Source organism: Ranitomeya variabilis, chromosome 4, assembly GCF_051348905.1.
Source record: "Ranitomeya variabilis isolate aRanVar5 chromosome 4, aRanVar5.hap1, whole genome shotgun sequence".
Classification (NCBI taxonomy): Eukaryota; Metazoa; Chordata; class Amphibia; order Anura; family Dendrobatidae; genus Ranitomeya; species Ranitomeya variabilis.
In genome coordinates, this window is record NC_135235.1 from 581,388,350 (window position 1) to 581,460,438 (window position 72,089).

Here is a 72,089-nt window from a genome sequence, read left to right on the forward strand (position 1 = left end):
CATATGAAGCATCTTATGGGGTCTATTACGGTACATATGGAGCATCTTATAGGGCCAATTACATATGGAGCATAATATGGGGTCCACTATATATAGAGCATCTTATGGGGCCAATTACATATGGAGCATAATATGGGGTCCACTATATATAGAGCATCTTATGGGGCCAATTACATATGAAGCACCTTATGGGGTCAACTGCATATGGAGTATCTTATTGGGCCGATTACATATGGAGTATCTTATGAGGCCAACATACATACATATAGAGCATTATTCTGTATGGAACAATATATAGGCCCCATCATATACTGTATGGAGCAATATATGGACCTCATTATTCTGTATGGAGCATTATATGGGGTCCATTATACTGTATGGAGCAATATATGGAGCTCATTATACTGTATGAAGCATTATATGGGGCCATTCTGTATGGAGCAATATATGGAGCTCATTATACTGTATGAAGCATTATATGGGGCCATTCTGTATGGAGCAATATATGGAGCTCATTATACTGTATGAAGCATTATATGGGGCCATTCTGTATGGAGCTTTATATTGTACCCATTATACTGTATGGAGCATTATATGGGGCTTATTATTCTGTATGGAGCATTATATGGGGCCCATAATACTGTATGAGCTATTGATATCAGTGAAATCTTTGGAATTGTACTATACCTATATTTCTCTGCTGTATCTGTACATCATGAATTGTGGTATGTGTTAAAGGGGCCCATTGAGATTCTTTTGCCTGGGGTCCATGAAAACCATGGTGCCGGCCCTGCACTACACCTTTGAACCTTGGGCAGCTTGGACTTTGAACCAACATATTCCTCTTTTTCTGCAAGGCATTTCCTTGGTGGGCCGGCAGCAGCCTTTACATGTTTTTATTCCTATAAGCAGGTGAGCGCACCTACAATATTTTATTTCATTTGCGCTTTGTCTCTCCAGCTTTATTACTTGAGGTGAACCAATGTGGCAGTCACCCAGCACATATGTAGGTCTAGGTCTAATCCTGGTTAGTGCTGTAGTTTCTGTGTCCTTCTGTAGTGGCTAAGTGATATCACATCTTTCCACCTGCCTTCTTGGTGCTGCAGCTGTCTCATTACTTCTCCATTATCCGGTGTCCTAGACCTCCTGCTGTTTTGTGGATAATTTAAATCTGCATGATTTAATCACTAGGCTATGCTTTCACGTTCAGATTACTGTGGGTCTGAATACCCTCAACAACAAAACACATTGGCTCTGCTACTCCAACTTTTCCCTTTAGGCCGGCGTCACACTGGCGTTTTAAACGGCCGAGTGCAATGCGATAAAAAATCGCATTGCACTCGGACCAATGTTCAGCTATGGGGCAGCTCCCAGCAGCCGACTTTTTGTCGGCCGTTTTCTTCGGTCCGAGACAATCGCAGCATATATTATCCGAGTGCTGTGCGTTATAAGCGGACCCCAGCAATGGAGGAGATGGAAAAATTCATTTCTCCGCCTCCTCCGCAGCTGTGCTCCGATCCTCCCTGTGCGAGAGAATCGGAGCACAGACGCATGACACTCGGCTCCTGCTCTGCTGCGAGCAGGAGCCGAATGTCATTAGCATATCGCATCCGATGCAATACGCCAGTGTGACGACGGCCTTAGCACAAAAGCTGTAATCAAGCGAACAATGTCTATGATAAAACATTATATATTTTATTTTAATGAGCCATAAAATAAAGTTAGCACTACCTACAAAAACTAAAATCATAAAAATGTATTGCAATTTTATACAGTTATTAAAATAAAACGTAAAAAAAAGTAAAATTAGGTTAACTGGGTTGGGGGTGCTTGACAGGGTACTAAATTTTCGGAAAAAGAAAAGCTACTACTACCAAGTAGTGCCTAAATAATACTGCCACACATTGCACACAGAATTTGTCCACATGCTGCATTAGTCATGTAAAAATACTCAATGCATAAGTAATACTGCCACAAATAGTACTGACACACAGTGCTCAAATAATAACCCTATCCATCTGCCCTATAGACAGAAGAAAAAATAATACCGCACGTATCACCATTAATAATGGGGTTGTTTCATGAAGATAATCTCTGTAAATGAAAATCACTATCAATGCATTTACAAAGTTTTCAAATAGGCAATTTATTTTTTGTTCTGAGGGATCATCCCAGTTTTCCACCTCATTATTATGTGACACGACCCATAAGTTGAATTTTAGTCTTAGATCTTGCGATCTTCTCCATCTTCGGTCTTATTTATTGTACTTGACGTCATTTATTTGTGTTTCATCTGGCACGTTGCCTCCAAGAACTCGTTCCTGAGGGATAAAAAGAGCAACACTCGTCCTCCTCACCAGGTGCAGCCTGTTGGCCTAACAGGTGCCTAGAGCTGAATATCATTTACCTTCCTGTTGATGAAATGCACAATAGAGAGGGAATAAGGGTAAAATCCCCTTCCCCCACATCCTGCACTGCTCCCGGGGGCACCTGATCTTACAATGAGGTCATTCTTGCTGCTCACCCAACTACCTATATCTGACTTGTTATGACCTTGGTTATAACATCAGAAGAAAATACGAGCTTATAAAGGATGAAAATGTGTGTAAACATGTGAACAAAAATTTTGGAACTTTACTTTTCAGACCAGATTAAAGCAACTATTTAGCTTTCAGCCAAGATGTTCTAAGATTATGGATATCATAAATTTGACTGGATGCAGTGGTGGTACCCTAATAGAGGCACACTTGAGCTGGTGGCACAAGGCTGAACGCCACTGTTCCCCGCCACGGTATTTTGGTGTCAACGATATCCTCAGGATGAGGACAGGGGTGGACATACCATTGGTGTAACCTGTGCAGCCACACAGGGGTCTGAGAGTTGGGGGGTCCTCTACCATCTATAAAGCAGGTAGAAATGTGAATTATAATGAGCTTGGACTGCAGAGGACCCATATATTGCTTTTGCACAGGGGCCCTTTTGTGGTCGTAGATACATTTAAAGCCGGAAGCCATCAGCTCATCAGGTGCAACGCCAACACTACATCGGGCCTGCCCACAGAGCTTCATTTCACGCTCAGATGTGAAGGCATAGGTGAGAAAAAGGGTTTTGAGGGTTTTTTTTTCTCAGTGAGCACTTATGTTGGCAGACCATTTGAGGCCCCATAATGTGTGTGTATGTTGGGACTGTCGAGGCATAATACTGTGTTTGGGGCACAGAATTCCAGAGGATGAGCGAAGCTCGGGAGAATTCTTGAAGGCAACTGGGTAAGGAATGTACAATTGCTGAGAAGAGAAGGTGGTCTTGGGAAGAATGGAGAGTACGTGTAGGAAAATATCAGATTAGTGCGGAGACATATGGAAGGGACAAATTATGAAAAGATTTGTAAATCAATGTTAGTAGAAGTAGCAAAGAAAAACGTGTATTAAAGGGGGGTCCACTACTAGGACAACCCCTTTTTGATCAAAATATTTTGCCCCAATAACATTAAAGCCTACACTCACCTCCCGTTCCAGCGCCATTCCCAAGGTTCCCAATCAGCGCTGGCGTCATTGTCTCAAAATCGAACATGAAGAGGAAGTCCAGGCTGCAGCTGTTCCCTGGTTTCCTCTTCACGTTCGATTTGTCAAAAGGCAGGGATAATAAAGCCAGCAGTGATTGGGCCCAGGCATCACGTGTCACAACTGCAGGAGAGCCCCGGGGAAAGTGACTGCCGACATGGTGGGAACAGCGCTGGCACGGGAGGCGAGTATAAGCTTTATTATGTTATCGGGGCCAAGCGTGGGGTATGAGAAGAAGTTGTCCAATCATATTCACTGAAGGGGTGCCATTTTGTGTGTAGGAGGGAGATTTTGGGAAGCATCATACTGTGTGGGGGACCTGGAAGTTGTATCATAGTGCGTGAGCATACTTAGGGACTTGAGTAGGGGTACAATTTCTGTGTACATGCTGCTATACTTGTTCCTCATCCAGTCTATAATTGGAAACTATACCCTTCTGTGGCTGCACCCAGGAGCGTAACTACAATGAGTGCAGGGGTTGCAATCACACCTGGGCCTTGGAGGTTATGATTTTCCTCATCAATACGATTACGGTGATATCAAACATGTCCAGTTTTTTCATTATTTTAGAGGTGAAAAAAAAATCAGAACTTTGCAAAAAATAATTGGGGGTTGCGTCGCCATTTTCGGCCAATGGAGCTGTGTTATTAGTACCATTTTGGGATAGAAGTGACTTTTTGATCGCTTATCACATTTTTTTTAATAGAATTGCAGTGACCAAAAAAACATAATTTTTGGCGTTCTTTCATTTTTTTTTACGGTGTTTACCAGTTGGGTTCATTGTTTTTATATTTTGATAGATCGGACTTTTCTGAAAGCGGCGATACCACATATATGTATTTTATAATTCTTTTAATTTTATATCTTTATTTTAAATGGGGGTGGGGAGGAGGGTGATTTGAACTTTTTATTTTTTTTAAACTTTTTTTTTCTACTTTTTACTGTACTAGTTAGCCCCTTTAGGGGACTTGAAGATGCGGTCGTCTGTTCGCTTGTGCTATATACAGCATATAGCAGAAATCACAGTCTCCTTTGAAGATGGGTCACAGGCAGGATTTCAAAGGATTTCTTTAGCTGATCCCCAGCTGTCAAGACAACCCATCACGTCACGGGCGCGCCGATGGGCAGAGTTAAAGACACGAGGGCATGTCAGTGCGTATTAAATGCCACTGTCAGAGATTGACAACGGCATTTAACAAGTTAACAAGCACGTGCGGAACACCGCTCCACCCGCGATTGTTAGGGGCAGGTCCTGGCTGCAATAAACAGCCATCACCTGCCTGATATGGGGCGGGGACTCATTGCATGAGCCTACTCCATGCAGCCGCTTCTGACATGCGCTGTACATATACAACGGATGTCATGAAGGGGTTAAAAGATCAATGCTATGGAAGACGGTGATATTTAGGGGCCCTCTGGTAGCTTTTGCATTGGGTCCACGAGCTTCAAGTTATGCCACCGGCTGTACCTATGTTTCAAGACCCCCATGCTGTATGCCCATGACTGGATGGAATTCTCATTAAGGGGTTAAAAAATGTCACATTTTGTTAAAACATTGAGAAAACCTTAAATTGAAAAAAAAACAAAAAACGTTTAAGGGTAAGTTCACACAGGACTTTTCTGCTGCGTATTTTTTGCTGCGTTTTTTAATGCTAATTTTCAGCTGCTTTTTACAGTACCAGCAAAGCCTATGAGATTTCAGAAATCTCATGCACACACATTGGTTTTTTGTTTGATCAGTATTTTGTGCTTTGCTGCGTTTTTTTTTACATAGAGCATGTCACTTCTTTCAGCGTTTTTGCTGCGTTTTTTCACCCATTGACTTGAATGGGTGTTGAAAAAAACGCAGCAAAAACACAGCAAAAAAGCAGGTATCATTATTTGCTGCGTTTTTGCTGCTGAAAATCCAAGGACATTAGCATGGAAAAAGAGGAAAAAAAACGCACCAAAAATACGCACCAAAAACGCACCTATAAGCAGCTGAAAATTAGCATTAAAAAACGCAGCAAAAAAGTCCTGTGTGAACTTACCCAAATTCTGTATTTTCATGGCAATGTTATATATACATTTAACTTTAAACATTCTGGACTCAGCATGCTTTACTAAACGTTTAGAAAAACCAGGCCATTTAGGGCAGTAGCCATACCATGAAACAGGTTATCTGCTCCATTTTTGAGATTCTGCTCCCTCTTTTGGCAGGTATAATAATAAACCAGGTAGGTGGCTCTATGGAAACAATATGGCATGTCTCATTTAGTCTATGTATGGAAGCCCACAAGATTTAGTTATGTGGCCCAAACATTGGAAGAGAAAAGGCGGCAGCACCCATTACGAGAAGCAGCCAAACAGGAAATTCTGCATTCCGCAAAGAACAGACAATGCAAATAGTTAGAAATAACAAACCTGTTTTGGTTTTTTTTCGCCCATATCAACATTGAATTTATTAAAGAACTCCAGCGCTCACAGAATGCTCCTATAGAACGCCTATCATATGATCTGACCTGAAAAATGTGGTATGGAAATGTAGAAACCCAATGCATTCTATGTCTACACATCAGAGCATCAATTCATACCTCAATATTCTCAGCATCCTATTCAATGCAGACCACCACATTGTAACCTAAGGAGTACACGCCAGCGCAAGGCGATATTGCCTTGCGCAGGCGTATACTCCGGAGAACAGAGAATGAACTTCAATCCAATATTGCGGCCAGCATGCAGCCAGCGGGTAAGGAAAGGGTGAATCAAACACCTGAAAACCCCGCCCATATGACCCAAAGCTGGTCCCGCCAAATTCAGGTGACAGGTTCCCATTAAATGACCTAAACAGGATTAGAAAATCATGGATGCTTTCTTCCAAAAACAGCGCCATACCTTTTCTCAGGTAGTGACTGGAATTGCAGCTCAGCTCCACTTGAGTTGAGTTGTGATACCAAATGCAACCTATGTACAGGTGTGATTTTTTTTTTAAAGAAGAAAGTAGCTTTGGTTTTCTAATTCGGTACAACCCCTTTAAGAGCTCTGATAAAGTATCTAATACACAGTGCCGTGAGCCAGAGATGGATCCAATCCTAATCTGATTACTTGGCTCTCGAGTGTGTTCACGGTGAAGCAATGCCTGGCTACAGCCTGGAGCTCCGCTGCTCAGCAGTGCATTCAATGCCAAGGTTTGGATGTAAACACAGCCTGTAACATGCTAATAAAAGGTAATATTTAAGCAATGTATATTACTACTGCACAAAGGTCACCGCACTCAAAATTACAGCTCTGCTATTGGATGGATCAAGCAGCCAGTGAGCGAGAAAAACCTTTGGGCTGTTGTTAGGCACAAGAATTAAACCTACAACAAGTTGCTGATGTGAGAGGAGCACGTAAAGATCTGTCGTATGCAGAATGTCCATTGCCTTCTTGCCAAGTCTACGATGCCAGCTCCCAGTCCTCCTGATTCTTGTCCAAGGAGTCTTCATAGTCGTCTTCATCCTGTTTTTCAGCTTCGAAGACCCTTCCAGCCATTTTAATACTTCCAATGCGACTACAACAGCAGGAGATGACGACCTGGACACAATCTTCCCTCTCTTTAAGGATGTCCATGTCATGTTATTCGCTGGGCTAGGTCTCATGCTGTCCTTTCTAAAACTTTATGGCTTTGGTGGGATTGCCTTCAACTTTTTGATTGCCAATTTTGCCATTCAGTGGTCCATGGTTGTTCAAGGCGTCTTCTACCATTTCAGACATGGGGTGATCCTCCTAAGGCTGAATAATGTTCTTGAGGCAGAGTTTGCGGCTGTCACGGCTCTTATCTCAGCTGGGGCTGTTTTGGGAAGGACCAGTCCTGTCCAGTTGCTTCTACTTACAGCCATGGAAATCCCGCTCTTTGTGGTCAATGACTGGCTGGTCAATAAATATTTCCATATTATCGATGTAGGAGGCACAGTGGCCATCCATATCTTCTCATGTTATTTTGGCTTGGGAGTATCCCAAATTCTGTACCAATCATCTTTACGAAGAGGACACGTCAAAGAGACCACAACCTCAACCTCTGATCTATTGTCCCTCCTAGGGACCATCTTTCTGTGGATCTTCTGGCCAAGCTTCAATTCTGTTTTGGCTAAGACTAAAGAAGCTCAACATAGGGCCATTGTGAATACTTTCCTGGCATTAAGTTCTGGCACAATTACTACCTTTGCCATGTCCAGCCTGATGGACAAACGCGGCAGGATAAGCCTAGTACATCTTCAAAATGCCTCCCTGGCTGGAGGAGTAGCTGTCGGGATTTCAGCAGACCTAATAAGCCCTGGAGGGGCATTTAGCATTGGGTGCTTGGCCTCCTTAGCCTGCTCCCTTGGCTTTCAATACTTAACTCCTTTCTTGGCCAAGAAGATGAAGGTTCAAGACCAATGTGGAATCCATAATCTACATGGCCTGCCTGGTATTATAGGCACTGTCGGAAGTATCGTGGTCATATTGCTGGGACCTGTTGATAATTATGGGTTAAGTCTACATGAGAACCTGTTCAGCAGTAGTCAGGAGGGTCAACATCCTATCTTGGGGGTTTTCAGAGGCGGGGAGACCTGGACCGCACAAAGTCAGGCTCTGCAGCAGGCTGCAGCCCTAGGAGTAACATTTGGAGTATCACTATTTGGTGGTTATATAACCGGATTATTGATGAAAATGCCTTGTTTTGTTCACCCCTCTAAGGATGACTTTTTTGATGACCAATTGTATTTCCAAATCCCTGAAGACACAGGAAACAAGTGGATTTCAATGGATGAACTCCAGAAGCACATGCTGATACCACTTAAGCATGTATAATACCGATGTTGATCCTGCTGGACCCTGAAATAATTCACCCCTTTATAGTTAATAAATATGAACCTGAATATCTCATTATTAGTAACGAGCGAAAGTTCTCGCTATTCGAGTTTGCTTTGGATGCTCGGGTACTTGGAGTCCTGCGCCCCGCATATTGCTCGTCTGCTAAACAGCCACAAAACATTCAGGGATAGCCCGTGTATGGCAGGCAACCTCCGCATGTTTTTTTTGGCTATCAGTAGCGAAACATGCAGGGCTGTGACTCGAGCATGTAACTTGAAACGCCGCAATACTTGGTGCATATTCGAGCACCTAAAGCAAACTCCAGTAGTGAGCACTTTCACTCATCATTATTCATTATTGTAGCTTTTATAGAATCCTTGGAGCATCTTGAATATCAGCTTCCTGGTCCAGCTCAGATCGATGCTGTTGATTTCGTGGACCCTCACAAATTGACCTCTGTTGATGATATTCCCACTGTATTAATGCTCTAAGGTCCCAGCATATAGCATCATAGATCTCAGCTTCTGAAATGACTTTTTTTGTGTGTGGGAGAAATGTTGTAACTTTAAAGTAGCATGTAGCAAGAATTTAAGATTAAAGGGATTGTCCAGGTTTGGCACAAAAGTTTGCAGTCACTCTGTGTGACTGCAGAGTTGTGAATCCTCACAGCGCATAGTGCTCGCTGTCAGGATTGCCAGACAGTCATCTGACTGCAAGTCTGCAACATGCATGCTCCCAGCCATATTCCGACTAGATATACGCTGCTTCATTAATACTAGTGAATTGCGCAAGACCTTCATGTCTAGTGGGAACGTGGCTGGGAGTATGCATATAGCATATTTGCAGTCAAATGACCACCAGGCCTTGCCGCTGGCACCAGACAATCCTCACAGCGTGCACTGTGCAATCTTTGAGGATTCATAAGTAGTGCAGATTTGAGTGTATGAAATGTGTCATGTTATTTACCGCTCACAATATAAGGACAACATACAGGCAGTCCCTGGGTTATGAACTAGGTAGGTTCTGTAGGTTTGTTCCAACCTGAGTTTGTATGCAAGTTGAAACAGGGCTGCCAGAAAAAAAAAAAATCATTGCTGCCTTCTCCAGCCGCTGCGTTGCCCGCCGTCCAGTCCTCATCTATCCAACCTCTCCAGTATAGGCCAGGACATCTGGCCGTGTCGAAGCCTCAGAGATCACTGAATGTCAAAGTCACAGAGCACGTCTTCACATCACGACCTTACAAATCACACAGGGACCTCCAAGGTCAGGACATGGCTGGAAGTCCAGGCCTATAGTGAGGATGAATGCAATGATAGAAGGAAGACGGCCAGACAGCATGCAGCCGGAGAGGTGAGCGATTACGTCAGTATTGTTTTGGGGCTTTTTAACATCTTACTTTTGTAACTAGGAGACATTTGTAAGTCGAAGTGTATTCCACAGTGTTCCATAGAGACACTAATCATATACATGTCACCTATAGAATTGTCATTTTGTTTACTTTTTCGTGCATAGTAAAGGGTTAAAGGGTTTGCACTGAGTGCCTGTGCTTGGTTTCAACAGTCATTCTACGCCGACAGGGGCCCTTTAATATCTTAGGAAACCATGTATTACATGATCTATACTATATTACATAATCTATCTTTTATATTTTAGGACGCACGCATAGTTGTCAAATCATATTTTCCCCACACAAAGCATGTGCTAATCATTCCTCAGTAACGGGAATAGCCACAGTGCCCCCGATACTCATACCATCCAGGAGAGAGCCCCTACAATAGTGACAGCCAGTGTCCCCAATTAGACTTGCAACAAGTGTAACAGAGATTGCTACAATGCCCCCATAAGACTCAGAACGGACAGTCATCCCATCTGAAGTGTCCCCCATAAAAGAATGGTCAAGGTCTCTGCAAAGTGCCAGCCAAAGCACACCGCCAAACCATGGCTTTGTACAGTGCCCCTATAGAGAAAAGGCGATCTGATTCTGTAGTGGCCCTATAATAGTCAGTATTCCCATACCAGTGATGGATATGTAGCCCAATGTCGTACCTCCATAATAAGACCTAGCCCCAGTGACTGGCTTTGTGGGACACGTCCCTGCGTCATGGAAATCTAAGCGTCTTCTCCTTATGTTAGGGGTCTCCAATATATTCTATAATACCAGGCAAATATGCACATGTATTCTGATATATATGGTACTTCTTGTAAGCATCTATTATACAAAGTGACAGTAGTGTAATCTGTTATATGATGTGACTAGTGTAATGTTATATCTGTTATTATGTGACACTATTGTAATCTGTTGTAATAATATAGGTGATGCTTACATTTTAGCTCTGACCCTATGATAACTCTTCTCGTCTTTCATCTCCTCCAGACATAAGTCCATTATAGTCACCACAGAAACATTCCCACTTTCCGCACATTCACTTTTGGAAGAGATATTATAAATTTCCATGTATTTGATCTAACACAATGCTTTGTGTATATCTGCATGACCCGCCTGGAAAAGTCAGTCCCAATCCGCACTCACGTGAACAATAGGGGGAGCCCCCCAGCTTTCCACTGTCCCTGAACGGTTCATCACCTCGTTAGAGAATCAGGGTCATGGCACTGTCAGACTATATGCCATTCGGGGTCTGTGGAGAGCTGCCTGGGCAGAGTAATGGCTTCATGGCCACTTTCACAACGTAGACCACTCTGGTTATTTTCCACGCTCCGCTTTGGTTACAGATTAACCTGTGGCAAGCTGGTTATCTAAACATATCTACTTCAGTCCTGCAGCTTTATGATGCCAGAGATAATGCGGTTATTGCTTTAATACAAACAGACGACAGAGAAAGTGGCCAAGTGTCAAATTAGCGGGTCACGTCAGCTGAGCTCACACGGGGATAGTACATATATATGGGGGCACACAGGGCGGGAATGGTGCGGCATTGCATCTTGTTTCATGGGACCAAAAGTGAAGGGAGTTTCTTATAATGGTTTATGGGAATCTAACGTAATGACCAACATGGCCTCCATGACTAGTACAGGTCCCACTAGAGTAGTCACCTAGCATCCTAAATGGTCAAAGTATAATAATATTTATATAGCGCCAACATATTCCGCAGCGCTTTACAATTAAAGCGGAAACATGCAGACAAATTCAATACAAGGTAGGACAGTTTAGTTACATTAGGAGTGAGGGCCCTGCTCGCAATCTTACATCCAATCATTGCTACATAAGAAGCCAGGTTAGCCTTGCAGGGATGATAAACCATGGGAATAACGCCAGGCATATTGGTTATCATTAGGGTTGAGCGAAACGGATCGGACAAATTCAAAAATCGCCGACTTTCGGCAAAGTCGGGTTTCATGAAACCCGACCCGATCCTAGTGTCGGATCGGCCATAAGGTCGGCGATCTGCGCGCCAAAGTCGCGTTTCGTATGACGCTTTCAGCGCAATTTTTCAGCCAATGAAGGAGGACGCAGAGTGTGGGCAGCGTGATGACATAGGTCTCGGTCCACACCATCTTAGAGAAGGGCATGACAGTGATTGGCTTGCTTTCTGCGGTGTCACAGGGGCTATAAAGGGGCGTGCACGCCGACCACCATCTTACTTCTGCCGATCTTAACATAGGGAGAGGTTGCTGCAGCTTCATCAGAAGAAGGGACATAGTTAGGGAGGGAAGATTGACCCCCAAACTGCTTGTGCTGTAGCGATTTTCACTGTCCAACACCACCTTTTTTTTGCAGGGATAATGGAGGCTATATTTTCGTACATCAGCTCTGTAGCTTATTAGGCTGCCTTATAAGGCTCCCTGATAGCTGCATTGCTCTTTGCATGCTGCTGTGCAAACCAACTGCTTTTTTAAAAGCAAAAATCCTGTTGCTCTTTTCTGCAGTTATCTTGTTTATTTGTCCACACTTTTGTGTGCAGCAGTCCTTTTTATTGCTGCCATACTTGTCCCGAGATCATTGTAGGGAGATTGAAATTGTACTACAGTCCTTGTATTTTTTCATATATCTTCCAGCCACTTTCTGCCACTTACATTGAGTTGTTTTATACACTGGGCCTGAGTTTTGGTTCAGTCTCCCCCCCAAAAAAAGTGAGATTCAAATTCTCACAGTGGATATACTTCTGTCCTGTTAGTTTGTCGTATATCAGCCAGCCACTTTCTGCCACTTACATTGTGTTGTTATATACACTGGGCCTGAGTTTTGGTTCAGTCCCCCCCAAAAAAAAGTGAGATTCAAATTCTCACAAAGTGGATATACTTCTGTCCTGTTAGTTTGTCGTATATCAGCCAGCCACTTTCTGCCACTTACATTGTGTTGTTTTATGCACAGGGCCTGAGTTTTGGATCAGTCTCCCCCCAAAAAAGGGAGATTTTAATTCTCAACAAGTTTATATACACCTTCTACCTTGTTTTACAGTACCATATAACGGTTGTTATTTTGGTTAGATTTTCCAAAAAATGAGGAAGTCTGGTGGAAAAGCCCGTGGGCGGTCATTGCCAGCTGGTACTGATGGTGGTGGTGGTGGTGGTGCATCTGGTGGTAGTGGGAAAAGCACAATAGCACCTAAGGCTGGAGGTGTTGAGCCAGAGTCATAGTCTGGCTACACAAAGCATTGAAGGCTCCCTTATCTGGGAGTAGGAAAACAGCTTTTAAAGCCGGAGCAGCAGGAAAAAGTTTTGGCTTTCCTTGCTGACTCAGCCTCTAGCTCTTTCGCCTCCTCTTCAGAAAGTTCCAAATATAAAAGCAGCGAGTCGTCAGTGGATGCTCCCAGTCAGGAACAAGACGTTTCCTTGTGTCCTTCACCCAAACCAAAAGTGAAGGATGCGTCAGGCGACACTACAGGTTACTCCATGGAGCTCTTTACACATACCGTGCCTGGGTTAGAAAGGGAAATTGTTAACTGCCCATTACAAGATGAATCGGACATGGAGTGCACTGATACACAGCCACAGCTAGATTATTATGCTGTTCCATTGACTCAAATCACTACATTGCCCTCGCAGTGTACTGAGCCAGAATCTGACCTTGATGAGACTATGGTGCCCCGTCCCGAACGCTATAGCACCTTACACGGTGACACAGAGGAAGGTGCACATGACATTGAAGAGGCGGTGATAGATGACCCAGTTGTTGACCCAGATTGGCAGCCATTGGGGGAAGAGGGTGCCGCTGCCAGTAGCTCAGAAGCGGAGGAGGATGATCCGCAGCAGCCATCTACATCGCAACAGCTGTCATCTGGCAGGCCCGTATCAGGCCAAAAACGTGTGTCAAAAACAAAAACAGTTTCAGGACAGCGTGGCCATCTGGTGAAAGTAGCACAGCGTGCAATGCCTGAAAACGTATTCCATAGTAGGAAGAGTGTAGTGTGGCAATTTTTTAACCAAGATCCGAATGATCAGTGCAAAGTTATCTGTAAGAAATGCTCAAAGACCTTTAGCAGAGGGAAGAATCTTCAAAATTTAAATACAACGTGCATGCTTAGACATTTAACCAGCAAGCACTTGCAAGCCTGGACTAACTACCAAACGTCCCTTACCGTTGGTGCACCTGCTCAGAATGAAGGTAGTCAGCAACGCCACATTGCTTCCCTCACTGTAAGCCCACTGGTTAGGACACCACCAGCAGCAAATGTGGAGGTATCGTCGCAAGGCCAAAGCAGTCAGCGAATCACAAGGTTATTGGTAGGAAACACTGTATGTAGGCCAACATCAAGAATACCATCACCAACCCTCTCTCAATCCGCCATGTCCACCACAACCAACACCGCTAGTTCCACCATATGCAGCTCTCCAGTCCAGCTCACCCTACAAGAGACTCTCGTTAGGAAAAGAAAGTACTCATCCTCTCATCCGCGTACACAGGGTTTGAACGCCCACATTGCTATACTAATCTCGTTAGAGATGATGCCCTACCGGTTGGTTCAAAGCGAAGCTTTTAAAGACCTGATGGCCTACGCAGTACCACGCTATGACCTACCCAGTCGGCACTTCTTTGTGAGAAAAGCCATCCCAGCCCTCCACCAGCATGTCAAAGACCGCATTGTCCATGCACTGAGGCAATCAGTCAGTGGAAAGGTGCACCTCACAACAGATGCATGGACCAGTAGGCATGGCCAGGGACGTTACGTGTCCATCACGGCGCACTGGGTTAATGTGGTGGATGCAGGGTTCACAGGGGACAGCAATAGTGGGACAGTTCTGCCTAGCCCACGGTCTAGGAAACAGTTGGCTGTAGGCGTTCGCCACCCCTCTTCCTCCTCCACAAGCAAAAGCTCGTCCACAGAGCGCGGTCGCATGACCACTCCATCCGCAGCTGCCAGTGTTGCACACGAGGTGTCCCATTATCGAACAGCTATTGGTAAGCGCCAGCAGGCTGTTACAAATGAGGTGTTTGGGCGACAACAGACACACCGCAGAAGTACTGGCAGAGTACTTGCAGCAACAAACTCAGTCATGGCTGGGCAGTGTACATCTTGAGGCAGGCAAGGTAGTCAGTGATAACGGAAGGAATTATATGGCTGCCATAGCCCTTTCAGAACTGAAACACATACCTTACCTGGCTCACACCTTGAACCTGGTGGTGCAGTGCTTCCTCAAAAATTATCCGGGGTTACCAGCCCTACTCCTGAAGGTGCGAAGACTTTGCTCGCACATCCGCCGGTCGCCCGTACACTCCAGCCGTATGCTGAACCATCAGCGATCGCTGAATCTTCCCCAGCATCGCCTAATAATTGACGTTGCAACAAGGTGGAACTCCACACTGCACATGGTTCAGAGGCTGTGCGAACAGAGGCATGCTGTAATTAATTTGTGGGAGGATACACATACACGGGCAGGCACTTGGATGGCAGACATGGAGTTGTCTGGTGTGCAGTGGTCGAAGCTACAAGACCTCTGTCAAGTCCTTCAGTGTTTTGAGGAATGCACACGGCTGGTAAGTGCAGACGAAGCCATCATAAGCATGAGCATCCCCCTAATGTGTCTGCTGATGCAAAGTTTGACGCACATTAAGGAGCAGGCGTCCGCAGCCGAGGAGGAGGGAAGCCTTGATGACAGTCAGCCATTGTCTGCTCAGGGAACTCTCCTGGACGAGGTGGCGGACGAAGAGGAGGATGATGATGATGATGGGGATGAATATTTATGGGAGGAGGATGCTTCTCAGGGGGCAATAGAAACTGGCGTTGCAAAGTCAGGCACAGGGTTTTTGCGGGACACAAGTGATGTTGATTTGCAAGAAAGTGCTCCTCAACCCAACACAAGCAGTGAATTGACACCTGGAACATTGGCCCACATGGCTGAGTATGCCTTGCGTATCCTAAAAAGGGACCCCTGCATTATCAAAATGATGACCGATGACGATTACTGGTTGGCCTGCCTCCTGGATCCACGATATAAAGGAAAATGACAAAATATCATGCCACATGAAAACCTTGAGCAAATATTGGCTACCAAACAAGCAACTCTTGTAGACCGTTTGGTTCAGGCATTTCCAGCACACAGCAAAGGTGATGGTTCTCACACAAGCCGTAGGGGGCAACATGGCAGAGGTGTTAGAGGTGCACAAATCAGAAGTGGCGTTGGACAGAGGGGTTTTCTGACCAGGTTGTGGAGTGATTTCGCAATGACCGCAGACACGACAGGTACTGCTGCATCGATTCAAAGTGACAGGAGACTGCATTTGTCCAGTATGGTTACGAACTACTTTTCCTCCCTTATCAATGTTCTCCCTCACACGTCATTCCCCTTTGATTACTGGGCATTTAAAATAGACACCTGGCCTGAATTGGCAGAATATGCATTACAGGAGCTCGCTTGCCCAGCTGCTAGTGTGCAATCAGATCAGTATTCAGTGCTGCTGGTTCAATACTGACCGAAAAAAGGACACGTCTGGCTACCCAAAATGTTGATGATCTAACCTTCATTAAAATGAACCAATCATGGATTTCAAATTATTTGGCCCCACCTTCCACGGCTGACACGTAGCTTGCCTGAAAAATGTCTTGCTTTTGGCCTCCTCTTACTGACTTCTCCAATTCCTCCATTTGCAGCTGCTGAATGTCCACCATAGGCCATTTTTATACCTCCCTAAATGGGCTGACTCCCCCTACAGGGCCGTGGTCACCACCTGGCGCGCAAGCATCCGTGCGAGTGCCGTTTGCCTGGACAGGTGGGTGGGCCCACTCTTGGGCGACGGCACTGGCACAGGGTCCCTCATAGTACAATGAAGTGTCTCTGACGATGGTGGTGCACAACCAACGTCAGACACACCGTCGTAATATGAGGGGCCGTGAGCCAGTACCGCCGCCCACGAGAGAGTGTTCCCCCCCAGCTCGAACAGTGCTTTACCACTTGCAATACTTACCTCTCCCTGCTCCACCACTGTGTAGTCTGTGCTGTTAAATCCTTCAATGGCACTGCCAATACAAATTTGTTGAAATGATAGATGATAGTTAAAATATACAGGGGCCCTGCCCTCCATTTAGACCAGTTAATACTTTGCGCCTACTACCACAGTCTGCTACTCAGCAGAGGAGCCCACCCCTGTACCTAGCTATGCCACCTGTTTATTTATGAACAATTTTTTGGCAGACATTTAGCCCATTTTATTATTTGGGCCTACTAACTGTGTCTGCCACTCATTACAGTTTTCCTCCACTGAACAAAGCAATGCCGCCTGTTTAGTCCTGTTACCAATTTTGAACTGCATTTAGCCCACTTTATTATTTGGGCCTATATCTGTGTTTCCTCCTCATCCTGCCCATTGCCCAGCCACTGCTAGATGAGTCTGCTGGTACATTGACCCAGACCACTACATTCCCCTTGCACTCTACACAGCCAGAATCTGACCCTGCTGAAAGTCAGGTTCCCCTTCCCGCATACTATACCACCTTACACGGGGACAAAGAGGAAGGTGCAGATGAAAGTGCAGGTTCCTTCATCAGGTGGGGGGGGGGGGCATACTCGTTGGCGACGTCACTGGCACAGGGCCCCTCATAGTATGCAAAAGTGTCTCTGCTGGTGGGAGGTGCCACCCGCCGTCAAACACAACGCCATACTATGAGGGGCCCTGTGCCAGTGCCAACGAGTGGGCCCCCCTGCTTGCTCTGGATCACAGCACTTGCAAAGTTGAAATACTTACCTCTCCCTGCTCCACCGCCGTGACGTATTCCGCGTTTCCTGGCCCACGAAAATCTTGAGCCAGCCCTACCCCCCACAACTTTAGCCAAATGACCCCCAGTTTTCAATGCCTATTATTATACAGTAAATTAAGATTGACAAGCTTCAGTAATAAGAATTGATGCTTTTGGCATTAAAATGGGCACTGTAGGTGTTTTCCTGTCCTCCACTCACTGCCGACTTTGTTTCCCTACTGACTTGCATTGGGTTTCATGTTTCAGTCGGCCCCCGACTTTTTGCAATAATCGGCCGATTTCACCCGACCCGACTTCTGACAAAGTCGGGTTTCGTGAAACCTGACTCGATCCAAAAAAAGGAAAAGTTGCTCAACTCTAGTTATCATGCAGCAGTAGCTAAATACTGAGAATGGTCACACAAGGTGGCGATTCAGTAACTTACAGTAACTTGAATTCATGTATCCCGTGGGTAGATAACTTATTGATCAGTAGGAGCCGACATCTTGGACACGCATTGATCAGCAGAATGGGGAATTTTTATCCCCATTAGTCCACCGTTCTATTCATTCCACGAGGGGCTTCCCAGCGCTGCACTCAGCTTCTTCCGGCAGTGCCAAAGAGAATGGAGTGACAGCCCAGAATCAGACCTTCCGCGTGGGGTTGCCCAGTGCTGCACTCAGCTTCTTCTGGCAGCGCCAAAGAGAATGAATGGAGTGACAACCTAGCATCAGACATTCCGCTCCATTCATTCCGCGTGTGGCTGCACTCAGCTTCTTCCAGCAGTCCCATAGAGAATGAATGGAGTGACAACCAAGCATCAGACCTTCCGCTCCATTCATTCCGCGTGTGGCTGCACTCAGCTTCTTCCAGCAGTCCCACAGAGAATGGAGTGACAACCAAGCATCAGACCTTCCGCTCCATTCATTCCGCGTGTGGCTGCACTCCGCTTCTTCCAGTAGTCCCATAGAGAATGGAGTGACAACCAAGCATCAGACCTTCCGCTCCATTCATTCCGCGTGTGGCTGCACTCAGCTTCTTCCAGTAGTCCCATAGAGAATGAATGGAGTGACAACTAAGCATCAGACGTTCCGCTCCATTCATTCCACGTGTGGCTGCACTCTTCTTCCAGCAGTCCCATAGAATAGAGTGACAACCAGGCATCAGACCTTCCGCTCCATTCATTCCGCATGTGAGTGCACTCAGCTTCTTCCAGTAGTCCCATAGAGAATGAATGGAGTGACGACCAAGCATCAGACCTTCCGCCCCATTCATTCCGCGTGTGGCTGCACTCAGCTTCTTCCAGCAGTCCCATAGAATAGAGTGACAACCAAGCATCAGACCTTCCGCTCCATTCATTCCGCATGTGAGTGCACTCAGCTTCTTCCAGTAGTCCCATAGAGAATGAATGGAGTGACAACCAAGCATCAGACCTTCCGCTCCATTTATTCCGCGTGTGGCTGCACTCAGCTTCTTCCAGTAGTCCCATAGAGAATGAATGGAGTGACAACCAACCATCAAACCTTCCGCTCCATTCATTCCACGTGTGGCTGCACTCAGCTTCTTCCAGCAGTCCCAGAGAATGCATGGAGTGACAACCAAACATCAGACCTTCCGCTCCATTCATTCCGCGTGTGGCTGCATTCCACTTCTTCCAGCAGTCCCATAGAGAATACATGGAGTGACAACCAAGCATCAGACATTCCACGCGTGGCTGCACTCAGCTTCTTCCAGCAGTCCTATAGAAAATGAATGGAGTGACAACCAAGCATCAGACCTTCCACTCCATTCATTCCGCACTCAGCTTCTTCCAGCAGTCCCATAGAGAATGAATGGAGTGACAACCAAGCATCAGACCTTCCACTCCATTCATTCCGAATGTGGCTGCACTCAGCTTCTTCCAGCAGTCCCATAGAGAATGAATGGAGTGACAACCAAGCATCAGACCTTCCGCTCCATTCATTCCGCGTGTGGCTGCACTCAGCTTCTTCTAGCAGTCCCAAAGAGAATGAATGGAGTGACAACCAAGCATCAGACCTTCCGCTCCATTCATTCCGCGTGTGGCTGCACTCAGCTTCTTCCAGCAGTCCCATAGAGAATGAATGGAGTGACAACCAAGCATCAGACCTTCCACTCCATTCATTCCGCACTCAGCTTCTTCCAGCAGTCCCATAGAGAATGAATGGAGTGACAACCAAGCATCAGACCTTCCACTCCATTCATTCCGAATGTGGCTGCACTCAGCTTCTTCCAGCAGTCCCATAGAGAATGAATGGAGTGACAACCAAGCATCAGACCTTCCGCTCCATTCATTCCGCGTGTGGCTGCACTCAGCTTCTTCCATCAGTCCCAAAGAGAATGAATGGAGTGACAATCAAGCATCAGACCTTTCCGCTCCATTCATTCCGCGTGTGGCTGCACTCAGCTTCTTCCAGCAGTCCCATAGAGAATGAATGGAGTGACAACCAAGCATCAGACCTTCCGCTCCATTCATTCCGCGTGTGGCTGCACTCAGCTTCTTCCATCAGTCCCAAAGAGAATGAATGGAGTGACAACCAAGCATCAGACCTTCCGCTCCATTCATTCCGCGTGTGGCTGCACTCAGCTTCTTCCAGCAGTCCCATAGAGAATGAATGGAGTGACAACCAAGCATCAGACCTTCCACTCCATTCATTCTGTACTCAGCTTCTTCCAGCAGTCCCATAGAGAATGAATGGAGTGACAACCAAGCATCAGACCTTCCACTTCATTCTGTACTGGGATAAAAAAAAATATTCCCCTTTCTGCCAAACGTTACTGGTCTTAAAGGTCGGACCCCCATCGATGAGTAAGTTGTCTACTATCCTATGGTTAGATAAGTTTTCAGTGCATTTAAGGTGCCCACACACAAATACAGTTCAGGTCTCTCCCGTGCCCTTCTCCGCAAACCATACACATTCATTATGGCAGAGCATGTATGTGTTTTAAATACAAAAGGCAGCTGTTGTGGTGTCTTATGTCCCACTGGAGCAAAAGACTTCATCAACATGCCCGAAATCATACGAAGTCAGACAGACGATTGTCGGGTTCGGCCAATGTTAAGCTAATGTGTACAGGGGTCTGTATATTTGCAGGTGCTTGGCCTTTTAAATCAATGGGACAAGATTCTAAGGGTGCATGAATCGAGGTTACTAGACCCTGCTCACTCCTCCAGCTTTGGCACAGCTCTGAGCGGCAATGCTGTATACAGTAACAGTGTGTAATAATCAGGATTGTTGGAAAGCTGGATGACAACAACTCGTGTCAAACATTCATAAGATCTGATCGTGATCCTACACTGGTCGTGCCAACCACTCATCCATATCACCCAGCTTTCTACACGTTGTCCCAGACTGCCGACCCATTTCATCTCCCACTCTGACCCCCACCGACTATATATAGACCTTTATTTTTCCGCTTGTTTTTCTCAAATTTCAGGCAGGTTTATGACCTCATCACCTCTTCTCCCTCTCTCTACATTTCCTCCTTCCTTCCCTCCCCTCCTGCATCATATCTTCCACATTTGCTCACTGACAACCAATAGGTTTATCTCCCATTAAAAAAATCCCATAAGAGGGGGGAGAGAAAACACGTGCGTCCCGGAGACCAGATCCTTACACAAGGAGATGGTGCCAACCAAGAGGACAGTGGATGGCGATGGGGCAGATCAGCTTTAGTGTCGCAGGCGGGTTTATCATTTGCTATTTGGTTGAAGGTTTCCCTTCTGTTGCCATCAGAAACATTGGGAGTGGGAAAACACAAAGTATGATAACTCTCCTCTGCATCAGATTCCACCAGAAAGACTGAGAAATACCACTACTCCACTAATGGTAAAATGACAGACACCATGAAAACAACAGGGTTCCATTGTCCATCATGTGACAGATACGCCACTGCCTTGCTGTTTGTGGAAATAATCACACAGAAGTGAACCCAAACAGCTGTATCAGAGCCAAGTTTGTAAAGTGGCATTGCCCTCTCCATCTGCATTTTTACATGGGACTGCTAAACTATTGTAAAAGGGTTAACACATCTGATCAGCCCCTTAAATAAACCCAAAGAATTATTACAAAGACATCAGAGACATTCTTGTCTTGAGCCAGAGCAAATGCAAAACGTGGCTTAAAAGCACCATGCATCACTACACTTCTGCAGCGATTTGTAGACAGGCGTCTGCACCTCTCACCAGTGAAACCAGTTCCATTACCAAGACCCTGAAGATTAACTCATTCCCTTTAAAACTGTACTCCATCAGTTTTGCTATACTGTTACATATTTCATTATTACGGTGCAGTGCACAAACCTTGGGTAGCAAAAAGAGCAATGGAACCAGAACAGTGCCCCCATAATTGTGGGGTCCTCTGTATGACAAAGCGGGCATTTTGGAGATACACGACAATGGACCGTCTTATATTAAATTACAATCTCTGCTACATTTGTGGCGCTGGCTAGCTTTACCACCTTTTACCTAGGACTGCAGGTGAATACTACATTTACGCTTTTCTTTCATCTGCGCATCTAAAAAAAACATACGCAGACGTATCTAGCAATGGGTGTTCGTGTCACTGCCTGGAGTGAATGGGTTAACACTTTGCATGACCCAGACACGCAGTTACGCAAGGCTGACAATCCAGTTCCAATACTCCATATATAGAAGAGCTGCTGTGACAGGAATGAAATGAAAGGGGGTGACATGGAGACAGAATATAAATTTATAGACATTCCAGAGCCTGTGAGTCCCCCCCCTGTGTTCCCCTGATCAGTAACATACAGCTGTCCCCGGGCTCACAAGTAAAGCCACAATAGCAGCATGCGAGACGCTCAAGCAGCGCTGCATGCCTGGCACATAGCTAACATGGCAGACACCGGCGGAGGGGAAACTGCTCCACCTGGTGGTACAGCAGAGATATCACACTGTCAGAATATAGTCACATGCTGCTTTTTTCATTTGCGTTTTTTTTACTAGCGTTCACCTGCGCTGCAAAAACTCTAGAATTGACATGTTGTCTTGGTAGGGCTAAAAAAGAAAAAAAAAAAAAAAGCAGAAAAAAGATGCACCATGGTGCATGAGATTTCCGAAATCTCATTATGCTGGTAATATAAAGCGCTGCATATATTATGCACCAGATACGCAGCAAAAATGCCATGTGTGAACATACCTTAAAGTCCAGTGGGGCGTGGGGTGGAGGGTGTATTAATGTTTGTGTGCCACATTTACAAAAGAGCCATTTTGGATACAGGAGGGGTCATATTTGTAAACTGGGACCAAGGGGAGGTGGGAACACCCTCCGTATCAATAAATTTATGGCATATATTTGTTAAAAAAAAACCCTAAATAAATAAAAGCCACTGGCAGATGTATGATCCGTAACTGATTCACCAAACAGCCCTTACCGTCTATCTAGGCAGATCCATTTTAGGTGGAGTCGTGCTTTAATCCGTGTTCTTACCTGGAAGGAAGATTTATGAAAAGCCTCTGGAAACGCCGTCACAATATAACCTACAGACACGGCAAGTTACATAAAAACATCTGTACTGACAGTCACCACTTTACACAATATAATCACACTTAGATGCCAAGACACAGATACCCGGTGGGAGAGGAGGATCCTGATGTGATAAAATATACAATACTTGTAACATTTTCCACATCAACATGGTCAGCACAAAGCGGGGCTGAAACATCGCAGCGACTTTGTATCACATGACCCATGTAAAGTAGCCTATAATAAGCCTATCTACAGAAAAGTAGAGTGATCACTGCCGCCCTCAAATGGCCATAAGTAGTATTACAGTTAGGACACAAGCGAGCTAAAACAAATTGCTGCTACACTTCGGGGTTAACCACGTTCAGTGTCCACTTCTGTGCACATAAGAGAACCCCATAATCTGAATTTTCATAGAAAATCCAGAACCTATTGACTGGTCTTAGTGAAATCTGACTTATTCATAGAAGTAAGAATTACTCACATTGCCTTAAAACAACTGATGGAGAAAAAAAGGAAAAAACAAAACACAATATAAAATAATAATATACTGGGGGTAAGAAGGGGCTGTCTGAGAAGCTCAGTGCAGCATCCTCTAGTGGGCAGAGTTATGTACAGCATACGACAGCAGCTCAGAACGTGTTCCTTATTTTCGAAGCCGCTAAGGTGAGAATTTCTCCTAATTTCAACTGCCAGTTCTTGATGTCCTTGGATTCGCCGCACCACTGCTCTCCGTGCCGCGGCTCGGCATTTTCGCATCGTTTTCTGATATCCTCCTGTTGCTCCTAACATGACAAGAAAAAAAAATATAAATATATATACATTTCTGGAATATAACCACAATTTCTTTCAGCCTGTTTGAGAACTTGATGTTCCCGTGCCGGGTTAGAAAGTTCTCTCTGTGCTTGTTTTTCTATTGCCAAACTGGGCTCACATCTTTGTTGAAAAACAGAGCACAGGGTCCAGCACAGCGATCGAATCCATTCTCTAGATAGCAATGCTTAAAGGGCACCTGTCAGCTTCAACACAAATTGGGGGTAAGAGGTCTGTGGTCAGCCTCATTTACAAATATAGTGAACCCTGCAGCTCCGTCCTACAGTAAAGCTGGTCACAATGATGTGCATGAGCATGTAGGGCAGAGTAGCTCAGATTGCACCTAGTATGCAACCACATAGGTCTGCAAAGGCGCTGTATACACAGAGCAAGAGGACGGCAGTAAAGAAAGCATATGAGTCTCTATACAGCCCCCTAGAGACACCCTCTGCTTTATGCATTCAAAGAGATATCCGGTCTTCTGATAAAACGCTGCAGACACTCTATATCGTAGCAGAGCTCTGAATCACTACAGCGTGAGCATTGCACACTGTCAGGATTCTTTAGTACTGCTGGTGAGATCGGACTATCACAGGACCACAAGCATGTAATTTGTATACGTCTGAAACAAAAATTCATGGAGAAAATAGGACAATTGACATGAGTGTATCCAAAAATATAACAGAAAAATTACCCATTTAAAAAAACAAAATGTGCAAAACTATACAAACTATACATTCGTGTGCACTTCTGCATCTCTTGGCAGTAGAAACACTCCTTAAAACAGCGTTTTTGGTGTAGATTTTTCCCCACTCATTAAATCTGGAAGTCACAAATAAGCAACGTGTGCATGACACTTCAGGAATCTCATTCACTTTTCTGGCATCAGGAAACCACTCAGGTTTTGTGACAAATCTGAACAGGAAAAGAAGTGACAAATCTGCAACGTGTGCACAGGCTCTAAGACCAATACTTCGTTGCCCCTACCTCAGCCACAGAGATTGGAAGCCTAAAATGTCATAATGGTACTCCTGGTCAACATAGGTTAAGCCCCATTATTCCCTAATAAGGCACCTAAAGGCTATAAAAGACAGCAGCAATTCATAAACTCTTAGCCTATTGATAATGCTATGGGAATAACAATTATATGCATAAAGCATACAGCATATAAAAAAAGTTCCTGCATAGTATAAAAAGGAGCACATTTACACATCCATCTTACCGCCTCAACACGTGTTCCCTGTGAGATTTCAGGTTTATCAGGAGGTAAGTCTTCAATCATATATAGGACGGTGCGGAGGGACAGGGCAACTAAGCCTTAGGCTATGTGCACACATATTGTGGTCCACTGCGTTTTTTTCCGCAGCGGATTGGATAAATCTGCAGGGCAAAAACGCAGCGTTTTTGCTGCAGATTTATTGTGGATTTACCGCGGTTTTTCTGTGGATTTCACTGCAGTTTTACAACTGCGGTTTTCTATAGGAGCAGCTGCGGAATCCGCAGAAAGTAGTGACATGCTGCGGAATGTAAACCGCTGCGTTTCTGCGCGTTTTTTTCTGCAGCATGTGTACAGCGTTTTTTGTTTCCCATAGGTTTACACTGTACTGTAAACTCATGGGAAACTGCTGCGGATCCGCAGTGTTTTCCGCATCGTGTGGACATACCCTTAGGATTTTACAGGGATATCGTAGGGACCATCTTTCCTTCATATCCTATTGTTTTTTGAGGGAATTTTCTTGCTTCCCCTCTCTTTATTCGTATAGTTTTGTGATGCTATTTTGGTTGTTACTAATGAGTTTATCTAATAAAGATGTATTCATTTTTTTGTTGCTATATTGAATACGTTCGGCCACATTCCGACTAGCCGTGCTGCCTCAGTCAATTCACTAGTATTGAGCAATGCCAAGCATGTCTAGTTGGCACGTGAAAGCATGTATACCTATGGGGCACATGCTGAAAGGATTCAGAAGTCTGTAGTCATATCAAGTGACTGCAGACTTTTATAAGAAAAGAAAAACAAAAACAGACAACCCCCTTTAAGTGTTACATAACTAAGATATTTTGTTCAAGGCTGGGCTGGCACAGTAGGGACACAGACTCTTGGCTGGATGTACTAGGCCCACATACTGTACCTTTATACAACTTCACTTCTAGTGGATGCATATAACTTTTGCTATGATATTTCTACAAAGATATATGAAGTTCTACAGAATTGACAGTGAAAAATATTTTTAGGTACCAATAGGTTCCCTCCAAAATGCAGAGGTGCACAACATGCAGCCCTGAAGCTACATACAGCCTACAATCTGGAATGCCATTGTGGCCCAGGGCATACAAAGAGGAAAGGTATACAGCTCAGAAGCAGGAGGGGCAAAGCCATTTAGAGGTCGCCTATATATCATGAGACTAGGATCACTTGGCCTGTTTGACCCAAGAAAGTGGTGTTTGACTAATGCTAGGTTCACATTTATACAGAGCTCTACATCAGTTTCCAGGGGAATCGCCAAAAAACTGAACTCCGACAGAGCCATTCACCTAAGTGAACTTGGCATACTCACACATGACAGGTTAGTCTTATGAATTAATGTGAATAAGAAACCTTAACAAAACACCCACCTCAGTACCATGCTGCAGCTCAAATTTGTAGAAAGTCGCCCAGGCATCACCCAGATCAGAATCAATCTTCACAGTGCGGTGGAACCAGTCCCGAGCCTTAGAAATTTTCCGTTCACTCCAGAACAGTCTGAAAGTAAGAAGATGATACAGAGATGAATAGTAACAAAGAAACACGAGTGATTTTCAGAAGTGCCGGCAAGAGCCGTAGATGTACGAAGAGGAAGGATCCTGAAAAACCACTGCTGCTGTGTGTGACCCCTAAAAGACCGTGCATTTAACAGTTAGGTGGCACTTACTTGGCAACGGCCAGCAGTACATGCGGGTCATGTTCACATTTCTTAAGGGCATCTACACTCTTGGTTTTCCGTTGAGGCCTGGCCTCTAAGAATATTGCTTCTGCCCACAGGATACCTGAGAGAGGACAGAGAACTTCACATTTCAGGGAGAAAAAAAAACATTCTAAAACAAACATAACTTGGATCCTAAGGCAAGAGAGAACCGAGCGCTAAACTATAGGTATATGCTAAACATTTACAGGACAGGTTCTGTGGATGAGTCCCATGCACCATAAAGGGTTTGTACTGAGTGAGCGTAGGACATTGTAAGTATTATCCAAAGTGAGCACAAAGCTGAGCCGCTTCTAAATACAGTTACTGGAGTTAGGGACTATCCTGACTGGGTACACCTTGTCGCAGTCGGATGGCTTTTATGTCTTTTTTTAAAGAAAAAATTTTTTTTTTAACAAGTAGCCTATGTTTATTACATGTGTTACTCTTTACTTACTATAGGGTTTCCATGATTTATTTTATAAATACAGTACAGATCCTGAGTTACATGCACTATTGTACTCCAGAGCTGCACTCACTATTCTGCTGGTGTAGTCACTGTGTACATACATTATATTACTTATCCTGTAGTGATCCCGAGTTACATCCTGTATTATACTCCAGAGCTGCACTCACTATTCTGCTGGTGGAATCACTGCGTATATACATTACATTACTTACCCTATACCCACCCGGAGTTACATTCTGTATTATATACTCCAGAGCTGCACTCACTATTCTGCTGGTTGAGTCACTGTGTACATACATTACATTACTTATCCTGTACTAATCGTGAGCTACATCATGTATTATACATCAGAGCTGCACTCACTATTCTGCTGGTGGAGTCACTGTGCACATACATTACTTATCCTGTACTGATCCAGAGTTACATCCTGTATTATACAACAGAGCTGCACTCACTAGCCTGCTGGTGGAGTCACTGTGTGCATACATTACATTACTTATCCTGTACTAATCGTGAGCTACATCATGTATTATACATCAGAGCTGCACTCACTATTCTGCTGGTGGAGTCACTGTGCACATACATTACATTACTTATCCTGTACTGATCCAGAGTTACATCCTGTATTATGCAACAGAGCTGCGCTCACTAGTCTGCTGGCGGAGTCCCTGTGTACATACATTACATTACTTATCCTGCACTGATCCTGAGTTACATCCTGTATTATACTCCAGAGCTGCACTCACTATTCTGCTGGCGGAGTCCCTGTGTACATACATTACATTACTTATCCTGTACTGATCCTGAGTTACATCCTGTATTATACCCCAGAGCTGCACTCACTATTTTGCTGGTGGAGTCCCTGTGTACATACATTACATTACTTATCCTGTACTGATCCTGAGTTACATCCTGTGTTATACTCCAGAGCTGCACTCACTATTCTGCTGGTGGAGTCACTGTGTACATACATTACATTACTTATCCTGTACTGATCCTGAGTTACATCCTGTATTATACCCCAGAGCTGCGCACTCACTATTCTGCTGGTGGAGTCCCTGTGTACATACATTACATTACTTATCCTGTACTGATCCTGAGTTACATCCTGTATTATACAACAGAGCTGCGCTCACTAGTCTGCTGGTGGAGTCACTGTGTGCATACATTACATTACTTATCCTGCACTGATCCTGAGTTACATCCTGTATTATACCCCAGAGCTGCACTCACTAGTCTGCTGGTGCAGTCACTGTGTACATACATTACATTACTTATCCTGTACTGATCCTGAGTTACATCCTGTATTATACTCCAGAGCTGCACTCACTATTCGGCTGGTGGAATCACTGCGTATATACATTACAATACTTACCCTATACCCACCCGGAGTTACATCCTATATTATATACTCCAGAGCTGCACTCACTATTCTGCTGGTGGAGTCACTGTGTACATACATTACATTACTTATCCTGTACTGATCCTGAGTTACATTCTGTATTATACTCCAGAGCTGCACTCACTATTCTGCTGGTGGAATCACTGCGTATATACATTTTTTATTTTTATTTTTTAACTCAAATAAATTTTTATTAAGAACAACATTACAATTGACATGTTACATTCTTGCTTTCAGTACAAAGCTTTCCCCCCGAACGAACCCCGCAATCCCAACTTATCCCGCCCCCCCCCCCCCCTCAATAAGACAGCCCACCTTGTTTAATAGCTCCACACTCAAATCTATAGGATGACTATCCCCTCAGTTAGGACCATAGGCCACGTGTTATGTTTTCACCAATTCAGGTTCTTGATTCACCCGGTCTCTATAACAAACCTACCCCATGGCAAGCCACTGCGACCACAGCTTATCGAACATTTCAATTTTCCCTCTTTTCTGATAAAACCCCCTTTCCAGTTTCAGGCCCTGCTTCACATATTGGAGGAATTCTCTTCTTGAAGGCGGCTCATCCTTAATCCAATTTCGCGCTATTACCTTCCGGGCCATATACAGCAATCTGGCAATAGCTGTCTTCAGGTTGTTATCCACTCCAATCTCGTCCACGCACCCCAACAAGCACACCATCGGGTCCCTTGGCACCGTGCATCTGTATGCTCCTTCCACACGACTCAAAACTACCAACCAAAAAGCAGCCAGTCTCAGACACGTCCACATCATATGAAATATATCTGCATCTGTAGATTTACACCTCGGGCACTCAGAATCGTCACGCAAGCCTGCCTTATATAACACCTTCGGAGATTTGTAAACTCTGTGTATTACATAAAGCTGTGACAGCCTATACGGCTCGCTCAGAGACAGCCGTGGAACCTACTCCAGCACCGACTCCCAAGTTTCATTCTCCATTGGGCCCAGATCCCTCTCCCACTTAGCTCTCGCCAGTAATGGAAACTTTAACAGGAAAGTGTGCAGCAAGTCTTTATAAAGAGTGGAAATAACCCCCCCAATAGTCCCTTCACCACACACATACTCTAACACTATATCCCTTTGAATTTTGATGCCTCCGTCCCTATTCTGAGCTCCAAATGCGTGTCTCAACCGCAAATATTGATATTCCCCCGCAGGCCCGAGATCAAATTCCACCTGCAATTGGGAAAAGGATTTCAACTCTCCCTGCTCAATTATCTGATAGACATATTGAATCCCCTTGGCCTGCCATTCTGGTAGTACCCCAATTGCCACAAACTCCTTTAAATTATTATTATGCCACAGCGGGGAGAATCTGGTCAGACCCGTAATCCCACGTATATGTTTTAGTCTACCCAGAGCTTACATATCAATAACATAGTCGGATACAATTTCCCCAAAGCCCCCAGGGAGCCATCCTCCAGACATTGTACTGCTGGCCTTCTTTTTGTCACCTTTTCCATTAATTGCTGTACCGCCCCGGACGACCATTCATGCGCCCAGCCCTTTAAGTGCTGACTTTGTGCTGCAAGAAAATATACTTCAGGGTAAGGCAATGCCAAGGCCCCATCTTCCTTGGGTCACTGAAGTGTCTCTAGTCTGATACGTGGATGTTGTCTCCCCCATACCAAATTCCTGAACAGGGGAGTTAATCTGCTGAAATTTCCCGCGCGGTATCCAAACTGGCGCATTATGAAGAACATACAGAATCTTCGGCATCAAAATCATTTTGATAAGATTCACCCTGCCCACCACAGATAAGTGCAGCTTAACCCAAGCATCCACTTTTGCCTTAAGAACACCTAAGATCGGAGTCAGATTCCTATGTATGTAATGCGTAACCGGCATAGATACCCATATCCCAAGATATTTAACCCCTTCACCCCCGGGGCTTTTTCCGTTTTTCCGTTTTTCGCTACCCTCCTTCCCAGAGCCATAACTTTTTTATTTTTCCGTCAATTTGGCCGTGTGAGGGCTTATTTTTTGCGGGACGAGTTGTACTTTTGAACGACATCATTGGTTTTAGCATGTCGTGTACTAGAAAACGGGAAAAAAATTCCAAGTGCAGTGAAATTGCAAAAAAAGTGCAATCCCACACTTGTTTTTTGCTTGGCTTTTTTGCTAGGTTCACTAAATGCTAAAACTGACCTGCCATTATGATTCTCCAGGTCACTACGAGTTCATAGACACCTAACATGACTAGGTTATTTTTCACCTAAGTGGTGAAAAAAAATTCCAAACTTTGCAAAAAACAAAACAAAACAAAATTGCGCCATTTTCCGATACTCGTAGCGTCTCCATTTTTCGTGATCTGGGGTCAGGTGAGGGCTTATTTTTTGCGTGCCGAGCTGGCGTTTTTAATGATAGCATTTTGGTGTAGATACGTTCTTTTGATCGCCCGTTATTGCATTTTAATGCAATGTCATGGCGACCAAAAAAACGTAAATCTGGCGTTTCGAATTTTTTTCTCATTACGCCATTTAGCGATCAGGTTAATGCTTTTTTTTTATTGATAGATCGGGCGATTCTGAACGCGGCGATACCAAATATGTGTAGGTTGGGGTTTTTTTTTATTGATTTATTTTGATTGGGGCGAAAGGGGGGTGATTTAAACTTTTATATTTTTTTTTTTTTTTTCACATTTTTAAAAACTTTTTTTTTTTACTTTTGCCATGCTTCTATAGCCTCCATGGGAGGCTAGAAGCAGGCACAGCCCGATCGGCTCTGCTATGCAGCAGTGATCATAAGATCGCTGCTACACAGCAGATTTGCAGGTGTGCTGTGAGCGCCGACCACAGGGGGGCGCTCACAGCCACCGGCAATCAGTAACCATAGAGGTCTCAAGGACCTCTATGGTTACCTTCCTGACTCATCGCCGACCCCCGATCATGTGACGGGGGTCGGCGATGCGCTCATATCCGGCCGCACGGCCGGATGCGGTAGTTAAATGCCGCTGTCTGCGTTTGACAGCGGCATTTAACTAGTTAATAGCGGCGGGTGATCGCGATTTCACCCGCCGCTATTGCGCGCACATGTCAGCTGTAAAAAACAGCTGACATGTCGCGACTTTGATGTGCGCTCACCGCCGGAGCGCACATCAAAGCGGGGGTCCCGACATGTGACGTACTATACCGTCACATGTCGGGAAGGGGTTAAATTGACTTACCACCTTCAGTCGCCCATCCTCCAGCAGCTCACTCCCCTCCTCCCCTACGTCATCCACTTTAAACAAAATAGACTTAAGACCCCGTCTCACTTAGCGATGCTAAAGCGATCCCGACAACGATACGACCTGTCAGGGATCGTTGCTGCGTCGCTATGTGGTCGCTGGTGAGATGTCAAACAGTGAGATCTTCCAACGATCGCTGCTGCGATCTCACTGTTTGACATCTCACCAGCGACCTGTAGCGACCTGTACAACGATGTCACATGGGAGCTATTATGACGATTCAGTGTCTGAGTCGTCAACGAGGTCGTTGGTAAGGTGTCAAACACAGCGATGTGTGCTACCCAGCGGGACCTCAACGATCAAAAAAAGGTCCAGGCCATTCCAACACGACCAGCGATCTCACAGCAGGGGCCTGGTCGCTGCTACGTGTCACACATAGCGAGATCGCTACTGAGGTCGCTGTTGCGTCACAAAACTTGTGACTCAGCAGCGATCTTCTCGCTTAGTGAGACAGGGGCTTTACTCCAGTTTATCGTCAGTCCTGACAGTGAGCCAAATCTTTCAATAATCCCAATAGCCCCCCCCCCCCCCAAGGAAGCAACCAGGTCAGCTAGAAACAGTAGAATATTGTCCGCATACAACGCCACCCTCTCTTCAATCATCCCATATTTAAACCCAGACACCTCGTCAGACTGTCGAAGTTTAGCAGCCAATGGCTCCACGGCCAGAGCAAACAAAAGAGGAGAGCGGACACCCCTGCCTCGTCCCTCTAGCTAATTGTATAGTCGTGATAACTCCCCATTCACCCGGACTCTGGCCATCGGCTGCGAATACAGCAGTCGAATCCAGGACACAAACCGCAGGCCAAACCCCATATATTGCAACACCTGCCAGAGATATCCCCATTCCACACTGTCGAACGCCTTATGGGCGTCTAAAGATGCAATAACTCTCTGGCCACAGTTATCAGACCTAAGCTGCAGATTCATAAATAGCCTCCGTAGGTTGACCGCCGTGGATCTATCAGGCATAAAGCCAGATTGGTCTGGGTGCATCAGGCCGGAGATTACACTCGTCAACCTCATCGCCAACACCTTGGCCAGAATCTTGACATCTATAGTGAGCAAGGAGATTGGCCGATATGACTCAGGTTGGCCCAAGTCTTTCCCCTCCTTAGGAATCACCGCTATTATGGCCTCTCTCATGGATGTAGGCAGACACTCCCTAGTCTTAGCCTCCTCTAGGACCGCCTTTAATCTGGGAATTAGCACCTCCCCCATATGTTTATAGATATCAGCAGGAAACCCATCTACTCCAGGCGCCTTCCCATTAGCCATAGACTGTAATGCCCGACCCAGTTCCTCCTACGTGATAGGAGGCTCCAAGCCCTCTCTATCTGCATCACAACCTCGGGAGCTCCAGTCCCTCAAGGAACGCCACTGTGTCTCCCACCGTCCCATCCACCCGAGAGGAATATAGGTCCTCGTAAAAATCCTCAAAAACCTCCAAAATCTCTGGAGTCTCAGAGACACTCGTAACACTGCCGGAGACCAGAGAATGGACAAACAAAGTACTTCTCTGTGCAGAAGCCACCAGCGACAGCATGTGACCTACAGTTTCACCCTCCTGATAATAAGCCAGCTTCATGAATTCCCGCTTCCTTTCAGCTTTACCCAGCAAAATTTCTTCCAGATGACTTTGAGCTGCCTTTAATCTCTTCCTAGCTTCCGGAGTACCCAGTGTCACCATCTCATCCTCCGCTGCCCTCAACCCATCAATCGCTGCCTTCTCTGCCTCTCTCGACTTCCGCTTACATCTACTAATATCTCTAAACAGCAGCCCTCTCAAGTACGCCTTCATGGCTTCCCATACAGTAAGAGCATCTACACTCCCATCATTCAACTCAAAAAATTCCAACTCCCGTTTTATCTTATCTAGATCTATACTGTGCAGCCAGTTAGGGTGAAACTTACACTCTCTCCTGTTAACGGCCCCTGTCCCCATCGGCCGACACTCCACCTCAATTGGACTATGGTTCGAGAGGGCCCTGGGCAAATATCTCACATCCCCTACCATCGTGTCCAACAGACGGTTGCCCAGTGCCAAATCACTTCTGGATAGAGTACCATGAGCCGGTGAATAACATGAACACCCCCTTTCCCCAACATGCCTAACTCTCCATAGATCAGTCATACCCACTTCACGAATATACACTGTGTTCCAAATTATTATGCAAATTGGATTTAAGTGTCTTAAAGATTTAAGTGTTTTGTTTTTAAAATAAACTCGTGGATGGCATTGTGTCTCAGGGCTCAATGAATCACTGAAATCTATCTTAAACACATGTGATAATTAGTTTTCCAGGTGATTCTAATTAAAGGAAAACTACTCAAAAATGATGTTCCACATTATTATGCAGGTCACAGGTTTCAAGCAATATGGGAAATATAAAGATCTCTCTGCTGCTGAAAAGCGTTAAATAGTGCAATGCCTTGGACAAGGTATGAAAAAATTAGATATTTCATGAAAACTTAAGAGTGATCATCATACTCTGATGAGATTTGTGACTGAAACAGAGCACAGACAGAGTTCATGCAAATAAAGGCATAATGAGGAAGTTTTCTGGCAGACAAATTCAATGGATTAAGAGAGCAGCTGCCAAAATACCATTACAAAGCAGCAAACAGTTATTTGAAGCTGCTGGTGCATCTGGAGTCCCTCGAACCTCAAGGTGTAGGATCCTTCAAAGGCTTGCTGTGGTGCATAAACCTACTATTCGGCCACTCCTAAACAGTGTTCACAAGCAGAAACGGTTGCAGTGGGCCCAGACACACATGAAGACTAATTTTCAAACAGTCTTGTTTACTGATGAATGTCGAGCAACTCTGGACGGTCCAGATGGATGGAGTAGTGGATGGTTGGTGGATGGCCACCATGTCCCAACAAGGCTGCGACGTCAGCGAGGAGGTGGAGGAGTCATGTTTTGGGCTGGAATCATGGGGAACCAGCCGGTAGGGCCCTTTAAGGTTCCTGAAGGTGTGAAAATGACCTCAGCAAAGTAAATAGAGTTTCTGACTAACAACTTTCTTCCATGGTCTAAAAAGCAGAAACGTGCCTTCAGGAGCAAAATCATCTTCATGCATGACAATGAACACCTCTGAGTAATTGGCTGCTACGGGCATAAAAGGAGATAAACTCATGGTGTGGCCACCATCTTCCCCTGACCTCAACCCTATAGAGAACCTTTGGGGTATCATCAAACAAAAGATCTATGAGGGTGGGAGGCAGTTCACATCAAAACAGCAGCTCTGGGAGGCTATTCTGACTTCATGCAAAGAAATACAAGCAGAAACTCTCCATAAACTCACAAGTTCAATGGATGCAAGAATTGTGAAGGTGATATCAATGAAGGGCTCCTATGTTAACATGTAACTTGGCCTGTTAGGATGTTTTGGAGTTAAATAGCTTTTTTGTTCAGTGAATGTGACCCCCTAATGCTGCAAATTCCACAAATGAGCATTTTCAGTTCTTTAAAACATATCAAATGTTTAGAAATACTACTGTGCCTAATAATTTGGAACAGTGCATTTTGAGTTTTTATTCATTTTGGAGATTATACTGTTATCATTGGGAGGTTTCTTCAATAAAATTCGATGTATACTCTAACGGGTGATGACTTTTATTAGACTGACTGTCATTTGCACTGACCATTTAGGAAAATCCGAGAAAAATGTCATTTGCATAATAATTTGGAACATAGTGTAAGTCCCAAACGTAGTAATGTGTCCCACTGTCCTATTCTGGGAGTTTTTATTTTTATCCCAAAAGTCATCACATATATTATTAAGATCCCCAATAATTAGAAATGGTATCGGGCCCCAGCTTTCCACCCTCTCCAGCACCTCTCTAATTTTCTTACTTGAGTATGGAGGCGGAATATACATCGCCGCTATACACATTATTATTATTTTTCATTGCACCACCACATACTGACCATCCACATCCTCCTGTACCATCACCTCTTCATACTGCACTCCCACAGGTACCAACACCGACACACCCCTAGAGTACGTAGAGAAGGTAGAATGGTATGCCCTCTGTATCAAGCGCCTGTTCAATACATCCACCTTTTCCCGCACTAAATGTGTCTCCAGCAGGCATATCATTGAGACCCTCTGTTCTCGAACATACTGCAGACTTGCCGGCCGCTGAGTTTTATCCGCTAGGCCTCTTACATTCCAACTCAATATTTTAATGCGGTCCCCCATCATACGGCTCATCATCCTTCATAGTATCCACTTTTCCAAGTATGAGCTGTCTAATCCCTCCCACCCCCCCCTACCAACTTCCAACTTGCCCCCCTAACCCACCCAATACAAAACATTCTTCCTCTCATCAAGAGTGGGGCTCCACCGCCCATTGCGAACACTCTCCCTTACTTAACCCTCTCCATGCGCCTCCCGCTGCAGTAACAATCCGAATTTCCCACAGTTTTTGTTTTTTCAAACATTCCAACTTAAATAAACATGTAGAGAAATTACCAAACCAATTTGCAGTACCCGGCATAACCCACCTCCCCCATACTTATTAATCGTTACTATCCCCTCCGGTCAATCACTCAATATGGCACAGCCGAGCCCTCAACCGCTGCTCAACCCTTTAACCAATGTGCCATTAAACACAAATCCTTCCTCCAGCAACAGAGAAACAACTCCCTTCCGGATCTCACCGAGATGTCAATCGCCCTTTCCTTTAAGTTTTTTCGCATTAGTATCAATCCACTGGGTAGAGTCCTCTGGTGTCAGGAAAAAGTGGGTCTTATCAAAAGCCACCAGTCTCAACTTTGCGGGGAACAACATAGAGTTTTGCACTCCTAGTTCCCTCAGTCGTCTCTTAACCCCAGTGAATTTCATCCGTTCTTTCTGAACTGCAGCAGAATAATCCGGGTAGATGGCAATCTTTTGACCTCCAGCCGTTAGACTCTCCATTTCTCTAGCCTTTCTGAGGATAATGTCTCTGTCCCTGTAGTTCAGTATTTTGGCAAGCATGGTACGGGAATTCGCTACTGGGGCAGGGGGCTGCGGCGGGACCCTATGAGGTCTTTCAACAGCAAATACTTTTGTCAGCACTGTGCCCCCAATTTTCTCTAGCAGTCAGCTTTCAACAAACTCTGTGGGGTTTCTCCCCTCAGTCTTTTCAGGCAGCCCCACTATACGTATATTATTCCTTCTGGATCTATTTTCCAGATCCTCATTCTTGGCAGCGAGCTCTGATATTGCTTGGGCAAACTTTTTCTCAGCTTTTTGCAGTTTAATTATGTGGTCTTCTGCCGTGCTCACCCTATCCTCCACCGCTCCCATACGTCTGTCCATCTATTGCAGGGCTGCATTAATCTGTGCTGTGTCCCCTTTTACCTCCTGCATCTGCAGGGCTAGGGAATTCAAGGATTGCTGGCACGAGGATATCAGCACAACAACGTCTCTGTGGGTCGGCTCCTCTTTCTGCATTAAGCCTTCAGGCTCCCCTCCTGCCCCCGCCATGCTGCCTCTCTCCTTCCCCCTCTGTACCTCATGCTTTGCAGCCAGGACTGTATCCTCCTCCTCCTTATCAGCTCCAGCTACGGTTCCTTGCTCTGCCTCTTCCGCAGCTTCCACTCTGGCATACTGTTGAAGCTTCGCCGCCACCTCCATACGCCGTTGACATGCAGCGTTCTCCCTGTCAGCTTCTTCTCTGACCTCGGCGCCATCTTGGCTGGCTCCTGCATCACCAGCACCTGCATCCTTCTGCCTCCGTCTGGTCATTGCCTGACGGAGCAATGACCAGGATATTTGTGCACAGGATATTTGTCCCTTTAGCAGCGGGAGCACTTTTCCCTGTGTCCACTCACATGGCCAGCTAGGACACCCCCCCCCCACTGCGTATATACATTACAATACTTACCCTATACCCACCCGGAGTTACATCCTGTATTATATACTCCAGAGCTGCACTCACTATTCTGCTGGTGGAGTCACTGTGTACATACATTACATTACTAAGGCTGGTTTCACACTTGCGTTTTGATCTGCAGCGTTTTTACAGAAAAAAAAAAGCATGCGTTTTTTTTTCCTATGTTTAACATTAAAAACACATGCGTTTTTTTTTTTTTACATACTGTATTATTATACTCCAGAGCTGCACTTACTATTCTGCTGGTGGAGTCACTCTGTACATATGCTAACTGTTTATACTCACACATGCATCACTGGAGCTCAGCTACACTTTTAGGCTGTGTGCCCATCTTGCATTTTTTTTTTAAGCGTTTCCGCCGCAGTTGCTGTGCCCATGCTGTGGATTTTCCCGCCACGGAATCGCGTAGTGGTAAAATCCGCAGCATGTTCATTATTTTTGCGGAATCGCGGTGATTACTCAGCCATAGGATTGCATTGAAACGCTCACTTTATGCATGTGGCTGTGCCCACCATGCGTAAAGTGAGCGCTTCATGTGCGGATGGTACCCAGGGCTTGGAGGAGAGGAGACTCTCCTTCAGGCCCTGGGAACAATATTCCTGTAAAAAAAAAAAATGAATTAAATTAAAAAATAGGATATACTTACCTTTTGATGGTGCCCGGTTTCCTCCCGCCTCTCAGCGGTGCCCGCGGCGGCTTCCGTTCCCAGGGATGCATTGCGCGAAGGACCTGAGATGATGTCGCGGTCACGCGACCGTGATGTCACAAAGGTCCTTCGCGCAAAGCATCCCTGGGAAAGGAACGTACTGGGAGCGCTGCTGAGGAGATCGGGGGGTCGTCGGAAGATGAGAATAAACATATTTTTTTTATTATTATTATTATTTTTAGCATCCTCTTTTACTACTGATGCTGCATAGGCAGCATCAATAGTAATAAGTTGATCACTTGTCAAGCACTATGCTTGACAAGTGTGACCAACCTGTCACTTTTCCAAGTGATGCTTCACATCGCTTGTAAAGCGCAAGCATTCTGCAAGCTAAAAACACTTGCAAAACGCTTATGTTTTGTGGGAAAACGCATGCGAATTCCGCATACGTTTTTCCCGCGGCAGGGAGTTGTGTAAAGGCTGCGGACATTTCCACAGCATTTCTGCAACGTGGGCACATAGCTTTAGTGTGTATGGGTGTATGTACAAGCCTGACTGTATCTAATAACAAACAAGAGACTTGCAGAGAGGTCCGAGTTCTAAACCCTGTGCATTTGTGAGTACAGCTCTGGATTATATTACAGGCTGGATCTCAATTAATAAAAGTAATAGAATGGGTTCAGTTTACCCAGTAAAAAACTTATTACAATACCACATGATATTCCAAAGGGAACAATTTCACTAAAGGGAACCTGTCAGCAGGATTTCAACCCCGCACACTTTTTATACATGCGTGTAGCTCTTTCAAAGACAATCCAGCAACACTTTTACATGGGCTCCATTCCTCCCTTACTGAGAAATGAGCATTTCAGCAAATGGGGCTGAAGAACTAGCGTAGATCTGAGGTCTCTAACACTCCAGCTCCATTCCACACCCTGAGCCCCTTCCTCCTGCTGCTCAATCAATGGCTCCTTTGGCTGAAGTCACACTGCAAGGGGGCTGTCACGCAAGAAGGGGGAGGCTTCTTGTTAAGGCTTCATGGACATAAATAATTCGGGGTATGAAATCAATGAAATCATGCTGAGAGTTTCCTTTTAAGTAAATAGATGAGCTGTATCCACTGCATACAGGAGCAAGATGAACAGAGGGAAAGGTTTTATTCTGCCTTCCAAAAAGTTTACATTTCCCAATATCACAACTCTCACCTGAATTGGGACATTCCTGCAAAGCCTTTGCCATTAAAGTATTTGCAATATTCTTCAAGCCAGCTCTGAACTCCAGCCGCACCGACTCCAACCTGCAGAAAATAGGAGGAAGGTCAGACAGAAGCCTGGACAGTAGCGTATAGACGTAAACGTGTAACACCACAGTATCCCAGTAACAGAATTATTCACAGATAATCCCACCCTTACATGCGGGTCAAACATGCAATTGTCATAACCAGCACAAGAACGAAATAGAAACAGTAGCAATTCTGGTCACCACATAAATCATTTTCCCTGCTCTTTTATGGCATTGTGGGAAGCAAAATATATTTAAAAAAACAAACAAAAAAAGGAGATTTTTGTGTACTCACCACAAAATCTCTTTCTCTTAGCTTCTAATTGGGGGACACAGGACAATGGTGTTATGCTGCTGTCCACTAGGAGGCAACACTATGCATAATCTGAAAAAGATTAACCGTGGCTCCTCCTCTGCAGTATACACCCCTGGACAGCGTCAGCCTTCTCCAGTTTTGTGCAAAAGCATTAGGAGGAACGTAACATGAATAACAGACATGCCTATAAGAAGGCCACTATGTACGAGCTGAAGGAACAATATGAGAACTCAACAGAAACAACTGCCCGTAAAGGGCAACAGGGTGGGAGCGGTGTCCCCCAATTAGAGGCTAAGAGAAAGATTTTACGGTGAGTACACAAAAATCTCCTTTACTCTGTCGCCTCATTGGGGGACACAGGACCATGGGACGTCCCAAAGCAGTCCCTGGGTGGGAAGCAATGGACGAATATTGTACAGACAGGCTCCTAAACTTGGGGCACCGCCGCCTGCAGAACCCGTCTACCCAGGCTCGCGTCCGCTGAGGACTGGGTATGAACTCTGTAGTGTTTAGTAAACGTGTGTAGGCTAGTCCAAGTGGCCGCCTTACGCACCTGTTGTGCCGAAGCCTGGTGCCGAATGGCCCAGGAGGCCCCCACCGCCCGTGTAGAGTGTGCCGTAATACCGGCTAGAAGAGGAGAATTCTTAAGGCGGTAGGCCTCTTGTATGGTGGATTTGATCCACCTGGCAAGGGTAGAATTGGAAGCAGGCAGACCCTTGCGGCCGCCTTCTGGAAGGAGGAAAAGAGAATCAGACCTCCGGAAGGACGCAGTCCTAGACACATATATACGCAATGCCCTGACAAGGTCAAGCGTATGCAGAGCCTTCTCCACTCTATGAACCGGGACCGGACAAAGGGAAGGCAGAGAAATTTCCTCATTGAGGTGGACACAACCTACGGAAGGAAGGATGGGACCGTACGGAGGACTACCTTGTCCTGGTGAAAAGCCAGAAAGGGCCATCTGCAGGAGAGTGCTGTCAGTTCAGACACCCTGCGTAGCGAGGTGATTGCCACCAGGAAAACCACCTTCTGGGATAGAAGGCGGAGCGAGACCTCCTTAAGAGGTTCGAAGGGTGGTCCCTGCAATGCTGTCAGGACCAGGTTAAGGTCCCACGTTTCTAGTGGTCGTCTGTAGGGGGGAACCAATCGGGAATTTTGCGGCTTGGTAGCAATGCACCTTTGAAAAAGCACTGAGAGGGCTGACACCTGGCTCTTAAGCAAGCCCAGGGACAGCCTCGCCTCCAGACCCGATTGAAGAAAACCAAGTAGTTTGGGGAGGGAATAAGGGAATGGGGTCTGGCCATGAGATTCGCACCAAGTAAAGAAAGCTTTCCAGGTACGGTAATAAATCTTAGCAGAGGCTGGCCTCCGTAACCCTGATCATGGTTCCAATGATGTCCGGCGAGAGCCCTGCCTGGGGTAGAACCCAGGTCTCAAGGGCCACGCCGTCAAATTGAGAGCCCCTGAGTTCTGGTGGTAGAACGGGCCTTGTGATAGAAGATCGGGGCGGTCGGGGAGACGCCAGGGGGCGTCTGCTGTAAGTTGTACGATGTGGGCGTACCATGTACGTCTGGGCCAGTCCGGTGCGATTAGGATGGTTGGAACTCCCTCTTGTTTGATCTTCCTCACCACCCTGGGTATCAGGGGGAGAGGTGGAAAAATGTACAGAAGCTGGAACTGGGTACAGTCCTGAACCAGAGCGTCTGCTCCGAGCGACCGCGGATCGTGTGTTCGGGCCATGAAGCTGGAGACCTTGGCATTGAAGTGGGATGCCATTAGGTCCACATCCGGGGTCCCCCAGTGGTGACAGATCTGGCGAAAAATTTCGGGATGGAGAGACTACTCTCCCGAGTCTATTCCTTGTCGGCTGAGGAAGTCTGCTTCCCAGTTGTCCACACCCTGAATGTGGACCGCCGAAAGAACCGACCCTGTGTCCTCTGCCCAGTGGAGGATGTGTGACACTTCTCGCATCGCCTGGGTACTGCGGGTCCCCCCTTGGTGATTCACATATGCCACGGCCGTGGCATTGTCCAACTGTATTCTGATGTGAGAGGCTGCCAGTAAGTGATGGAAGGCCCTCAATGCCAGGAGGATGGCACGAATTTCCAGGATGTTGATGGGCATGGTCGCTTCCACTGGGGACCACTTGCCCTGTGCCCTGTGGTGTAGGTGCACCGCACCCCAACCCGTCAGGCTTGCGTCGGTGGTCAGAACCTTCCATTGACCTGTGAGATAGGATTTCCCCTTTGCTAGCAAGGTTGGCTTGAGCTACCAGTGCAGGGACATCCTGGTTGACGTTAGCTGGAACTCCCTGTCGAGAGAAAAGGGATTCCTGTCCCATGACTTGAGAATGGCTAGTTGGAGAGGCCTGAGGTGAAACTGGGCAAATGGGACCGCTTCTATTGCTGCCCCCATCTTGCAGAGGACTCTCATGGCAAACCGGAGAGATCGAGGGGGTTTGCGGAGGAGGGTGCGAACTCCTAGGCGGAGAGCCAGTGCCTTGTCCTTGGGAAGGAGCACTAGACCCCTGGAGGTGTTGAATAGCATTCCCAGGAAGGTCAGGGACTGACTCGGGGTTGGTGATGACTTTTGTAGGTTGATTAACCAGCCCATGCGACTGAGAGTATCGGTTGTGATTGAGACGCTGAGCTCGCAGTCCTTGAAGGTAGGAGCCTTGCTGAGTAGATCGTCCAGGTATGGAACGACTACTATGCCTCTGGAGTGCAGGACGTCCATGGTGGCTGCCATGACTTTGGTGAACACTCTGGGAGCCGTGGCGAGTCTGAACGGGAGAGCCACGAATTGGTAGTGGTCCTGGCATATTGCGAACCTGAGAAACCTCTGATGGGCAGGTGCAATAGGTATATGCAGGTATGCGTCTTGTATGTCTATGGAGGCGAGATATTCTCCCTTCTCCATGGACGCAATGATGGACCGAAGGGACTCCATGCGGAAGTGACGGACCCGTACATATTTGTTGAGCTGTTTTAGGTCTAGTATGGGCCGTACGCTGCCTCATTTCTTGGGAACTACGAACAGATTGGAGTAGAACCCTCGGAAGCGGTCGGTCGTGGGGACCGGTACTATGACTCCTGCTTGAAAAAGCGAGGAGACCGCTTGGTGGTAGGCACGAGCCTTGGCTGGTGGTTTTGGGGGGACAGAGAGGAAGAATCGCTCCGGTGGGTTGGAGGTGAAGTCTATTTTGCATCCGGAAGACACTAGTTCCCTGACCCACCAGTCTTCTGTAATAGGCAGCCAGACTTGATGAAAGAGCAAAATTCGGCCGCCTACTGGTGTCGTGTCTTCTGGAGTCCGTGAGTCATGATGAGGAGAAAGTCTGGAGATTTTCCTCCTCTGGGCTTAGGCTGGCCTGCTTTTGACTGCCAGGTCTTGTCCGACCTTGGCGTCGATCGTGAGTTGTCCCTGCGTGGGCAACGATTACGATTTTGTGCTGGACACGAGACGGACCAGCCCGAGGAATTCCGTAAGGATCGGAATCGAGTTTGGTTACGCTTCTTGTAAGTGCGTTTAGGTCTGAGTTGGGGAAGAGAAGTACTCTTACCCCCGGTAGCATTGGATATCATCGTGTCCAACTGTTCACCGAAAAGTCTCCCACTGAGGTAGGGGAGGTGCGTGAGGGACTTCTTTGAGGCTGCGTCCGCTTTCCATTCCCGCAGCCAGAGGATACGCCGAATTGTGATGGCGTTTGATGCTATCCCCGCTACTCCCTTTGCTGAATCCGGAGCTGCATGAAGCATGTAATCTGCTACAACTGCTATTTGAACCGCTTGGTCCGACAGCTCAGGAGCGGATGCTTGGAGAGCTTGTAAATTTTTTGCCCAGGCCAGAATGGCCTTGGCAGCCTAAATTGAGGAGAACATGGGAGCCAGGGATGCCCCTGCTGCCTCGAAAATTGAAGGAGCCATGCGTTCTACCTGCCGGTCTGCTGCATCCCTGAGGGTTGAGCTATCTGGCAGTGAAAGGAGGGTCTGTGCTGCTAGCCTAGAGACTGGGGGGTCCACTTCGGGTGGATCTGTCCATTCCTTGGTGTCCTTCTGTGGGAAGGGGTACCTTGCCTCCAGATATTTGCGATTAGCGAAATTTTTCTCAGGCTGTGAGAGCTGCTTTTTTTTTTTAAGGATCGCCTTAAACTCTGGGTGGCTAGAGAAAACCTTAGGCGGCTTCAGAGGTCCTTTAAAGGAAATCTTATGTTCTGGGGCCTCTGGTGGCGGATCAGAAATGTCCAGCACCCGATGGATGGAAGAGATTATGTTCTCAACTAGCGCTGTATTGCTAGGGGGGATTGGGATCAGGGACCCCTCCGTTTCCCTGTCTGAGTCAGAGTCGCAGATGTCTTCCGAATCCTGTGTATCACTGATGCGTCCCCTGCTGGGTGAGCCGGGGAGGAGGCCTTCTCTGGTCAGGGATTGCGGAGATATGCATTGTCTGTCCCAGGAATAGGACGGTCTAGATGACCTAGAGCTACAGTCTCTCTCCCTAGAGGGGGAATGACCGTGTGCTATGGGATGAAGAAGATGGACTTGATCTATGGGTCCCGCTTGCGTCCTGACCTAGACGTGGATGTGCCAGGGTCATCTTGTTCCTGAGTCAAGCTCTCCCTTTGCTGGGTAACGATCATAGCCGAGGCATGACCCTGCAGAGCCTTATGCAATGTGGAGGTTAGGTTATCTATAGACTGCGTCAGATTGCGACATCTGAGTAGCCCATTCCGGCGTGGCATTAGACACCGATGCATTCGCAGGGGCTTCTTGGGGCTCTGACACATTAGTCTGTATACAGTTCTGGCAATGCGGGTACGTGCTGCCACTGGGGAGAGCGGTCCCGCAGGCTGTGCAGAATGCATAATAGCAGTTCTGCCTGGTTCTCTTGGACCTTGAGCCCGGCATAGTGCACAGAGTGCAGAAGGGCTAGCTATGTAGAGGACCCTATAGTGATGCAGAGAAGCCTATAGGGGAGCCTTATAGGGAATATGGATTCACAGCTGAGTAAAAAAACCCAGCTTACCCCACCAGTGTTGCCCATAGGTCCAGCGCCGAAGATCCACAGTCCTGTGCCCCCCGGAGACTGGCTGCCTGGTCCTGGTCCTGCAGACCGGGAGATGCAGGGTTAATCTGCAGCAGAAAATGGCCGCTGAGAAGGAGAGGAAGGGGGAGAAGGGGGCGGAGAGCTGGAAAAAGGCGGCAGAACTGTGTAAAAACGCGCCCTGTCTCGATCTGCCCCCTCTGACACTGTAGAGTGTCATATTTGTCATCCGGGGGGGCGGGCTGGAGAGGAGGCGGCGGCTTCAGCTAGGCTGAAGTCGGGGCCTAATTTAGCTGCCTGATGCCCAGAAGGGCTCCAGGCCGGCGCAAAAGTCTGGGAGGGGGTCGGATCTGAACCGGACCCCACCCCCCCGAGGGTAAAGGTAGGATAGCGGTGGGGCTATAAGTGGAAGGGCGGCCCGGTGGGGGGTCCCCCCAAGGCAGTATAGAGCTGGTGCTGCCGCAGAGACAGGGGCGCAGGGAGCCCTGTGTCTGTATCGTGCCATGCCTGCCTGCACTCCCCCCCGGCCCCAACAGGAGCCCGCAGCTGGCCTGGGGTCCCTGGATGCAGGCGCAGTGTGCTGGCCCATTGCTGGGAGCTGCAGAGTGCTGCCTGTACAGGCCCTACCTGAGGCGTCTCAACCTATGCCCGCAGAGAGGGATTAGGGAGGGTGCTGTGTGACCATCAGGGGGCTTTATCCTCGCCTCGACCTCAACCCAGAAACCAAAAGGAATTGGGGAAGGAGGGGGGGTCTCGCCTTCGAACCAGCACCCGAGGCACTGGTGAAGGAGCGACATGGGGAATAGCCATCTCCACTTCAACCGGGCACCCCATAATCGGGAGCCGAGGAAGGAGCCATGCCGGGAGTCTCACAGGAGACTCACTTTTCTTCATCTGTAATCCCGTCGGAAAAATGGAGTAAAGAAATTTTTTAGGTGTGCCTCCTATGCGACACTAAGCAAAAACTGGAGAAGGCTGACGCCGTCCAGGGGTGTATACTGCAGAGGAGGAGCCACGGTTAATCTTTTTCAGATTATGCATAGTGTCGCCTCCTAGTGGACAGCAGCATAACAGCATGGTTCTGTGTGCCCCAATGAGGCGACAGAGTAAAAAACATAAAAGGACCATAAATAAAATTACACACATAGCCTAAATCAATACTAACTGTAGCTATAGCCGCCCCACTCACCCAAGCCTATATATATCCTATATATATTACCTACCAAAACAACCAACAAGTAAGCAGAGATAATATGTGAGGTGGATGAAGCTGCATCACATACGATACACTGAGACTGCAGTATATACATCACATAGGATACACCGAGACTCTTCTGTATTCGCACGCCATAGGGAACACTGAAACTGCTGTATATACATCACATAGGATACACTGACACTCTGCAGTATATAATTCACATAGGATACGCAGACTGCTGTATATATCACATAGGAGAGTGAAACTTTGCTATATACATTCCATAGGAGACAGAGTGATTTAAACTTCACATAGCAGTCACAGACTGCTGTATACATCACATTGGATGCATGATCCGGCCTGCTTTAGTGTCCTGGCACTTCTCCAATGTTACTGCAGGATTGAAAATCTTACAGTTCATGCCAGGGGTGTTATAATGCCACTGCACCGAATAGTTAATTTTCCAGAGTGCAAATTCCCCTTAGGCAAACAAAGCTAGGAGTATGGGGAGGAGTAGATAAAATACGAAAAAACTTTAAGTTAAAAACCTCAGCAATGACAAAGAAGGAAAACTGACCATAACTCCGGAATCCTCGGATTTTTCAAACGAGACTTCTCCAGGATGGCTCTTGCCCTGGTCAGCTGCCCCACATTTTCCTCCAGTCTAGAGAGCAGCAGCCAAAGTGGAACTGAATGGGGGCATTTCTTCAGCTGCAATATTATAAAACACAACAACAAAAGATGCTAGATATTTAACATGAGAGCGCCTATTATAATTAACATAAAACATTACAGAAAAATAAATCAAGAAAAGACACAGACGAGATTGGGCATTGTTCACATGTACTTTAGGTAGTCCTTTTTGTCAGTTACATTTCGGAAATACATAATGGAATTCCATCCCAATACTCACCCATTTGCTAACTGATGCAAATAGAAGTCACCCATTTATTTCTATGGGGTCCATCTGGTTTCAGTTACCGGTGGTATGTATCTGTTTTTAGATTGACAAGAAAGCATGCAGAACTTTTTCTTACATTGTACAAAAAAAAAAAAAAAAAGACACCAAACAGACACCAGACAAACCAGATAATTAATATGACTATTCGGCTTCTGTTTGCATCAACTAGAAAGCAGATGAGCTTTGAGTATGAGGAGAAACAGACAAAAAAACCTCCTAAATCAACATGGGAACTTGGCCTGAAACACTGAATCTAAGCCTAAAGTGTACATTAGCAGCTTTTCCACACATATACTTCAATGCTGTCATAGACCCCAATTCATAAGATGGCGGTCCATGACAGTTTAATGACCATCTGGCCAGTATGCACCTGAATACCATTTGTTATCCATACGCCCTTACCCCTGAATTGTACGCCTCTCTGGAATTCTCTATCTGCTGCCGTTGCTCTTCAATTTGGCCCTTCATCATCCAGAGTTTGGGGAAATCTTCATAGTGGCTCAGCGCCTCCTCACACAGTTCCAGAGCAGCTTCAATGTTCCCCAATACCCACTCCAGCTTCACAGATTTCATGAACACCTGTAGGCATATAGTAATATAACATGAAAAAAAAACATTAAGCCAGATGATTTGTGCTAGATTTTATGCAGAGAATTAAAGATGTGTAGTACCCTGCGATAGCCAGTAAAAGTAGACGGCCAGCTCCGCAAGCAAGTACTTCTGGACGGCAGTCACCAACACCAATAACAGCTGATCGGCTGGGGTGCCGGATGTCAGACTCAGGCCCATCAGACATTGATAACCTATCCCAAGGTCACTGATGACCTATCGCCCAGGTCATCAATGTAAAAGTAGTGGACAACCTCTTTAATGCAAATCTGCTGCATCAGAAAAGGGCAAACCTACCCACAAAACTATGCAAAGTGAAAAGCAGGATAAGCATAAATCAAAGTTAAACATATTAAAATTATGAAAGTAAACTACTGCAATTTTTTTCACCCCCTTTTGTAGCAAAAAAAAGTAATACATTTCCATACAATCCTCAGACAATGCCTGGAGAGGTGTGCTTACCCTAGCAGTGGCTGCACTGCTCCTAGCCTTAGCCAGCAGTCTTCTAGCCCTCTCGTACTCGTTGTTTTCTGACTCCAACTTGACGGCTGCCAACCAGATCTCTTCACTATTGGGGTTCGCCTGAGAAGAATGAAATATAATTGATGGATTTTCCTCCTCTAAGAGAACCTCCAGTCATACAACAAGAATCTAGTGGATGAATATGCAGTCATAATACCAACCTGGAAAGCAAGCGCAAGAATACTCCTAGCAGCTGGCACATCTCCTGCTAGCCACTTGGACTTTGCGCCCATCAACCATAAAACCTCAGCCTTAGGACAGTGGGCAACTGCTCTCTGCAGAAGGGTCTCCAGGGACTCCCTAAGGGAGAACAGGCATCATTTATAAGTTCTTAATATGACAGCAAAACTAAGCTAAGCTTGCAGCCCTACACATTATTAATACAGGGCATAATATTTCCATTTTTTTTACGGATTGTGAAATGCAGCCTACTTTAACACTCTGAATTTTTTACTATTTTGCAGGCTACTTATGGAAATAGCAAGTTTGTGCACAGGAAAGCCTGTAATAGTAGCAAAAACATCTGGGCATATACAGACAAACATGTTGAAAGAACAATTTGGGACATTGCATTGTACCTTGTACCATGGTTCTTTTCAAAATAAGCAGCTCTAAGCCACACGCTTTTCTTGCTGGGGAAAACCTGGAGAGCATGTGCATAGATGGCTCGTGCACACTCCAGGGCGCCATGAGAAACGCACTGCAATATAAGATTATATACATGTCATTAGGTGCAATGAACATTGAGATAATAGCCACATTTTTTTAATATAAAGAAAACTTACACTATCTGCATCTTCCATCCACGTGTGCTTCCGGTCCTCCTCTTCTATGCCAATACCGATGACTGCTCTTACTACCGCCTGGCATGTCACCACACTGCCAGCTTTGTCACACTCCTCAGCGTCCTGTAGTAGAACAGTAAACTACATTAGTGATACAGAAGATGGAGAGACTGGTCATTTAGTCGCCTTACACTAAAAAGTCATTGAAAATCTCATACTACCTAAACTAAGAGCCCTCTCCTGCCCACATTCACAGCTGACCTGTATCCACTGTTCCCGATTGATTTCTACTCCATTAGCTCTCAGAGAGGTGATGGCTCTGTCTACGATCTTCTCCACCATTTGAGTGTTCCCATTGGCTTCTTCCAGTTTGGCAGCTGTTATCCAAATATGTCTGTCGGTGGGAATATTCTCACGAGCTTTGTTCAAGACCTTGCGAGCATTCTCATAGGTCTCAAGCCTGGCTAGGGCCAACCACAGCTGGAGGATAAACAGGCAACATATGTAAGACAGTAGAATTTACCAAGATTCTTACCTTTGGCATCTTAGCTTTTTCAGTATAATAGAGGGTTTAGAGCCAGACAAGGTACCATCAGGACATATCCATTAGGAGAAGGTAGAATGCCAAGAGATAAAAAGCCAATGCCAGAAAATCAGACTCTTACATTTGTCTTAGTTTCCAGCCTGCAGCAATCTCACCTCCACGCTGGTCGGGCAGCACTCAACAGCACGACTCAACATAATACGAGCATCCTCTGGTTCCTCCAGCTCCACAGCAGCTTTCCACAAACGGACAGAATTTGGGACATGTTCTAGAGCTGTGCAGATCAACAACCAGGACATTATTATGTGTGACAATTCGGAAGACCACTTCAGAGAATGAAAACATTCTAGTACTCACCCTTCCGCAAAACACGTTTTTTGGCTCTGAGATCAGTTTCCAACTCTGCAGCTCTGATGTAGATCCGAACAGACTGTGGGAGGTGACAGATGGCCTGAGCCACCACGGCTTTTGCAGTGTCTCCCGGCTGCAGTCGAGCAGCCTCCAGCCAGACATCTTCACTCTATACAAAACAAACATTACATTTATGTATTATTCTCATATTGTAAATATAGGATATCCCACGAATGACAACATCTGCAAGGAGTTTGTATGTTCTCCCTGTGTTTGAGTGGGTTTCCTCCCACACTCCAAAGACATACTGATAGGGAAGTTAGATTATGAGCCCAATCGGGGACAGTGATGATAATGTGTGCATACAGTAAAGCGCTGTGGAATATGTTAGAGCTATATAAAAATAAAGATTATTATTATATGCCATCACTTTATAACAGATAGGTATTTGAGCTCTTGGACTACCACCGATCATAAAAATAATGGGGGTCACAGAAAACTATAATTGCAACGCCTTTGTTTTTTTCTTTTGCACGGTAGTCCCCTGGCTTCCCATTGGGTCTGAATTTTTAGCATGACCTTAAAGTGAATGGGTCTGGTTGCTGGTGGTCAGAAGCACTGCAGATAAAACCTAGGTGAGCTGCTCGGCCACCAACCTATATACAATTCATTCTCAGAATCGGCAAGGATCCTAGAAATCAGATTTTAGTGACAGCATATCCTTTAAGATAATGGGAATAACTTTTAAAACTACTATAATTTATGCTGTATTTACCATAATATAATTTATAGTTCCTCTCCATACAACCTATATAGGCATATGGCAATCAATGTGAGGAGGTAACCCTGTCGAAAAAGTCAGGATAGTGTGTCTCCCACCCACCAAGACAAGCAATGAACAGGCTTTATGTACAACTACATGTTCTCTCTTTAAAGGGGTTATATGGGACTGTTTTGTTTTTTTACTATAGGCCTAAAAACTAATAGGCAGGTACTTGCTAACTACCTTCATGCTCTGCCCGGAACTAGGTATAGCAGTCATTGACTACTCCTGCCAGCGATTAAGCTGCTCAATGTCAACAGAGCAGCTCTTCCTTTTCCAGGCTGCTCTGCCGACAGGGCGTGACTGCTAACGTCATGATGACTGACTGCAGGCTCCCCGCAGGTAGGAAGCAGGCTATTAATAAGCATGACATAGGCAGTCACACCCCATCAACAGAGCATAGTGGAAGAAAAGTTGCTGCTCTGTTGACGCAACATTAACACAGGAGCCACTGAATCGTGGGCAGGAGCGGTATATATATATTAAAAAAATAAACCGTCCTGGATAAACCCTTTACCACACATGAGAATATTGCTCACCTTGGGACACATCTCTGTGCCTTTCATGATAAGGTTCCTGGCTACTTGCAATTTGCCTGTAACTTCTTCCAGACGAGCAGAAGCAATCCAAGCTGGTGGATGATGTGGATTAGTCTCCCGCACAGACTTCAGTAAAAGACGTGCTTTCTTAATATCACTGGTGAGTAGGGGAAAAAACTTGATTAATCTAAAATGTACCACAACCAATTAAATAAAGTATCTTATACCAGAATTAACACACTTACTTGATATCTCCCCCGTGTGTTGGAATCATAGAGTTCAGGTCAGTCAGGTAACCTTTAGGATCCACCACCGTCTGACCACTAACAGAGTCTGAAACCTATAGGCATAATAATAAAGATATACAAAATCATTTGTGAGTTAATAATTACAAATCCAAACTACATTTACACAGGGGTCATAATGATGTGTAATTCCTCTTCCCCTCACCTGGCTCAGCCTCATGTCCATCAGAGTGTTTCTGGCCTGACCAATCTTTCTCATGTCAAGGTCTCCAGATCCAGGTGTCATTAGACCAGGGGTCATTCCTCCTGGGTACGGGGTGTTTAGACCTCCAGGAAATGGGGTATTCAATCCTCCAAATTGCTAAAGTAAGAAAAAAATACATACGTTTGTTGTACATAGGTTCAACATTTCTGCAGTTATAGCACAAACACAATGCACTTACTGTCTGCCGCGGATCAACAGATGTATGATTCTCTCCAGTTTGTAAATGTTTGGCGAAGAAGCTATCAGGGACAGGGGTCAGCTTCTCATGGCGAGGATTTCTTTGGCGCTTGTTGCGGGCATCGCCAACCTCTGGGATGCTTAGCCACTCCTCTTCTGTCACTTCAGCCAGTTTTCTCTGGAAATAAATAAAATAATGTAAACCTGGAAAATTGTGAGCACAGAGAAGACAACGGCAAGGCCCCAAAAAGCCAGTGTGAAAGGAGTGGTAGAGCAAATGTGTGATTACTGCTCCATTCACTGTCTTTGGGACCGACTGACATTTCTGAACGCATCCCATCCCAAAAAAGGGGAGCAACAAAAGCCCGTGCACTCTAGGGCAAAGGACGTCTAGGTGACTGAAAAAACATGGCCTATAATATGACTAACAATGGTGGTTACCAAATAGCTTCTACCTGTCCCATAACAAAATGCAGGAGAAATCTTCATACACAGCTGAGCTCCTAAGGGACAGAGCCAGACAAAACTACAAGGTTGTCTCCAGGCATGCTTACCTTTAAATCAGAGAACTGCTGCTGGATTTTAGGTCTCTCCATACGGTACTTCTCGATTTCCTCTTTCTCTCTCTGCTCTCTTCATAAAAAGAAAAAAAAAAAAAGAGCAGTCATTAAGAGTAGGAACTCTAGGCACAATACGGGGGGTCCCTGGCTTAACACTTCCTTTTAGGATCCTGAAAGGAGAGATGTTCTGAACAAGTGACCGCTGTTCTGGTGGACTCCATTTTTTACCGAAAAGTCACAATTTAATACTATACTATTATTCAGAATTGTGGGACCCAGAGTGCTCAGCTAATCACTGCAGCAGTGTCACCACCATCCTCTTGTAATACTGATATTTCACCTTCTTTCCTTCCTCCTCTCATCCATCCTCTTGTCCAGGGCAGCATAAATAGCATCAGCTTCCTCGTCGTCCTTCTCATAGGGGCCACTGGAGAACAAGCTTCCAGCATAACCATTAAACTGGAGATTGGGACAAAAGAGGAGAGAGACCGTTTTAAAAACCTCACTCGTCAAAATTTCTATAAAATGACTGTGAGCCTATAGAAGGGCAGTCTGGATTGACTGACATTTTATAATCACCTCATCATAATTTGTGTCGTTCAGATCTTCATCATCGTCATCTGCTTGGTTTTTCTTCATTTGGTCGCCCACTGTCCTCTTCCCTGGCGGTGCATGGCGGTCATCTACTGGGTCATTGGCATCACGAGCCGGACCAATATCAGAACGGGTGGTGAAACCGGTAGCACTAAAAGATGACAAGGAAAGAACTAAGTCCACGGAATACTTAAAGGGGCAGCAACTTACAAGATCTATTACTGCTAACTGCCGTGCACCATGAAAAGAGCTAACCTCTGCAGCCCCGCTCTCCGCGACTGTCGACAAGTGACGCTGCCCCTCTCCGCGACCGTCGACAAGTGACGCGGCCCCTCTCCGCGACCGTCCACAAGTGACGCGGCCCCTCTCCGCGACCGTCCACAAGTGACGCGGCCCCTCTCCGCGACCGTCCACAAGTGACGCGGCCCCTCTCCGCGACCGTCCACAAGTGACGCGGCCCCTCTCCGCGACCGTCCACAAGTGACGCGGCCCCTCTCCGCGACCGTCCACAAGTGACGCGGCCCCTCTCCGCGACCGTCCACAAGTGACGCGGCCCCTCTCCGCGACCGTCCACAAGTGACGCGGCCCCTCTCCGCGACCGTCCACAAGTGACGCGGCCCCTCTCCGCGACCGTCCACAAGTGACGCGGCCCCTCTCCGCGACCGTCCACAAGTGACGCGGCCCCTCTCCGCGACCGTCCACAAGTGACGCGGCCCCTCTCCGCGACCGTCCACAAGTGACGCGGCCCCTCTCCGCGACCGTCCACAAGTGACGCGGCCCCTCTCCGCGACCGTCCACAAGTGACGCGGCCCCTCTCCGCGACCGTCCACAAGTGACGCGGCCCCTCTCCGCGACCGTCCATAAGTGACGCGGCCCCTCTCCGCGACCGTCCACAAGTGACGCGGCCCCTCTCCGCGACCGTCCACAAGTGACGCGGCCCCTCTCCGCGACCGTCCACAAGTGACGCGGCCCCTCTCCGTGACAGTCCACAAGTGACATGGCCCCTCTCCGCAAAAGTCGACAAGTGACACGGCCCCTCTCCGCGAAAGTCGACAAGTGACACGGCCCCTCTCCGCGAAAGTCGACAAGTGACACGGCCACTCTCCACGAAAGTCAACAAGTGACACGGCCCCTCTCCGTGACCGTCCACAAGTGACGCTGCCCCTCTCCGCGACAGTCGACAAGGCCCCTCTCCGCGAGTCGACAAGTGACGCGGCCCCTCTCCGCGACAGTCGACAAGTGACGCGGCCCCTCTCCGCGAGTTGACAAGTGACGCTGCCCCTCTCCGCGACCGTCGACAAGTGACGTGGCCCCTCTCCGCGAGTCGACAAGTGACGCTGCCCCTCTCCGCGACCGTCGACAAGTGACGTGGCCCCTCTCCGCGACAGTCGACAAGTGACGTGGCCCCTCTCCGCGACAGTCGACAAGTGACGCGGCCCCTCTCCGCGACAGTCGACAAGTGACGCGGCCCCTCTCCGCGACAGTCGACAAGTGACGCGGCCCCTCTCCGCGACAGTCGACAAGTGACGCGGCCCCTCTCCGCGAGTCGACAAGTGACGCGGCCCCTCTCCGTGACAGTCGACAAGTGACGCGGCCCCTCTCCGTGAGTCGACAAGTAATGCGGCCCCTCTCCGCGACCGTCGACAAGTGACGCAGTCCCTCTTTGCAACCGTCACCAAGAGCAGCAGCCCCTCTCTGCAACACACGCTCTCTGTGTGATTGTCGACAAGTCACACAGCCCCTCACCATGCGACGCAGGCCCCATCCATGTGAGCAACTCTTAGTAAATTCACCCCTCTCCATTTGCTTGGCTGAGCACCGCAGCCCCTCGCTCTGCACAGCCACGTACCGGACACGTTACACGCCTATAGCTACCGATACTAGCAGCACATCTTCTCCTGCCCCAGAACCAGTCCTGCGGAGCTCTTACCCTCTGCCCAGGCCGGGCACATAGCCCAGCGGGGCCGCCATACCCAGGAACGGCTTCTTCTTCTTGTTCATGGTGCCAGTGATGGACGCAGTTAGCCCGGAGGCTCCACCGGGGTTACCGGCTCCTGAGGGCCCGGGGCCGCTTCCTGACGACGAGGAGGCCGCCATTTTTTCCAGCACTGAGAAGCGACAGCAGAACGTCTCCCACAATGCACCGCGCTCTACGTGTCCGCAACTTCCGGCGCTGCGTGACCATAGAGCCGTCACATAGGAGCCGGCGCCATCTTACGGGAGACAGCCTGAGGAAAGTCTCCACAACAATGGCTGCCGTTACCAGGAGTTACTGCATACTATCAGTGCGTCATCCAAACTGAGGCTTTCACCGAAAGAAATACAAAATGTTTGGGTTCTTTGCCCCAGGGAGTGTGGGCTGTCGTGTGGTTGGTAGTGAACTGTTCTCTCACCTGTTACAGAAAATAAAGTAAACTATGAATTTGTTTTACACATAAAACAATAACATTGCGAGCTGATGTTGCAGTACCTATTGCTGCCTGTAGATGGCGCTGTGCACTTTGGAGACGACTTACTGCTTTTGCGCCTTTTGGTGTTTTGCGCCCTGTTTGCGCCATGTTCATTTGCGCCTTCTTTATGTTTTCATCTGTTTGGGGCTTTTCTTTTAGTTCACCATTGTGAGGGGAGTTTGGGGTTTTCAGATATTTTTGGATAAATCGTTTGTGGCTTTTCGGAAAAATCCTGAAATAGTTGTGCAAATATCTTCCCATCCACAGAGTGATTTTAAGGACGCCTGGGATTTTACATTTTTCTGGCACTTTTTGCTATAAAAAAAAAATAGCAGAAAAGGTCGAAAGCAAAAAAAAAAAAGACCCTCCGCACCGATTCATCATTTTTTTTATTTTGCTGGGGGTTTTTTGTTCAGGCATTTTGCTGAAGTTCCAAGATCAAATTTTTTTTGTCTTGAATCTTTTTTCTTGACGTTTTAAAAAGTCGCACATTTCGCAAAATGTCACAATGGGGTTGGGGTATATTATTATTATTATTTATTTATATAGCACCATTGATTTCATGGTGCTGTACATGAGAAGGGGTTACATACAAGTTACAGATATCACAGTAAACAAACTAACAATGACAGACTGATACAGAGGGGCGAGGACCCTGCCCTTGTGGGCTTACATTCTCCAGGATGGTGGGGATGGAGACAGTAGGTTGAGGGTTGCAGGAGCTCCGGTGTTGGTGAGGCGGTAGCTTCGGTAGTGATGAGGAGGCAGCGGGGTCAGTGCAGGCTGTAGGCTTTCCTGAAGAGGTGAGTTTTCAGGTTCTGTCTGAAGGATCCGAATGTGGTTGATAGTCGGACGTGTTGGGGCAGAGAATTCCAGAGGATGGGGGATATTCGGGAGAAGGCTTGGAGGTGGTTGGGTGAGGAGCGGATAAGTGTGGAGGAGAGTAGGAGGTCTTGGGAGGACCGGAGATTACGTGAGGGAAGATATCGGGAGATTAGTTCAGAGATATATGGTGGAGACAGGTTATGGATGGCTTTGTAGGTCAGTATTAGTAATTTGAACTGGATACGCTGAGGGAATGGGAGCCAGTGAAGAGATTTGCAGAGGGGGGGAAGCGGAGGAGTAGCAAGGAGAGAGATGAATTAGGCAGCAGAGTTAAGGACGGACTGGAGAGGTGCAAGGGTGTTGGCAGGGAGGCCGCAGAAAAGGATGTTGCAGTAGTCAAGGCGGGAGATGATGAGGGCATGCACAAGCATTTTAGTAGATTGAAGGTTGAGGAAAGGATGGATTCTGGAGATATTTTTGAGCTGGAGGCGACAGGAGGTGGAAAGAGCTTGGATGTGCGGTTTGAAGGACAGGGCAGAGTCGAAGGTTACTCCGAGGCAGCGGACTTCTGGTACGGGGGAAAGCATTATGTCATTGATTGCGATAGATAGGTCAGGTAAGGAAGATCTGTGGGATGGAGGAAAGATGATGAGTTCAGATTTGTCCACATTGAGTTTGAGGAAGCGAGAGGAGAAGGAGGATATGGCTGATAGGCACTCTGGGATTCTGGACAGCAGAGCAGTGACGTCTGGGCCAGAGAGGTAGATCTGAGTGTCATCAGCATAGAGGTGGTACTGGAATCCATGGGACTTTATGAGTTGTCCCAAGCCAAGTGTATAGGTTGAGAAGAGTAGGGGTCCTAGAACAGAGCCTTGGGGGACTCCAACAGAGAGAGGGTGGGAGGAGGAGGTAGTGTGGGAGTGGGAGACGCTGAATGTGCGGTTGGAAAGGTACGAGGCGATCCAGGATAGGGTGAGGTCTTTGATGCCAAAGGAGGAGAGGATCTGTAGTAGGAGGCAGTGGTCAACTGTGTCGAAAGCAGAGGACAAGTCTAGAAGGAGGAGTACAGAGTATTGTCCAGTAGCTTTGGCGGTAAGTAGGTCGTTAGTGATTTTGGTCAGGGCAGTCTCAGTTGAGTGATGGGGGCGGAAACCAGATTGTAGATTGTCGAACAACAAGTTAGATGAGAGGTGGGAGGAAAGTTCAGCGTGGACGTGCTGCTCCAGGAGTTTGGAAGCGAATTGGAGCAGCGATATTGGGTGATAGCTGGACATAGCAGTTGGATCAAGGGTTGGCTTTTTAAGGATAGGCGTTATTGTGGCATGTGTAAAAGGAGAAGAAGGGAAGGTGCCAGAAGATAGTGATAGGTTGAAGAGGTGGGTTAGGGATGGGATAAGTGTGGTGGTGAGGTTGGGGAGGAGGTGGGATGGGATGAGGTCGAGCGCACAGGTGGTGAGGTGCGATTTGGAGAGGAGACGATTAAGTTCCCCTTCAGTGATGTTGGAGAGAGAGGTTATGGGGTTTGGGAATTTGTCTGGTATACAAAGGGGTTGTGGTGGTTGAACAATGAAGACTTGCCTTGTCTGGTCGATCTTATTTTTAAAGTGTGTGGCAAAGTCCTCAGCAGAGACGAGGGAGGTTGGAGGGGGCAGTGGGGGGCGGAGGAGGGAGGTAAAGGTTTTGAATAACTGTTTGGGGTTGTAGGATAGGGAAGATATGAGGGTTGTGAAGTAGGCCTGTTTAGCAGAGGTGAGAGCAGATTTAAAAGCGAGTGTTGCTTGTTTGAATACATTGAAGTCATCTTGCGAGTGTGTTTTCTTCCAAAGCCGCTCCGCAACCCTGGACACTTGCCGGAGCTTTTTAGTGGTGATATTGTGCCAAGGTTGTCTATTGATACGTTGCACTCTGCCATGGATGAGAGGGGCAACCGTGTCAATAGCTGATGCGAGAGTGGCATTGTAGAAAGCAGTGGCACCGTCTGTGTCGTGGAGTGCGGATATGGATGCCAGTGGTAGGATAGAGTCAGAGAGTGTGTGGGTGTCTAGGTGTGCAAGGTTTCTGCGGGGTGCGCATTTTGCTGGACATGGATGACCGGTGAGGAGGACAGGGATGAGAAGGTGAGCAGATGGTGGTCGGATAGAGGGAGAGGGGAGGTGGTGAAGTTAGATAGAGAGCAGAGACGGGTGAATACCAGGTCTAGTGTATGCCCGTCTGTGTGGGTGGCTGCGGAGGACGGTTGAGTAAGTCCAAAGGATGAGGTAAGGGACAGAAGTTTGGCTGTTGACTGAAGGGTATCAATGGGGATGTTGAAGTCACCCATGATGATGGTGGGAATGTCAGCAGAGAGAAAGTGAAGAAGCCAGGTGGAGAATTGGTCAATAAAGGCAGTGGCTGGGCCTGGAGGTCAGTATATGACGGCCACTTGGAGGTTGTAGGGGGAGTAGATGCGGACAGAATGGACTTCAAAAGAGGGGAGGATAAGGGAGGGAAGAGGTGGGATTGGGTTAAAGGTGCAGTTTGAAGAAAGGAGAAGACCCACTCCTCCACCATGTATGTTGCCGGGTCGAGGAGTGTGAGTGAAGTGGAGGCCTCCGTAACACAGCGCAGCAGGGGAGGCGGTATCAGAGGGTGTTAGCCATGTTTCTGTGAGGCCAAGGAAGGCAAGATTTCGGGAGAGAAAATGGTCGTGAATCACATGAAGCTTATTGCAGATTGAGCGGGCATTCCAGAGTGCTCCAGAGAGAGGGAGCAGGGGGGTGGGCGTCAGGGGCACGGCTTTTATGTTGGAAAGATTGCGGTAGTTCATGTTGGATAGGGAGCGATAGGAGGGAGTAGTAATGGGAGGTATGAGATGTGGGGGTCCAGGGATGGGAGATATGTCTCCAGCAGTGAGGAGAAGCAGAGACATAGAGCAGGTGGGAGAAAGAGAGTGGCCGACTTGTTATATGTTTTCTTAGGACAGATTTGAGGTTGAGGAGCAGGTCAGCAGAGGAGGACAGGTGGGGAGGTAAGAGGGAAGGGGAGATGATTACTAGGTTAGAGAGTGCTGGGGTTTGTGATAGCGAAGGAAAGAGAGGATTAGTGGAGCAAACACTGTAAGGGCATAGGTAAACATGATGAAGGCGTAAGATGGGTTAATAGAAAAGCTAGATCCAAGTAATAAGAAGTGCTTACTCAGCAGACATACCCAAAAGAGACAGATCATAGAGTGAGGTCCTGACTCCTGCCGTGACTAACGGCCGTTGAAATAACTGCGGCGTCTGTATGCTTAGCTGCGCAATGCTTTGCTGCAGAAATGCGGGTGCCTGACCCCACACGCGTGCCCCCCTTAGGATTCTACTAAATTTATAGGACTGAGTAAAGGATCAGGTGAGAGGGATTGTGGGTCCTTACTTGGGATAAATTAGCAACTGGCCCATATTGAGAACAAATTTAGTGAGTTTTTGAAAAAGTCACAAATAACGAATCAGTCAAAAACATCTGTAAAAAAGTTTAAAAAAAAACACAAGCGCACACGTATCAAATTGATGTTAAAGGCATAAATTAAAAGAATAAGGTGCAAAAAAAATGCGTCAACGAAAAACTAAGCAAATGCGCAAATTCATTGATGAATCTGGCCATGTTTTTTTACTTTTGCACAAAATTCATGACCCACGTGCGCTGCCATTTTGAATAATTTGGATCAAATAACCTGAAAAACTGAGTTACTGAAGAAAAAAAGCAAATGATGAATAGGGGCCTATGTACACTCAGATGTAGCAGAGCTTAAACTGTGCATCATTTAAGTGGGTGTCCGATTAGCAAAACCGGCAGAATTCATCAAAACGTTATTAATTTACCTTGTGTAATTTGTTTTATGCATGAAAAAAACTAAAATTGCTTGACATATTGCAGTACCCAATAGCTGCCTCTAGATGGAGATGTATCCCAGCACACAATGACCCCCCTCCGATGCCAAGTGATTTTATGGATGCCTGGAGTTTTTGCAATATTTTTGTGCTAAAAATTTGAAAATCGAATCTCCTCAATTCAACATTTGCATTTTTTTAAGCCACTTTCCTGTCCTAGGCATGGGTTTATGTTTGCTACATGCCCTAATATAAGGTCAGTCAGAGCATGCTGGGAGTTGCTGTCTCCCCCACCTGAAGAGATAGAGGTTGCAGACCCTCTGATGTACACTGCACATGTGCACTGAAGGAATGACAGGCCATTGTTACATTCCTTGGCCATTAGTAGGCGCTGTTGTTCTGTTGGATCGCAGCTTATGATAATTTATGGAAATCTGTTCTTCATGACAAGTTCATTGAATATTTATAGAATTTTTTTTTAAAAAGCGTGAAAAGAACGTCCTGGGAGAAATGTGTGTCCTCAATGAATGTGATTAATTACATGATGCAGGATTCGGTACTGCTGATCATTGACATAAACCCAAATACAGGGAGTACATGTAGTCAGCAGAGGTCACAGCAGGAGGGATGCTATGGAAGATTTGTAGAGCAAAAATGGCAGTGACCCACCCAAAAAGTCACAGTGGCCCTGGGTAAAGCAATAATGGGTGTAAACATACCAGCCTTGCCTGAGCCCTGGGGGCCAAGTGGGCAAGTATTATAAATGGCACATGGCAAGTGGAAGGCATGTAAGGCCGGAGTCACACTAGACCGTAATACGGCCGAGTGCAATGCAATAAAAAATCACATAGCACTCGGCTCAATGTTAATCTATGGGGCATCTCCTATTATCCGTTGTTTTCTCGGCCGTATTCAGGATCCGAGTGAAATCGCAGCATGCTGCGATTGTCAGGGTATCTCGGCCGAGAAATGCCAATGAAAGTCTATGGGGGCGAGAAAAAAATCGGATTACACACGGACCATCAGTGTGACTTGCGAGAAATACGCACCTGTGTTCTATAGAAAAGCCGGCAATTCAGCACAGTGTACAGTAAAATCACACTGACAGGTTAGAATAGAACAGATAAAATTAATGTCTACACATAGTATAGGTGTATATATATATATATATATATATATATGTCAGTGAGACACATATATATATATTTATGCTTAAAGGGACTCTGTCACCTGAATTTGGAGGGAACAATTTTCAGCCATAGGGGCGGGGTTTTCTGGTGTTTGATTCACCCTTTCCTTACCCGCTGGCTGCATGCTGGCTGCAATATTGGATTGAAGTTCATTCTCTGTCCTCCATAGTACACGCCTGCGTAAGGCAAGATTGCCTTGTGCAGGCATGTACTACGGAGGACAGAGAAATCAGGTGACAGAGTCCCTTTAATACAGCGCTAGATAGCAGAAAAGCCGGTAATTCAATTGCCGGCTTTTGCTATCTCCTTCCCAAACCCGACATGATATGAGACATGGTTTACATACAGTAAACCATCTCATATCCCTTCTTTTATTACATATTCCTCACTACTAATGTTAGAAGTGTATGTGTGCAAAATTTGGGGACTCTAGCTGTTAAAATAAAGGGTTAAATCGCGGAAAACAATGGCGTGGGCTCCCGCGCAATTTTCTCCGCCAGAGTGGGAAAGCCAGTGACTGAGGGCAGATATTAATAGCCTAGAGAGGGACCATGGTTATAGAAACACCCCCTGGCTAAAAACATCTGCCCCCAGCCACCCCAGAAAAGGCACCTCTGTAATATGCGCCTATTCTGGCACTTAGCCTCTCTCTTCCCACTCCCCTGTAGCGGTGGGATATGGGGCAATGAAGGGTTAATGTTACCTTGCTATTGTAAGGTGACATTAAGCCAGGTTAATAATGGAGAGGCGTCAATAAGACACCTATCCATTATTAATCCAATAGCAGTAAATGGTTAATAAAACACACACACATTAGGGAAAAATTATTTTAATGAAATAAAGACACAGGGTGTTGTAATAGTTTATTGTACTCTCAATCCAAACAAAGTTAAAATAAAAAAAAACAACAATATCCCATACCTTCCGTCGTTCAGTCATGTCCCACAATGTAAATCCATCTGAAGGGGTTAAAGATTTTTACAGCCAGGAGCCTGCTAATGCAGCTGTAGCTACCTAGACTTGCGGTGCTGCGCCCCCTGCTGGCATAAACTCATATGAACTCGAGCGTGGGAATTTTTCTGAATCTTTTCTCACGCTGAAGGTATGGGATATTGTTGTTTTTTTATTTTAACTTTGTTTCAGGTGACAAGGGTTTTCAATTTGATTGAGAGCATAATAAACTATTACAACACCCTGTGTCTTTATTTCATTAAAATAATTTTTCCCTAATGTGTGTGTGTTTTATTAACCATTTACTACTATTGGATTAATAATGGATAGGTGTCTTATTGAAACCTCTCCATTATTAACCTGGCTTAATGTCACCTTACAATAGCAAGGTGACAATAACCCTTTATTACCCCCATATTCCACCGCTACACGGGAGTGGGAAGAGAGTGGCCAAGTGCCAGAATAGGCGCATCTTCCAGATGCGCCTTTTCTGGGGTGGCTGGGGGCAGATGTTTTTAGCCGGGGGGGGGGGGCAATAGCCATGGTCCCTCTCTAGGCTATTAATATCTGCCCTCAGTCACTGGCTTTACCACTCTGGCGGAGAAAATTGCGCGGGAGCCCACGCCAGTTTTTCCGCAATTTAACCCTTTATTTTAACAGCTAGAGTCCCCAAATTTTGCACATATACACTTCTAACATTAGTAGTGAGGAATATGTAAAAAATAAGGGGTATGAAATGGTTTACTGTCTGTAAACCATGTCTCATATCCTGTCGGGTTTGGGAAGGAGATAGCAAAAGCCGGCAATTGAATTACCTGCTTTTCTGCTATCTAGCGCTATATGAAATATAAATATATGTATATATATGTGTCTCACTGACATATATATATATATATATATACATATATATATATGTATTTAGACTGTATATATGTTTTTACTAATATTTGAGCCCATGGATCCATTCTTTGTCCGTTTTGCAAGCCGGCGAGAAAATATTGCCGTACAGATGCCATACGGATGACACACGGATAATTTGATGCGAGGAAATCACATCCTCGCACTGCACACAGATCACTGTTTTGTAAACATTTGTGCGATTCTCGTCCGTGTAAAACGGACAGTATTTTTGTGTGTGTCCTCGGCCTTAGACTCAGTCCGCACAATGGTTTTGGAGGTGGAAAAATACAACTCATTTTCTGAATCGACTTCAGGAAGCGCTTTTTTAAATTTATTTTGCTATTCAAGCCTTTTTATCTACCTGAAGCAATTTTTAGGGATTTTTAAGCATCTTTTTCCAGACTTTTGACTTCAAAGGAAATTCAACATGATTTTGTATCAAAGGAGCGGCATATCATGGCTACGGGACGTTCTTGAAAACATTGTCGAAAAAAATATAAAAAAAAACTTCAAATGAACTGTAATGTGGATTTTACATAGAAATAAAGAAAAAAAGTTTTCAAACTACACTTGAAGAATTTAAAAAAAAATTCCTTCTTGTAAAACCGTGTGAACATAGATTGACAGTGGAATTTAACATATTCACAACTGTGGGTGGATCGCGATTACACCCGCTAGAGCCGGACTGGGACTAAAATTCAGCCCTGGCATTTGAAGTTACACAGGCCCACTTGTCACATGGGGACTGTATAATATCTTTGTACACTTGTAGGTTACAAGAAGTGAGGGGAGTGTAACACGACTATATAACATATAATTACAGCTGTATCCGGTATTACAGCTCAGTCCAATTTATTACTTTTAGTTGCAGTACCAAGAAAAGCCGCTACTTTACCTACATAACTGGATCTCGCAGATAATGAAGGGATTGAGACAACCAAAGGCTATGGAACCTCATTCTGATGCTCCATAAACGTTGCCTACAGCCACTTTTGGCTCCGCTGCGCAGCACGAGACCCGGTGACTCTGAAGAGCGGTGACATCAGTAACTCAGTAAAGTCACCACTCTTCAGATATTCCGGGTCTCGCGCTGAGCTCGGCGACTGTGAAGAGCGGTATTGTTACTACCGTCACCGCTCTTTAGAGTCGCTGGATCTCGCCAGGTCTGGGCTAGTAGTGGGGGTGTCTGATAGACACCTCTCAATTACTTACACCAGGGATTGATAGCAGCTGACATTACGGAGCTGACATCAACCCTAAAAATCATTACACATACCAGTATTAAATGCTCTGGCGGCTGGAAAAGCAGTAGAGTTAGCGCTATTCCCAGGCGCCGGGTGCTAACTACAACTGTCATCATCCTTGCCTGTTCTCCCTGCGAAGCATTTCTGCTGTATTTACATGCGTTAATCTCAGGCTGCTAAACGAGTGTGATCGACAATAGTGAAGTCGTTTGCTTGTTTCCCAGCCTCTTTACACCAACTGGGAAAGAATGATGGGGACAGAACAATCACAATTAGATCAATCTGTCCCCATACAGGATCATGTTATTAGCAGCACATCTACAGTTTACACCGGTGATGTGCTGCTGAGAACAAGCATTTCTGTTCCCACATAAACAATCCAATCACTCGATGAATAGGCAGCATTTTGCTTGTTTAGTATAATACACCCCATAGTCCTCCATATATTATAATGTGCACCTCAGTCCTCCATATAGTATAATACACTCCTCAGTCCTCCATATAGTATAATACACTCCTCAGTCCTCCATATAGTATAATACACTCCCCATTGTCCTCCATATAGTATAATACACTCCTCATAGTCCTCCATATACTAAAATACGCTGCAATTCCTCCATATAGTATAATACACTCCTCAGTCCTCCATATAGTATAATGTACTGCCACAGTCCTCCATATAGTATAATACACTCCTCAGTCCTCCAAATAGTATAATACATTCCTCATAGTGCTCCATATAGTATAATGCCCCGCTATTGTCATCCATGTAGTACAATTCACTTCCCATAGTATAATGCACCCCATAGTTCTTCATATAGTATAATGTATTCCCCATACATTATAGAGAGGATTGGCATCAAGATAGGTCCTGGAAATGAGAAACGCCTTAACGTGGCTTCCAGGTACACATGAATTGGCCAATTTATGCACTAAGCATTCTCAATTTTTCATATTTCTAGTGCAGCAATGCAATTAAATTTTTATATTTCATATTTGCATACTACGGCACTACAGAGTACTGGTTTATTTGTTTATTTTATGAGGAAGGGACATATCACCCTCATATTGAACATATGGGATTAATTATAGCTGGGGAAGAGAGAAACTAATTATAACTGGGGACATAAGAGAGAACTGATATGTCATCCTCCATTGAAGTAGGGGCAACCTCCACTGACCAGGTAATTGCAACAGCATACCCACAGCTATAGGCCAAAGCTGGGATTCATTTATTCAGAGGCAGAACCTCTCTTATTTAATATTGGCTGATGGATGATGCTATCCATGCCATGTTTCATCTTCATAGGTAAAATCGTGATAAGAAACAACAATATCTACCACCTGGGACCTGCAGGGGCGAAGATATCCTATAAATTGGGGATCTCATAAAATTGTAAAAGACCCAGCACATCTCGCATCCATTCCCTAATGAGCTCATCAAGGGGAGGAATGTGGGTGTAACCTCGATCTAATAAAAATGAGAGTTGGAGTGTCTGCCATTGTTCATTCTGAAAGACATAAGTTCGCTGTGAGAGTGTTCCACTTTCCTAATCGGAGTGCTTCTCTCCATAAACATAAGAGCCATCCATTCCTGCAACATCAGGTTTAATAATTTTCTTTTGTTATTCCTTTTTATCTTATGTAATTGTATATACTGTATTGTTTTGTTCCCATCTTGACTCATCTTTGTATATTATTTATAAACACTACCTACCTTTCTGGATTAAATATATAAAATTTAATAGCTCTGTTCCTTTTGCTCTGTAAACCGCACGCTTGAAGCCATATGCTACCTGTAATGGGTATCCAATCAAACAATTGGTGGTGGCAGCTAGTGGTTCCCTTTTGTTACTGTACAGTCTGCAATGACTGTACCGGGGCATATATATTCCATGCCCTGGAATTTGAGGTGTATATACCATATGCTCACTGTGAGTTCCCAGATAACCGGCCTAGTAGTGAAAACAGCTGAGTTGCGTTCCTTGACAAACTGGTGACAGCGCTGGGATCTGCACCACTCCTCCAGATATTATTCTTGACATGATATTTGATAAAGGTCCTAAATTATTCCTCTTCTTTACCAATATAATATAAAAGTTAAAATTTGATGTAGACTCCAACTTTCTCTTGCATGAAGCAGGACTGGACTGGAGATACTGGGGTCTCTTGTAGTGTGATGAAGCGTTTCAGGGATTACAGATCTGTTTGTCCTTACATGACCTAGTACCCCATGTCACTGGATTGTCCACAGAGCCAGAATCTCCTTATCTCTGGGAGGAGACGGGCCCAGACGCTTTTTTATATTAAGAGGATTGACTTCTTCTTTTCTAGCATATTGCTTTGAAGTTTCTGGATAAATTTCTCCTGCTGTGCCCTAACGACATCTGTTAACTCTTTCATTGCTTTCTAGGCAGTTTTTATTTTTATGACTTCAAATGATGTTTTGTGTAATATTTTTTTTACATTTTTGGGGGGTTTATTTTTATTATTCTGTTCATGTTTTATTATTTTTCAGATACATACATCTTTTTAAGGGTTTTTGAAAGAGTTTCAAATCCCAGTTTCTCACTGCCATATAATTCTGGATATATGCAAATGCCGCTACAAGGGGAATTTAGAAGATCACTTAAAGAGGACCTTTCTGCATTGAAATATCTTGTAAAAATCTCTGCGCGCACCTGATTGTGCCTTTTTTTTTCCTTTTTATGATATATCACTCTTTTGCTTTTGGAATGTGGTATGAAAAACTCTGCTTTACAGTACAACTGGGTGTTGTTTCAGGTCTTCTTTGGGGTTATGCACTTTCACCCCTGACTACAGGACACTGCCAGTCCCAGCTCTGCAGAATCACAGATTGATATGGAGCGCCACCAGACGCAGGGCCGCGGGGTACTCGGTACCGGGCCTCTCTGTCTCAGTTCTGGGGTTGTCACGGTGGCTAGACCCGGGCCGTGGCCCTGCTAAGCGTCCAATGAAAGGTGTAGGTGGTGGTGCGTGGTGCAGGTCGCGATGAATAACGAGGACACAGGGTTGCAGTCTCTTTACCTCTTTACTGAAGGCTTCAAGATCCTCAATAAAGAGTACGGTTAACAGGGCTGTCTGAGACCGGCCGGTCCGATGGCACCTCCAGATTTCCCTTTGCAGGTGGAAATCTGTGCCTACCTTCTAGCGCCTGTGTGTTGTAGTACTTCCCTGCTGAGCACAACGGGATAGTCCTCACAACTGTTGTGTCTGTTTCTGATGTTCTTTCCCACAACTTATGTCTGTTCTGATGTTCTTCTCCGTCCCCCAGATGATATGGCTAGGACGCACCCGTATGACGGGTAGGCCTAGAGTTCTTCCGGGACCCTAGTGACGCCCCTCTCCCACAGTTGCCCCCTATGTCTGCTTAGATGATTTAGGTGAGACAGCCAACCTATAATTAACTGTCCTGCCGTTGGTTTGAAGTAATGCTTGGAGCCTAAAGATACCTTCACACTAAGCGACGCTGCAGCGATACAGACAACGATGCTGATCGCTGCAGCGTCGCTGTTTGGTCGCTGGAGAGCTGTCACACAGACCGCTCTCCAGCAACCAACGATGCCGAGGTCCCCGGGTAACCAGGGTAAACATCGGGTTGCTAAGCGCAGGGCCGCGCTTAGTAACCCGATGTTTACCCTGGTTACCAGTGTAAAATGTAAAAAAACAAACACTACATACTCACCTTCGCGTCCCCCGGCGTCCGCTTCCTGCACTGACTGAGTGCCGGCCCTAACAGCAGAGCGGTGACGTCACCGCTGTGCTGTGCTTTCACTTTAGGGCCGGCGCTCAGTCAGTGCAGGAAGCGGACGGCGGGGGACGCGAATGTGAGTATGTACTGTTTGTTTTTTTACATTTTACACTGGTAACCAGGGTAAACATCGGGTTACTAAGCGCGGCCCTGCGCTTAGTAACCCGATATTTACCCTGGTTACCATTGTAAAACATCGCTGGTATCGTTGCTTTTGCTGTCAAACACAACGATACACGGCGATCTGACGACCAAATAAAGTTCTGAACTTTAATCAACGACCAGCGATATCACAGCAGGATCCTGATCGCTGCTGCGTGTCAAACACAACGATATCGCTAGCCAGGACGCTGCAACGTCACGGATCGCTAGCGATATCGTTTAGTGTGAAGGTACCTTAATACTTCCTCGGCGTTCCGGCCACCGGCTACGCGCCTCAGTAGGATGTTGCCTCGATCTTACAGCACGACTCCTACTGGTGTTATCTCCTTTTTGCTTTGATCTCGTTTCTCACTCTCCACAATAAACCTCGCTTCTTGTCCTTTCTTGAGATACCGCCGCGATGTAGTGCAGGCGCGGTTCCTTAACGTTCTGTCCTTTTCGCTAGGCCTCTGTCAGGATCCCACCCCTGACAGGGACCCCCCTGAATCTTCCCCTGCAACACCCTCTGCCACAGGATGTTGCCTGATTCCAACCCAGTCAGCTTCTCTCTAACTTTCTATCTAACCCCCAGACTATGAAGTGTATTGGTGTCTGTGATACCTTGTCAGGTGAACTCCTTCAGTGCCATCAGACGTACCATCACTCCCCTTAGCGGCGGAGCATCAGTACTACAACGACCAGGACTCTGGGGCGCTGCACTCCCCCTCAGTTAAATCCAGTACTCCCGGACTGGGAAGAAAACAACAATACATGTCAGCAAAAGACATACAAATTTTGAAAATTCAATAAACAAGTAAATTTGAACAGAGCTTCCCTTTATGGGAGGTAAGAACACTTGAACGTTGCAAACAGAACATGGTTAAATATATATATATATATATATATATATATTTTTTTTTTTTTAAATAACACACTATAAATAACTTTTGTTACCCAGCCGGGTATTCTACTAAGTGCAAATTCTGAACAATAATTTAACTTGGCCTCTAAGGACGTATAAGCTGGATCCACTAAAGGCTTACTATAAAACTCCTAAAATATAAATTAACTCTTCTTCATTTCTCTCTTCTAAGTGCAACACTTTCTTCTTGATTTCTGATTTGTCTTATGCAGGACCGCCTATCTATCTGACCAGGCCTACTGCCTCTTTTCTTAGCACAGGAAAGCTGAACCATCTTCTCTATGGCTCCTAGGAGGACTCACCCACTAACCCCTACGGGTTCACTCCCTGTCCTCAATTTCTATCAACATTATCAAACAATTTCTATGACTAACTAGCTACATATAACTTTCTATGTAAAACATTATTTCTGTTTACTCTCTTTTACAGCAACATTGTGCATTAAGGGCAAATGGTGAACATTCCCTTTAAGAGGGAACCAAGTCTCTTTGAGGTAGTGCAACTGCTGAAGTTGCAAGTCCGTGTAAGGCATGAACTCTTGTACTGCTTCCAAGAACAGTTTCTTCGCAAAGAGTCCTTTTTCTTGTAAAACCAGTAGGGGACACCCTTAATAGGGTGCGAACTATTTACAACACAGTTTGTGAACCATTCACCGTTCATGATTCGGCAGTCTTTTCCAAATAGGGGGTTAAAAGGAGCAAAAAGGGAAAACAAAAGCAAAAATAAAAAATAATAATAGGTATCCCGGGTAAACAAAGGGATCCCTTTTAGAACAACCCTGGTCGGGTACTAGTAGCAGCAAACACAGAAGACGAACAGTTAACTGCAGTATGCAGAACTTTAGGGCTTCATTCTTGCTGATCAGGAGGTGGCCTCCTCCTAGGCCTTACCTGGCAAGTGGCCCTCTGTGGTTTGGGAAAGCCCACTCCTCGACCAGGCAACAGTGGCACCCCCTCCTGGGCTACCCGTCTCGGCCGAGAATGGGCGCGACCCACAGGCACACGGTGGGTCGGGACATTCTGGTGGTCCGCAGTGGAGGATCCTGCTACCTTTTCCGCAGTGGGTTCGACCTCCGGAGTCCCAGCAGCAACCTGGAGAGTGGCGCACCGCTGAACGCCTCGGGCCATCCAGCCGGCCTCCCTCCTCCACCGGGTATAGGTCACAGCATCTCCGGGTTCCAAGTCGCGGTCCTCATCGTACTTTCCACCGCAAGGCTCCACTTCCCTCCGGTCAACGCGGACCTGCAGCGGCTATCCAATCTCTTGGATAACTCCCCTTCCTTCCCGGGAGTTGAAGAAAACCACCACACCCCAGTGCGACGGTGGGACCTCTGTAGCACCTGTCAGGTCGACTTGGGCCGCAGGTTGGGGCCTATTCCTCCACGCTGTCATCAAGCGCCGCAGGTGTTCCGCCGCCGGCAGGATTCTCAGACCCTGCGTCTGCAGCTCACGCTCTGCCGCGGTCGGGATGGATAGGGCGGGGGACACTGGAGACAGGCAGATCTCCGCAGGCTGGCCCAACCGGGAGATCACACGGTCGTCTGCCTCCCGGCGGCGTGCTAACCGCCAGGCCTCAGCTGCAGCCACCCACTCCTCAGACGGCGGCCAGTTGAGTCCTCCCAGCGGTGACTCCGTGAGGGCCAGTCCCTGAAGCGATGGCGAATCCGGGACTGTTACGGGTGATGCAGCATCGTGCTGGGTCGGGTCGTCCCCATGCGGTGCTTCTGACGTCGCCATCTTTGCCTCCTCCTCGGTGTCTCCTTCCCGCGCTCTCTTTTGGGGTCGGTCCCGTCTCCAATGTCCCCACCCTCCATAGAGGATGAGAAGGCGGACCTCAGCCGCTGACGGACTCGTCCTCAGGATGCAGTAATACTTAGACTGGGCGGCCATGATTTTCCGCGCTCTTCAGCTTGTCTACACCCACTTCACGCCCCTCTTCTTCTCCTGCGCCCTTCCCAGCGCTATAATGGTGGCGATTTCGGCGGGAACTTTTGGCGGCAAGTGGCAATCCACAGTCTTTGCAATAAGTCACAGTCCAAGCACAATAAATCACAGTTCCAAGGCACACATGACCTGATTCTTCAGGCTTGAGTAGATCCTGTTCGTGACGCCAAGTTTTGGAGCGCCCCCAGATGCAGGGCCGCGGGGTACTCGGTACCGGGCCTCTCTGTCTCAGTTCTGGGGTTGTCACGGTGGCTAGACCCGGGCCGTGGCCCTGCTAAGGGGCGTCCAATGAAAGGTGTAGGTGGTGGTGCGTGGTACAGGTCGCGATGAATAACGAGGACACAGGGTTGCAGTCTCTTTACCTCTTTACTGAAGGCTTCAAGATCCTCAATCCAGAGTACGGTTAACAGGGCTGTCTGAGACCGGCCGGTCCGATGGCACCTCCAGAGTTCCCTTTGCAGGTGGAAATCTGTGCCTACCTTCTAGCGCCTGTGTGTTGTAGTACTTCCCTGCTGAGCACCACGGGATAGTCCTCACAACTGTTGTGTCTGTTTCTGATGTTCTTTCCCACAACTTATGTCTGTTCTGATGTTCTTCTCTGTCCCCCAGATGATATGGATAGGACGCACCCGTATGACGGGTAGGCCTGGAGTTCTTCCGGGA

General features: G+C 46.4%; 1 protein-coding gene and 1 pseudogene across 2 annotated transcripts; one reads left to right on the plus strand and one right to left on the minus strand.

Moving 5' to 3' along the window:
* The first annotated feature begins 6,270 nt into the window (after window positions 1-6,270).
* On the plus strand, window positions 6,271-10,717 carry LOC143765857 (ammonium transporter Rh type A pseudogene; annotated as a pseudogene). Its single transcript, XR_013213473.1, has one exon. The product of XR_013213473.1 is annotated as an ammonium transporter Rh type A pseudogene (transcript).
* Window positions 10,718-23,040: 12,323 nt separating this feature from the next.
* Window positions 23,041-55,532, minus strand: PRPF6 (pre-mRNA processing factor 6). Its single transcript, XM_077252965.1, has 21 exons — window positions 55,171-55,532; window positions 53,226-53,391; window positions 52,987-53,105; window positions 52,641-52,719; window positions 52,088-52,264; window positions 51,850-52,005; window positions 51,645-51,739; window positions 51,400-51,556; window positions 50,044-50,206; window positions 49,842-49,960; window positions 49,404-49,622; window positions 49,143-49,265; window positions 48,936-49,057; window positions 48,519-48,657; window positions 48,298-48,417; window positions 47,629-47,805; window positions 46,843-46,976; window positions 39,633-39,724; window positions 26,736-26,850; window positions 26,440-26,566; window positions 23,041-23,795 (listed from the first exon to the last, which is right to left on the minus strand). The coding sequence occupies exons 1-21, from the start codon at window positions 55,335-55,337 to the stop codon at window positions 23,643-23,645; spliced, it is 2,919 nt and encodes a 972-aa protein (XP_077109080.1). The 5' UTR covers window positions 55,338-55,532; the 3' UTR covers window positions 23,041-23,642.
* Between the last annotated feature and the right edge of the window lie 16,557 nt (window positions 55,533-72,089).

Bases quoted from the DNA above. Each gene is read 5' to 3' on its own strand.
- PRPF6 (XM_077252965.1), bottom strand. From the start codon at position 55,337: ATGGCGGCCTCCTCGTCGTCAGGAAGCGGCCCCGGGCCCTCAGGAGCC. The intron at 53,106-53,225 runs GTGATTATAAAA...CCCAATCTCCAG, and splicing joins ACGACACAAATTATGATGAG to TTTAATGGTTATGCTGGAAG. The intron at 49,961-50,043 runs GTGAGTACTAGA...TGATCTGCACAG, and splicing joins AAAACGTGTTTTGCGGAAGG to CTCTAGAACATGTCCCAAAT.